The sequence below is a fragment of the Eurytemora carolleeae genome, unplaced genomic scaffold (assembly GCF_000591075.1).
Source record: "Eurytemora carolleeae unplaced genomic scaffold, Eaff_2.0 scaffold1298, whole genome shotgun sequence".
Taxonomy (NCBI): Eukaryota; Metazoa; Arthropoda; class Copepoda; order Calanoida; family Temoridae; genus Eurytemora; species Eurytemora carolleeae.
The window spans coordinates 20,124-92,212 of record NW_019397186.1 but is presented as its reverse complement, the minus strand read 5'-3'; the positions used below and the strand labels follow the sequence as shown (position 1 = coordinate 92,212).

At 30.6% G+C, this 72,089-nt stretch overlaps 6 protein-coding genes across 6 annotated transcripts in view; 5 read left to right on the top strand and 1 right to left on the bottom strand.

Moving 5' to 3' along the window:
* Positions 1–2,514, top strand: part of LOC111712598 (glutathione hydrolase light chain 1) — a 5,953-nt gene extending 3,439 nt beyond the window's left edge. Inside the window, exons 6-7 of the mRNA XM_023487253.1 lie at positions 1,205–1,303; positions 1,511–2,514. Coding sequence (XP_023343021.1) covers positions 1,205–1,303; positions 1,511–1,591 — 180 coding nt within the window. The 3' untranslated portion in view covers positions 1,592–2,514. The remainder of the gene's footprint in view (positions 1–1,204; positions 1,304–1,510) is intronic.
* A 1,050-nt stretch (positions 2,515–3,564) lies between these two features.
* LOC111712597 (uncharacterized) lies at positions 3,565–18,056 on the bottom strand. Its single transcript, XM_023487251.1, has 12 exons — positions 18,005–18,056; positions 16,149–16,195; positions 15,604–15,734; positions 15,211–15,264; positions 14,086–14,123; positions 10,996–11,045; positions 8,705–8,766; positions 5,847–5,917; positions 5,231–5,268; positions 4,878–4,976; positions 4,582–4,707; positions 3,565–3,828 (listed from the first exon to the last, which is right to left on the bottom strand). Exons 1-12 carry the CDS (start codon positions 18,054–18,056, stop codon positions 3,703–3,705), a joined length of 894 nt encoding a protein of 297 aa, XP_023343019.1. The 3' UTR covers positions 3,565–3,702.
* Positions 18,057–29,468: 11,412 nt separating this feature from the next.
* Positions 29,469–38,317, top strand: LOC111712593 (uncharacterized). The gene is made up of 10 exons (XM_023487248.1): positions 29,469–29,506; positions 30,089–30,151; positions 31,308–31,403; positions 32,989–33,079; positions 34,899–34,913; positions 35,606–35,661; positions 35,771–35,876; positions 35,925–36,021; positions 37,920–37,969; positions 38,174–38,317. Exons 1-10 carry the CDS (start codon positions 29,475–29,477, stop codon positions 38,267–38,269), a joined length of 702 nt encoding a protein of 233 aa, XP_023343016.1. The 5' UTR covers positions 29,469–29,474; the 3' UTR covers positions 38,270–38,317.
* Positions 38,318–39,745: 1,428 nt separating this feature from the next.
* LOC111712596 (uncharacterized) lies at positions 39,746–43,717 on the top strand. Its single transcript, XM_023487250.1, has 9 exons — positions 39,746–40,209; positions 40,391–40,491; positions 40,549–40,683; positions 41,641–41,707; positions 42,623–42,813; positions 43,035–43,158; positions 43,216–43,322; positions 43,382–43,504; positions 43,591–43,717. Exons 1-9 carry the CDS (start codon positions 40,075–40,077, stop codon positions 43,715–43,717), a joined length of 1,110 nt encoding a protein of 369 aa, XP_023343018.1. The 5' UTR covers positions 39,746–40,074.
* A 1,371-nt stretch (positions 43,718–45,088) lies between these two features.
* LOC111712595 (glutamate-gated chloride channel alpha) lies at positions 45,089–49,795 on the top strand. Its single transcript, XM_023487249.1, has 6 exons — positions 45,089–45,237; positions 48,356–48,447; positions 48,893–48,981; positions 49,041–49,179; positions 49,396–49,599; positions 49,692–49,795. Exons 2-6 carry the CDS (start codon positions 48,438–48,440, stop codon positions 49,793–49,795), a joined length of 546 nt encoding a protein of 181 aa, XP_023343017.1. The 5' UTR covers positions 45,089–45,237; positions 48,356–48,437.
* A 665-nt stretch (positions 49,796–50,460) lies between these two features.
* Positions 50,461–52,151, top strand: LOC111712592 (uncharacterized). Its single transcript, XM_023487247.1, has 4 exons — positions 50,461–50,579; positions 50,732–50,803; positions 50,918–51,038; positions 51,975–52,151. Exons 1-4 carry the CDS (start codon positions 50,475–50,477, stop codon positions 52,067–52,069), a joined length of 393 nt encoding a protein of 130 aa, XP_023343015.1. The 5' UTR covers positions 50,461–50,474; the 3' UTR covers positions 52,070–52,151.
* Positions 52,152–72,089: the final 19,938 nt, after the last annotated feature.

Sequence of the window (72,089 nt, the reverse complement as noted above, 5' to 3'; positions counted from 1 at the left end):
GACATTTTATAGACAGGACATTTCCTAGGCAGAACATTTCAAAGATAGAAAATTTCAAAATTAGGACATTTCATAGACAGGTAATACCATAGATAGGACATTTTATAGACAGGTAATACCATAGATAGGACATTTTATAGACAGGTAACCATAGATAGGACATTTTATAGACAGGTAACCATAGATAGGACATTTTATAGACAGATAATACCATAGAAAGGACATTTTATAGACAGAGAATAGTTTTCATACATAGATACGCGTCATTTTTTAATTTCTAACTTTTACTTGACATATGTATTATTCATATTTTCTCCTTTAAATTGATAAAATTTATATCTTATTTACATTTTGCAGGCACACAAATTGCAGAACAATATACTTTTATGCATTTTAACAAAAATATATTTTCTCAAGCTTATCGCATTTTATAAAATTATGACTGATTTTTTACTAAACCAAAACCTTTAACTGTTTATGAAATAACCAAATTTTGTCCATACAATGTCATGTTTATGAAATTACCAAATTTTGTCCATAAAATGTCATGTTTATGAAATGTCTGGTCTATGAAATTTCCTGTCTATGAAACGTCCTATCAATGATATGAACTATAAATGATTTGGTTATCTACAGTGGTCAAGGCGATTTTATCAAAACAATGAAGACGACTTTATATTTAAGTTTTGATTGTTTAGAGTACACAAGTAATCAGAGAGAAGCTTTTTAAATCGACAGATATTATTTGTTTCTTTGTTTGTATGTATCCATGTTGTTAAAAAGCTTGATATAAACCAAAATTGAAATCGAAAGTCGTCTTCTTTATATTGATATAATCGCATACTACCGTATGAAATATCCGTCTATAAATAGCACCAGCACCAAATAGTGTTGTGCTTAAAACTTTTATTTGAATTGTACTTTTTGACCCTGGATGCATTAAAATAGATTGTTTACTGTTGCAGCAAAGCTCGAAATTTAAAAGAGTATTGTTGAATTAAACTCCCGAGTTTCCATTTTGGGGTCTTAACATTAAACAATACTTGCCGCAACTCATTTTATTTCATGTACTGTATGGACGTAACTAGTACAGAGCTATAAAATTATATTTTCAATTTTAGCTGCAACACTCCGGTGTGGTGAAGACGACATGAGCTATCTAGTCTAATTTATCAAGGTTTTTGACAGATTAAAATTAACCCAGGTTGTGTTTGAGTCAGGCACTACGAGGTGGATTACTGATGGGTTAAAAACATTTGGACATAGCTTAGAACGACATGTTATTGGTGGCGCTTCTGTACAGGTACAGTGGTATCCGTTTATATCAATACGATGAAGACGACTTTTCTATTTTTGATTTCTATCTAAAAGCTTTTTTAAATTACATGTTTACAGGATTTTTACCAAATTACCAAATGTTACTTTTCGCTAACAATTAAATTTTAGTTCTATTGGTATTAACCTAAAAAATTGTATTAAAATATCAAATTTAAATTTTTTCATATTTCAGGCCATTGTTGTAGACAGAAATACTGGAGATATAACGGCAAATGCTGATTTTAGAAAAGGGGGCACAACCGATGGTTTTTAAATATAATTTAATTAAACTGCAGATATGAAAAATGCTTTATATGATAAAATTTCAAATTCATCGTTACATGCGTTACGGATGAAAGAGATGAAATCTTTGCAGAAATTATTAACAGACTTAGATAACATTGTCATTTTCTGAAATATTAAGTCAGAGTAAATTTCTATATGATTCACGATACTGATCATGAAATCAGCAGTATTTTTTATTACATCATTGTTGTTAAATATTATATCACAACATCTTACATCATTGTTTATCAACAAATTTAACATTTTATTTTTCTCCTTAATTCGTGGGATTTGGAACACAACACATGGGTAGTAACATCTAAGTTAAATGATTTGAACCCCCGTCCCCAATAAATACTGACAGTGATCATGAGAAAACTGTGATACCGTTGGATTAAAATGCTGCTAAAAATTTTATAATATCACATTTGGTAAATATTTTTGATAGTTTTGAATGTCTTCTTCCAATTACTAATATTAGATATTACAAGACTTTTTGCAGTGTCTTTCTTTAAAAAAATCGTTTGATAAAATTTCTTTTACTTCAAAATCAATTTTACTATAATATGACTCCCATAAAAATTATTATTATTCTGTTTGGTATCAAACATCTTAAAAAATTATTGAAGAAGACATTTAAAAATATCCACCCTGTAATGTTTCGTAGGATACACTATACTTGAAGCAGCATTAAGAGATTTGCTGAATTCAAATTCAATTTTTTGATTTTTTAATCTTAAAGTTTGTAACCTATTAAACATTTTTGAGTTGTATTGTTTTCACATTTTTCTAATTTCTTGCAGTATTAATTCTATGTGTAAAGTATGGTATTAAATTATTGTAAATATTATGTGTTAAGATTATCTTTCTGACTTCAATAATTCTATTTTTGAAATATATTTAATTATTAAATCTTTATACAGAAAAATCATAAAAATTCATACAAAATGACGAAACAAACCTTAACAAAGTCATCCCCGGTGTGAAATAAGTCTTTTGAAATGTTTAAAATTACTAAATCTTCAAAATAAAAAATTTTAGTTAAAAGATAAAACAAAAATGACTTTTTTCCATTTTTTATTGGATACATGACTAGATACAAAACGAAAAGTGGAAATGATGCAAGATGAACATAATTTAAAAACCTCTATATCATCCAATAAAATGCTAAAAAAAATATAAAAAGTAGTAATCTCTGTTTGTTTGTATGTTTTTATGTCCGATCATAACTCAAGAACCTCTTAACCTATATACCTCAAATATTAACTTATAAAACTCGGTTCTTTATAGTTGGGTTTAAAAGTTCTTAGTTGAATAGGCATAGCTGGGTTTCCAACCTAGTTCTTAATAATGTAGATGAACTATGAAGATTAAAGGGGAGGGATCGCACATGGATCGCAGATAGCAAACAACTTGCAGTAAGGGATGGATCGTATTTACTTTTTGAAAAACGTTCGTTTCGTTTTTAAAACGACGAAGAGAAAAGTGCAAAACAAGTTGCTTGTTCACTTAAAAAAAATAAACTATTAGATTCTGAATATCTTGTGATATTGTCTACGTTATGATGACAACTAAACTATACATTTTGAGACCAAAGTTTTGCAGGATAATTTATATATTGGCTAAATAAGCTACAATAAATAGCTCATTTTAAACAAATCGCTTATTTGTCAGCAAAAGTTGGGTGACTGCTAAATAAAGATTTTTTTGTTCAATATATAAGCAATTTATTAATTTCGAAATTTAGAATGTGCCAGTAAATGCATATATTATATAGTACAATTCACGTAGATTTAATGGTTCTGTCAATATTCCAGAAAGCTATGACTTTCGATCACAATTTCTCCTAATTAAACATAATTTTTCAACCTTCTTTCTTAAATACTTTTTTGCCGGCATATACGTTTTGAAAAAAGTATAAAACAAACAAATCCGTAACTTTAAAGATTGTTAAAATATAAACCAAAACGTGTGTGATTTCAAATAGAAGAAACCGAATGCCTCTAACTCTGGTTAGTCCGGGTTGAATTTCGCTGTAAACAAGACCGGCCGGTACTTATAAATACTTGTATTGGTCAGGATGCTGCCAGATTCTGAAGATTACAAGAAAATCCCTGTAAAGGATTGCCGCTTCTGTCCTCTGTTAGATAGAATCTCCTTGAGAAGTCCCGCGCGTATTTCGCGCTTCCTCCGCGGCTTTCTTTGCACAGTCGGGTTCTCTTCCGTCTGAATAAATGGAATGTAAATTAACATTTGGGGGGAAAACGAAAATTCTCGCCTAAAAATTGGTCATACACCGCGAAAATATTTGTCTTCATGATTACTAAGAAAATGTTCAGATACAGGGTGTCCCGCGAAACAGGACATTAGCAAGACGATTTGCAGGTGGTCTTAGATATTTCAAATAAATTTTAGAAATTACATTTTACAGTTAAAAATAAAAAAAATTACATAAGCCTGGCATTTCCAAAACGTGGTCTGCCCATTTGAGGAGATTTTTTTCAGATTTCGACAATTTTTATGTCTCCAGTGATAATATGAAAGCACAGAAAAGGCAGACCACAATTTGAAATGCGAGGACAGAAGTATTTTGTGATTATTTTTCTATGAATCTTACTTTAAAAAGTTGGTTGACAGAGTCATTGGCAAAAATAAATTTAAAGATCAAAGACCTTAGCAATGTGTGAACTATTTAATATTGCTTGACAGTTAATGATATTTGACAGTTAATGATGTTTGACAGTTATTGATGTTTGACAGTTATGGATGTTTACCAGTTAAATATGTGTAACAGTTAATAATCTGTGATTGAAAATAGTCTGTGAACTTCTTTAAACGTTTTAAAAAAATATGGCCATTAATCAGGCGTGTTGATAAAAACCCGATAATTTCCCATGAAGGAGAAGCTCAGCTCTACTCTCGAAGCAATAGATTTGTTAAATCTTAAATTGTCAGATTTTGGAATAAAAGTTTGTTTACTTGGGTTGTATCTTGTTGGTCTTCTTCATACTCTTCTTCATCTTGATAATCTCCTTCCTCCTCCTCTTCCCCCTCCCCTCCCTCCATAGTATCTTGGAGATCATCAGTCCCTTCCATACTCCCGCCCTTCAGTATCATCATTATCATCATTATCATTATTATTATCATTATTATTATCATTATTATCATTATTATTATCATTATTATCATCATCATTATCTTCATTATCGTCATTATTATCATCATTATCATCATTTTCATTCTTATCTGTAAAAATAAAAGTAAACAATCCTCACATTTTCTTGATTTTCATTAGAATTGAAAATATCTTGTTCTGAATTAGACCTCCTAGCCAGGGTGGGAGAGGAGGGAAGAGGGGTTCTTGCTCTTCCGTCCTGAAATGTTTTACCTTTAATCTTATGAATGATTTATATAACATTTATTGTATCAAATGTGATGATCAAATATCCAAAAGATTTCGAACGTGATCTTTTAGAAGTTAGAACTTTTCATCTTACAAATAACACTTTTACTTACCATAATTTAAAAGTTTCCTGGCATTGATAATTTAAATTTTTTTTTATATTTTTAACAAATAGTTGCATTTTGTTTTTTTGATCTGTGCAGATTGTAAAATTTCTTTCTTTACCTGGAACAAGCTTGTTAACATTTCTGTGTGCCCTATTCCTGGAAATATTAATCATTATTATTACTATTTTTATTAATATTATTATTATTATTATTATTATTATTATTATCATTATTATTACTATCATACTAGCTAGAGTGCCGGGCATTGCCCATGTTAATGTAATTATTATTAGGCATAGTTAATCCCACCGTTTACCGTGCTAGGTATTGAATTATGATTATAATAAAAACGCCCGGGGTTGCCCATAAAAGTTATTATTTCATCTTCATTTGTTATCAAGTCATGATTTTGACGATTTTTTATATAAATATTAATATTACCAATATTGTTATGATTATGATTATAGGTTCAGCACTATAGTTATTAAAATTCACCCTTATCCCTTAGTTGTGGAGTAAGGGGGGGGGGGGTAATCTATATTTATAAAGTTGTATTATCTGTTTGTATTTTCCGATCCTGAAATTGATTGGGGAACTCGGAGACGTGTTGGACGTCTAAGTTGAGAAGGTTGAATTTTACAGAGAAAAATCCAGTCAAATCTGGGTTCCAATGCTAGGGGGGCGGGAATAACAGTTCAGGAAATTATGTATCCTGTTCAATATTAAAAGTTTACCAATAGAATGAACTGTTCTATCCGCAGCTAGAGTTGCTAAAGGACCAATACACTGGATTACAGCAGAGGACCTGGCAGGGGGAAATATACAGTTTAACAAAGAACCTCGAAAACATCGAAAAAATATATAAAATGTCGTCTTGAAAATTTTTCAATGGGTTTTTAGTTTTACTATTATACTGTACTACATTATAAAAGTGTAATAATAAATAAATAGCTATGACGTATGCTGGAACAGTTTTAAAGAGCTCCATATTATTATTAAATTAAAAGACAAAATATCTGCAGCATTCTGTTAGCAGTAGGTTAAGGAAATCACTTTTATTTGTTTATTCGATGTCTCCCAAGATCTGGGTTTAATTGTATTGTCATATCTCTGTGTCTGAATTTAATGAATTTAAAGGGACAAACCGGCTATGTAAGGTAGTTGAACTGAGTATGCAGAGTATTCTTTAGGATTCAATTGAGGCATATACAACTTTTTAAAGATCTGTAAATACTGAGTTTGAGCGCAAAGTTGACGTTCATTTTCAGAATTTTTTTTTTTTATTCTTAAATAACGACTACAAAAAATGTAAATAAAAGTCTACAGTAAACTAAATAGTATTTTAGGAACAGGTTGAGAAAATAAAAATTAATCTTATCATCGAAAATAAGTAAATTATTTAATTTTTAGTTTTTATAATCTCTGATTATTCACAAAGATGTTCTGCAGATGTTCTGGAATTTGTATTGAAAAGACGACATTTGAAGATTTTGTAGAAAATAAGAAATTCAATATAATGATGAACACGAAATAATTGATTTGATTTGTTCTGGAATTTGTATTGAAAAGACGACATTTGAAGATTTTGTAGAAAATAAGAAATTCAATATAATGATGAACACGAAATTATTGATTTGATTTATTGACAAATTTCTTTTGAAAAGTATTTTTCTAACAATCTAATTAGTTTATTGTATAATTTTCACTTTATTTTTCGTCATCGTTATTTAATAATTTAAAAATAAAACAGATTCTGAAAACGTACCCACCCCAATTTATGATTTTGATCGTCGTCTATTCACTCAAACTCAGTAATTATGCATTGTGGTAACGTTTTTTATGTCTTAAATGAATCCTAAAGAATTTGTCCACAACACTGCATACTCAGTTTAACTGTAACCTTACATAGCCTGTCTGTCCCTTTAAGCCGCGTCTCAAATCCCCCGTAAACCGGTTTTAATTGAGCACCGGCTTAAAATTGAATACAAGTTTAATTGGAACCAACCATATTTGAGCCACAGCTTAAATTAAAGCTGCGGCTCAAATTCTTTAAATTCGGCCTCAGGTTGCTTAATTGAGTGTATTGAGGTTATATAAGATAAATGTTAAAATCGGGCACACATTTTAATAGGACCTCGATCATTTCAGTATCAGTAAATATTATGGCCAGTGTTGTGCAACTTTATAGACATCAAAACTAGTGTTAGGAAACTTTCCGATGTATATAGATATGTAGATTGAAAAAAAACAAAATAAAAAATAATCTAACTCTCGAATAAATATTGATTGATTAATAATTTGAAAGTAAGACGACATTTTAGGTGAAGTACATTTTTTTGCGTTTTTCCTCTTTTTAAAATACATTTTCGAAACAAAGGCACATTTAACTTATGTCAACTAACAAATTTTAAAGGTGAAATTTAATTTTTCTTGCTTTTTATGATTAACAATGAGTTCAAAACTTTAAGCACATAGATTCAGACTTCTATGAAAAGTTGCATCAACTTCAAGACAGGTGGACTTTGAGGCGTCGCATCGACCTGGCCTTTTATTTTACACCACTAATTCACTTCTTCTTTTTGTAGTTCAATAGCCATGTAAATAATAGAACTTAAAGGGACTGTAAAGGAAAAATGGGGTATAGGATGAAAGCTAATCACTTCAGCTCTTGATCGCCACCCATAAAAGATATATCTGATGTTCCTATTTCGGGAAATTGTTACTAAACTGTGTCAAATTTAAAAAAAAATTCATAAATATATAATATTCTTTAGAAATAGTAGGTTTAACAAATCAATTTCAGCAAATATGCAACCAATCTGAAAACGAAGATTATTACGTCACAAGAACTCCCACCAATAGTAGTGCAGTATCGTGGTCAGGTGTCTCTGTCTGTATCACGTGACCAGTTTTATATCAATTTCTCGAGACAGGAACATCAAAATCAACTTTCATGGGTCGCAATCAAGAGCTAAAGTGATTAGCTTTCAGCCTGTACCCCCTTTCATTTTTCCTTTACATTCCCTTTAAGCACTTGCTATTTATTAGCTTCAGCTTTTAGGAAGGAATTGGAAAAACTGGCAACTATTGGATCACTGTGTAAGGGGAGATGATCTACAGAGATAGAGGAGATGAATTGATACGGTGCACAGGGCAAAATTATGAATTCTAAAATACTTTTGAAATCCTTTATTTTTTTCATTTTTTTTTAAATCGCTGTATCCTTCTTACATCATATACTTTAACTTTCAAAATGAAAATGCTTTTACTGCTAAAATTATTACAACAACTGGAAGCATATCCTTAAATCTATTGCAAAGAATTATACAAAATATAGATATTTAATAATAAAATTATTTTTTCAACTTTACATATTGTATATGCTTCTTTTTAAACATTTATAATTTCAAACGAGAATTAAAACTTGCATTAAGCAATCACAATAGGGTTTTAATCCCAATTCAGTGACGATAGATTTTTCCAAAATGAATAACGAGATATATAACCAAATTTGAAAGATATCCATAAACTGCATATTATATTGATTGAATAAAACAATTACAAAATTAGTTTTTTTTTATTATATAAATACCTGTAATCAATAAAAATAGGTGGCCTTGCTTCCCTTTCCAAATCTAGTTCACTCACAAACAGCTTTAAAAAAAAAACAATTATTTAATAATGTTGTCCTACGAAACATGACAGTAGCAAGACGAATTGTAGGTCGTCTTTGATCTTTGAAATAATTTGCGGCATTTATTCGCCAACCTAATCGTAAAGTTATTAATCACAATTTTACCTAAATGTGATCTGCCTTTTTGTGCTTTCAATATCACCGGAGATATGTAGAATTTTGTTCAGATTTCGACAAATTTGGTTTTGCTTAAAAATATTAAAATCTACACGAAATGTTTAATATCTCCGATTATATTGACAGCACAAGGCAGACCACATTTTGGAAATGCCAGGACTAGTTTTGTGGTTATTGTTCAAAGGAATATACATGTGAAATTATGTTGACGACTGAATATCACAAATAAATTAAAATTTGACAGACAACTTTTAAGTCGTCTTGCTATTGTCATGTTTCGTGGGACACCCTGTACGACTATTACTAAATCTACACACTAAAATATCTTTAATGTTGCGGCGTAATTTCAAGTGTAGTCAGAGCCATGATTTTTGTACGGATAGGCGATTAAACAAGATGAAGACTATTTTATGTAAACTTTTTTAAAATTATGCAGGTTTATACGTAATCAAAGAGAAGTTTTTTTATTCGACAGCTTCTCGTTGTTACCTTGTTTACGTATCCATATTGTTTAAAAACTTGATATAATTCTCGTTGTTACCTTGTTTACGTATCCATATTGTTTAAAAACTTGATATAATTCAAAATGTAAATCGAAAGTCGTCTTTAGTGTTTTAATATATCCGACGACGACTGTACGACATCTTTAAAAACTTTGCTCGGAAAAAAATTAATGGTATAAACTTTTTTCTAATACGGAGATTTGAAGATTTAGGCAGCATCTCAGACTATAGTTTGAGGGCAGCATAGACAAGGAATAATATTGACAACATTTTCAAGACAACACTTAATATCATTAGTATACAGATAATAGCTTAAAGAATATTCTTCTGCTCTGAGGCAGAATTTAAAGAATTTGAGCCTCGGCATAAATCTAAGCCGCGGCTAAAATATGGTTTGTTCCACTTTAGATTGTATTCCATTTTTAAAGATTTAAGCCGGCGGCGCTCAATTGAAAGCAGTTTTGGGGGATTTGAGACGCGGCTTAAATTCATTAAATTCGGACACAGGACAAGTAACTTGTTTATGCGGGGTCACATGAAAATGCATAAACAGTCACTTTGAAATAAAAACATTTAAACTTTAAATTAATATTCCCTTTCAAGTTTACACAATGTTTGCCCTCCATGTTTGTTTAATTGTTATATCAATGGTTAAGGGGAATATTTCATACTGTTCTAGAGGTGGGGCGAAGATGGTTAAACCCCCTCTACCCTCCTAAAAACCCCGCTATAAATACCCCCCCCCCCTTTCTTTGAAAATTCATGTTCCTAAAAACAAAACAAAAAACAAAAAGTCAGTTCCAAAAATGCAATACCTAGATGTTTTCCAAACTTATAATGTCTTTCTTTAAATTGCAAAATGCGTTTTAAAGGGAGTGTCAACCTTATTTCAAATGACCCCATTTATTTAGTCCGATTAAAGGAAATTCTTACAATTCAATTTTTTACATTTTCTAAGTCCTTCTTTTTCAAGTTAGAGTATGGTTGAGGGGAATATTTTCATACATTACTAAAGGTGGGGAAAATTAATGTTTACGTCCAAAGCAGGCCAAGAACATAACAAAAAAATGAACAAAAACAGCTAAAGAATTTCAATGCCAGGATGTATAATTAATAAGTATAATTGCAACTTGCACATGAACGGGATCTTATGGATGTGAACCTAATTTCAAGTGACACCATGAAAGAAAATTCTTGATACTTTGTACATTTTCATGAACCTTCTTCATAAAGTTTGAGTACGGTTCCGTGGAATAAAAAGGCTGAGCCCCCCCCTTGCCCTTTTAAATTAATGGTTATGCAAAAGCAGGTAAAATTTTTTTTTTTAAATTAGCAAATTTCCACGCTTAGATGTATAATTAATATTTATAATTGCAAAAGAGACTTTGGAGAGGGGACGTAATTTCAAGTCTTTTCTTACATTATTACGACTTAATTTTTGAATATTTTCTTAACAGTTAAGAGTACATATCTAGTTTAAAAAATAGCTTTTGAACATGAATCAAATAAAATCTAGACTTTTATAATTTTCAACTACTCCATTTCTTACAATCTAACAAAATTACTTACTTTAGTTAGAAGAGGTCTATTGGCTCCTCGTAAAAGGGCTGTTGGAATACCTATGTATGTATAATGCATATTGTAAAAGGGCTGTTGGAATACCTATGTATGTATAATGTATATTGTAAAGGGCTGTTGGAATACCTAAGTAAGTATAATGTATATTGTAAAGTGCTGTTGGAATAACTATGTATGTATAATGTATATTGTAAAGTGCTGTTGGAATACCTATGTATGTATAATGTATATTGTAAAGTGCTGTTGGAATACCTATGTATGTATAATGTATATTGTAAAGGGCTGTTGGAATACCTATGTATGTAAATTGTATATTGTAAAGGGCTGTTGGAATACCCATGGATGTATAATGTATATTGTAAAGTGCTGTTGGAGTACCTATGGATGTATAATGTATATTGTAAAGGACTGTTGGAATACCTATGGATGTATAATATATATTGTAAAGTGATGTTGGAATACCTATTGATGTATAATGTATATTGTAAAGGGCTGTTGGAATACCAATAAATGTATATTGTAAATTGTAAAGGGTTGTTGAAATACCTCTGTTCGTATTATGTATATTGTAAAGTACTGTTGGAATACCTATGGATGTATAATGTATATTGTAAAGGGCTGTTGGAATACCTATGGATGTATAATGTATATTGCAAAGTACTGTTGGAATACCTATAAATGTATAATGTATATTGTAAAGGGCTGTTGGAATACCTATGTATGTATAATGTATATTGTGAAGTGCTGTTGGAATACCGATGTATGTAATATGTATATTGTAAAGTGCTGTTGGAATACCTATCTATCTATATTGTTTATTGTAAAGGGCTGTTGGAATACATATAAATGTATATTGTATAATGTAAAGGGTTGTTGGAATACGTCTATGGATGCATGATGTATATTGTAAAGGGCTGTTGGAATACCTATGTATGTATAATGTATATTGTAAAGGGCTGTTGGAATACCTATAAATGTATATTGTATATTGTAAAGGGTTGTTGGAATACGTCTATGGATGCATGATGTATATTGTAAAGGGCTGTTGGAACACCTATGTATGTATAATGTTTATTGTAAAGTGCTGTTGGAGTACCTAAAAATGTATAATGTATATTGTAAAGTGCTGTTGGAATACCTTAAAATGTATAATATATATAGTAAATTGCTGTTGGAATACCTATGTATGTATAATGTATAATGTAATGTGCTGTTGAAATACATATAAATGTATATTGTATGTTGTAAAGGGCTCTTGGAATACCTATGTACGTATAATGTATATTGAAAAGGGCTGTTGGAATACCTATAAATGTATATCGTATATTGTAAAGTGCTGTTGGAATACCTATGGATGTATAATGTATATTGTAAAGTGCTATTGGAAAGTGCTGTTGGAATACCTTTTTATGTATAATGTATATTGTAAAGAGCTGTTGGAATACCTATGGATGTATTGTATATTGTAAAGGGGCTGTTGGAATATCTATGTATGTATCTTGTATATTGTAAAGTGCTGTTGGAATACCTATGGATGTATAATGTTTATTGTAAAGTGCTGTTGGAATACCTATGTATGTATAATGTATATTGTAAAGGATTGTTGGAATACCTATGAATGTATTGCATATTGTAAAGGGCTGTTGGAATACCTATGTACGAATAATGCATATTGTTAAGGATTGCTTTACAAAAACGTACATTTTACGTTACGTTACACTATCGTTGACATCTCTAGTATGTATAATGTATATTGTAAAGTGCTGTTGGAATACCTATGGATGTATAATGTATATTGTAAAGGGCTGTTGGAATGCCTATGGATGTGTTGTATATTGTAAAGGGCTGTTTGAATACCTATGGATGTATAATGTATATTGTATAGGGCTGTTGGAATACCTATTGATGTATAATGTATATTGTAAAGTGCTGTTGAAATACCTATGGATGTATAATGTATATTGTAAAGGGCTGTTGGAATACCTATTGATGTATAATGTATATTGTAAAGAGCTGTTGGAATACCTATGTATGTATATTATATATTGTAAAGGGCTGTTGGAATACCTATGTTTGTAAAATGTTAAATGTTAAGGATTGCTGGAATACCTTTGTATGTATAATGTATATTGTAAAGTGCTGTTGGAATACTTATGGATGTATAATGTATATTGTAAATTGCTGTTGGAATGCCTATGGATGTGTTGTATATTGTAAAGGGCTGTTGGAATACCTATGGATGTATAATGTATATTGTATAGGGCTGTTGGAATACCTATTGATGTATAATGTATATTGTAAAGTGCTGTTGGAATACCAATGGATGTATAATGTATATTGTAAAGGGCTGTTGGAATACCTATGTATGTATAATGCATATTGTAAAGGGTTGGGCTCGTTGGGTACAAGCAATTCTCGCAATTTATTGAAAAATAAATCAAGTCCATTCGGTTATTAACAAGAACCTATAGATCATTGAATAGATATTTAGAAATGCTGATTTAATAGGATATTATAAAACTTTAATCAAATCTCAGAAAATCTTAGAAAACGTCAAAAGAATCTAAGAAAACGTCAATAGAATTTCAGAAAACGTCAATAAAATCTCAGAATATGTCAATATATAATCTCAGAAAAAGTCAACATAATCTAAGAAAATGTTTACATATTCTCAGAAAACGTCAAAGAATTTTTAAAAAAACATCTATCAAAGCTTGGAAAACGTCATTAGAATCTTAGGAAACGTCCATAGAATCTCAGAAAACGGCAATAGAATCTCAGAAAACGTCTTAGAATCTCAGAAAACGTCTTAGAATCTCAGAAAACGTCATTAGAATCTAATACAACTTTGAAAGAGTCTCAAACAAACTTTTATTAGAAATTAACTCAAGAATTATAGTTTTAAGGCCATGCCCGGCTAATCTAAAAATAAATGTTAATTATATTTCTATTAAAAATTATATTTCATATGTGTTAAATAATAATCGGTCTAATTATGTCCAAAGACTTTTCTCAATTAGAAATATTTTCAAAAACGTGATTTTTATAAGATGTTATTTTTTCAACAACACCCAGTTCTACCTGAGGATAGAAACAACCATGTTGGTCTCGGATCCAATCTAGAATAACATGAATGCTTAAACGTTTAAAATTCTATTTTTTGAATATTGTCATTATTTCAATTGCTTTAATGTTCAATTCATAACTAGTTCAAAGTTAGTTCAATGCTATTCATTTTTCAACATTATTACAACGTTATTTTAAAACAATATTTGCCTACCTTATTTTAATGTTATAACTTTGATATACATCATTTCAAAATGATTTAAACTTTTTTTTCAAAATGATTCAGCTCCCAATCATGGTTTATGTTGCGCTTAATACCAATTGCCGCTTGAGATTATATTTGCCATCGTTTAATGCATGTTTATTCACTTTAAAGGCCGTTTTCTTACTTTGTATACCCCTTACACTCAATTTACATATTTACATATTTATAATTATCTCGTTTAATGCATGTTTATTCACTTTATATAGGCAGTTTTCTTACTTTGTACACCCCTCACACTCAATCTTTCCGAAGGAAAATGTCAAATTTGCATAACATTAATGGTAAGATTCTGTAAATTTGAGGCTTCTCTGGATTAGTTTTTAACGCACAAATGTAACAAATCCGGTTGCATTTTGCATATTAGAAATCGAAAACAGTTTTCTCCTTCTAATAGTTCTTCAACAAGAGAAGCCATGATTAGAAACATTTAATAGTTAAAATTAATAATTTACTTTAACTTGACGTTCCCTGAACAATATACAGGGTGTCCTGCCAAACATGACAGTTGCAAGACGATTTGAAGGTCGTCTTTGAACTTTGAATTTATTTGTGACATTCAGTCGTCAACCTACTTTCACATGTATGATTCTTTAATCAATAACCACAAAATTTTCCTAGTCCTGGTAATTCCAAAATGTGGTCTGCATTTTTTGTGCTGTGAAAATTCTACATATCCCCAGTAATGTTAAAAGCGCAAAAAAAGGTAGACCACATTTTGGAAATGGACTAAGGGTAGTTTGTTGTCATTAACTCTAGAACTTTGCTCCTAAAATTAGGTTCCGACGTACTCAAGCAAATTATTTTAACGATTAAAGGCGACCGTCAATTTGTCTTGCTACTGTCGAGTTGTGTGGGACTCGTGGGACACCGTGTACCTGAATGGAGATAACTCTTCAATTTTGTCACTGCATGCCTTCGCTAGAGTAACCCTAATTTAACATCAGAATTAAGAATAAGAAGAACAAAATGTAAAAGATGCCAATTTTTCGACTCAATCGAAAATTTTTTTTAATTCGATAATTCAAGCCGGTTGCATGACTGATGTAAAGAACACATATTGCATTTTTCAAAATTTAAATCAACATAAAGAATTTAAAAGTTATAATATTGGATTGGTTGACAGACGAAAAATTGAAAGAAATTAGTTGCAATAAATAAAATCCCTTCTATTAAATCGGGTCTTACTTTAAACATAACAGTTGACTTAGACTCGTGGTGTATGGTAGCAAAGATTGAGATTGCTGAAAATGCGCCAAAAATCAATTTACCTGTCCATATTGTTGACATTGGCAAGTCTTAATTTTTTGAGATAATTCTCTATTGGTGAACAAGGACCAAACCAGCCGCAGTACACGTCAACAATAACAAGACCACTTGTATGAATAAGTTTACGCCATTCCTGCACAAAATCATAATAATTTATTGAAATGATTTTTAAGCCCATCAGCCCCCCCCTTATCTATATTAGACAAAAATAGCCCAATCGGGATAGGGTTAAGAGGAAGTAGGAACCTATGTAGGAATGTGCTATCTATTCGCGAACGGCATTTTTGATAAAAAGCGAAATATTCTCAAACCAATTATCTTTAATGTTGATTTTCTTTTCTTAAAGTTGATTATTTTATCTATCTATCTATTCTCTAACAAAGTAACATGCGGATATAATGCAAGCGGTGAGAAAGAAGAAAATTGTTGGATTTCAACAGTTTTCCCGGGAAAGTAACGTTTAGGAATTTGCTTGTGATCTAAAGCTAGTTCTCACTCTCAGGTTTCTACCAAATCATGATTTTTAATTTCCGCCCCTGAGTCTTACCTCCTCTGATTTTACATTTATAGAAGATGTACTCTCTTTCTTCAAAACTGAACAAAAAATATATAAAAAATAATCTTTAAAATGCTTTAATGTTTATACTTAAAGGGACTGTAAAGGAAAAATGAAAGGGGGTATAGGCTGAAAACTAATCACTTTAGCTCGTGATCGTGACCCATGAAAGTTTTATCTAATGTTCCTGTCTCGAGAAATTGATATAAAACTGTGTTAAAATTATACGAAAGTTCATATATGTAAAATTTAGAAAATCTTAAACTTAAATCACGTGACCAGAACTATCACCAATGGCAGAGCAGTATACTGGTCACGTGTCTCCGCCTGTATCACGTGACCACTTTACTGCACTGCCATTAGTGGAATTTCTGGTCAAGCAATACGGACGTATAAATAATATTATGAATTAAATCTATAAAAAATAGAAATAATAAATATAAAATTAGAATTGGAGTAAACCTAAGTTACAATTAGCTTTTCATCATCGTTTTCAGATTGGTTGCATATTTGCTGAATTTGATCTTTTTAAACCCACTACTTTTATACAAAATTGTATATATATTAATTTTTGTATGTATTTGACAAAGCTGTAAATCAATTTCTCGAGATAGGAACATCAGATATAACTTTTATGGGTCGCGATCGAGAGCTAAAGTGATTAGCTTTCAGCCTATACCCCCTTTCATTTTTCCTTCACAGTCCCTTTAAAGACATGTACAAAGAGGGTTTAAGCCGGCCTTATAATACAGGGTGTCCCAAAAAACATGGGAATTCAGTGACGAATTCGATATCGTCTTTTTAAATAATTCTTTGATTTAGAATAGTGATACCTAATGAGAAAGCTGTAATCTGTAAGAGTTTCGTCTGCTTTGTTTATAACTTGTTTGTTTATGTTTTGACTGCATACGGTTGTACTTAGTAAAACAAGATAAGTACAGTATACAAACAGAGTAAACTTGTCCGTCTTCACTGTTCATCGTGCGGAGACATTATAGACACATCTTTACAGTCTTTTATCCTTTTCATAAAATAAACTCTAGCAGACATGATAATACTATTGCTTTTGAAATTAGGTATTACAATGCTAATTCATAACAAAGACGATATCGAATTCGTCACTGAATTCCCATGTTTTTTGGGACACCCTGTACATAAAAAATGTATAGCGTACCATTTTTTTTTGAGTTTTAGTATTTTTCAATCTTTATTGAGTATTATTAATCGTGTTTCATTTTAAACCTTTCCAATGACATCCATTTTGCTATTTTAGTTTAAATTGGTTATATGACATCATATATTTGTCTATTTTTCTACTTATGCTAATCTTTTCTTTTTTTTAATTTTAAATAATTATTTCTTAAAATCGTTTCAAGGTTTAATGTTACAGCGCTATTTTACATGATCAACGATGACATTTTAATGTATTTAAAGGTTTTTTCTAATCAAGTTTAGATAACTCGGAAATTGTGCTGTTAATTCGATGATAACCAAAAGCGTTCTTTTGTGTTTGCGTTTCTCTTTATGATAAAATTTTGCGAAGATTTGTTTACTTACTAATAATAATGATCAACAATAATGTATTTCGAAATTTAAATTTATAAAGATTTTTTTTTACAATTCGGTCCTGGACTGAAAGGTCTGAACTTAGCCCCATGGTACATACAAATTTTAACATAGATAACTACTAAAGAATTAAATAAAATATAATACATGAGAAGCAAGAACATGTTAAAATAAGGGACATTGGTGCTGAAATAAGCGAAAGCAAAGAAAGTAGATGCTAATATCTAATTGTTTTAAAAAGATAGAAGACGACAACTTTTTCAGTCTTTTAACATTTTTACCTGGATCTTCTTCTGGGACAGAAAATAGTTCAATTTTTTCAACTTCTTCCATATTTTTAGATTTCTGCTGTACACCATTTTTTAATTAATGTGAAAATGCAAATTTTTTAGAATTGCAAATTCATGGATTTAGAAACTTCGACTTAAAACAATGATAATTGTTTTTGGTGTGGTATTCGTTCGGTCAACGTTTACTTACAAAGTTTTAGGATTTCTATTTGTTAAAACAAGTTTTAGAATTAATTTACAAATAAAGTTAAACAGGGAACAAAATGTTTAATCAAGAGTAACTTGTTTTATAACAAATCGAAAACGGACTCAATTGAAAACAAATGTGGGGCTTTAAAAATAAAAATGAAAACAACTGTCAGTGAAAAAGTATCTTTTGAAAACGAAACTTTATGGAGAGAACATACAGAAACATTCATAAAACAAGGACATTTTCTCTGCCTGGCAATGCTTGAAAAATCTGACATGATCTGGAAATCTTACATGTTCAATCTGAAAAAAGGTACACTGAAATACCTACTCAACTCCTGTTTGGACACCCTGCCAACACAAACTAACCTTCTACAATGGGGAAAATCTGCACCAGATCTCTGCAAACTATGTCTACAGGCAGGCGCTGAATTGCAAGGTAGAAGACAAGAAACTACAAACCATATGGCTGAATGGCTGAAAGGTTGCACCACACCAAAAAAGATATACTTGGAGGCACAACAATCTTTTTAAATATATAACTGGATTAATTGATATGATATTGGCCGATATCTGATGGATGCCGACATCCCGTCCAATACCCTTCCAGGGGGTACCCGCCATAGTTAAAAATAGATTGCGCATAAGACGACATTTTTCATCTTGACAGATATAAATGTACAGAGATGTTTAAAGATATTCCTATTATAGAGATTAACTAAGTCGGTTGTGAACATTGGCTGTTCTTATATCATTGAGTGCTTGTGGTGTACATGAGTTCTGTAGAGAGAAATTTAAGTTAGTTTAGTCCTTCTCATGTCCTTCTTCAGTTCTCGTCAATATGAAATATTGCATAGTGAAATATTGTTGTTCAAATAGTTCCATTCCTGGTGTTATTTTACACTCTATTATGAAATCCATTAAAACACCAAACCACATACGTACATAAGCTATCTATGTTTATTTATTTATCTATGGTACCCGCTCATCGAACCTAGAGGAAATGAACCTAACGGTTTTCTGACCTAACGTTTTTCTGACCTAACGTTTTTCCGACCTAAAAATCTGTAGGTTCGATTAGCGAAATGTCCCAAACTGACCTAAAGATTAGAAATATATTTAGGTCGGTTATTAATATATTTTAGGTCAGTTGGGAATATATTTTAGGTTGGTTAAAGCAACAATTTTAGGTTAGATAAGCATTCATTTTGGGTCGGTTGAGCAATATTTTTAGGTCGGATGAGCAATATTTTTTGGTCGGATGAGCAATATTTTAAGGTCGGTTGAGCAATATTTTAAGGTCGGTTAAGCAATATTTTTAGGTCGGATGAGCAATATTTTAAGGTCGGATGAGCAATATTCTCCGGTCGGATGAGCAATATTTTTAGGTTGGATGAGCAATATTTTTTGGTCGGTTGAGTAATATTTTTATTTCAGAGGTTATAAAAGATGAGTAATATTTTTTTTAAATGTTTAAATATATAGTTGAAAAACAGAAATTAACTTTTCACTAATCCAACTTAAACTTCCTGGTAAACATGACCTAATATATATGCTCAACCAACCTAAATATATCTCTAAATCTTAGGTCGGAAAACCTATATATTTCTCATAGGATGTCAAACGGACCTAAAGCTTTTTTCAACCAAACCGACCTAAAACACGTGCAAACTACTCGATATTTAGGTCAGAAAAACCTTTAGGTTACAATCATCTAGGTCAGAATATACGGCACCAAATAAAAATATAATTGAGTTTTGAAAAGACGACAAATGCCAATCAATCAGTAAAAGTATTTTGTTTAAATTGACGCGAAGATACTTTGAATGTTACAGTGACGTTTTTAGCTAATTTTTGACAAAAAACTATGATTTAAAATTTTTTAAATAAATTTACATCATATATATTTTCTTCTTTTCAAACATCCAAAATTTTACAACATTTTTCCTTAATTTCTACCAAATATGTTACCTGCAAAACTTTTTTAGTAAACAAAATTTTTTTAAACTTTCGGAAAATTGTTCGAAAAATTTTACAAAAAAATTTGTCAAAGTTTTACGTGAAATTTTACGCAATTAGATATTCGTAAATTTTACGTATTTTTCGACAAATTTGCAAAAAGTACAAAAAATTTTCGGATTTGAGTTCGAGTATTTTACGAAAAATAAGGGTATTTACGCACCGTTGGTGAAATACGTAATTTGGTAAATAGGGACACTGTGTTTGTTGTATCTCCCAGTCATATTTCACAAAAGTATGCTATCCTTTAATATATAATGTAGTTTTTTCTCTTGAACTGCTGCTTTGTCAATACTTGAATATAAATTTATCAGCAATCAAGGCATGAAAAAACGAAAAAAATGTATATCTGTAAAATTCTAGATTTCGACCTTATCAATTTATAATTGTATATACACGATAACATCGCAAAAAAGTTCTGTGTTAAATCCATATTTACAATTTTGTAAACTTGTAATAACCTTGATACATCAATAAATATCTAGATCTTAAAGATATACAAAAATAGTTTTAAATGTCTTCTTCCACATACTTTCTTAGATATTATAGACTTTTTGCAGTTCATTTCGTTAAAAAACTCAAATTTGTTTTCTTTAGCTATCAATTTTACTGAAATATGACGATCATGTGATTTTTAAAAAAAATTGTCTTTGCTTTCAAAGAAGTTATCAAATCATGGAAGAAGACATTTGAAACTGTCAGTGTCACATTTCCTGGGATACCCTGTATTTTAAAGGCACAAATTTGCTGAAATAAATTTGCCCATTAAATTTTTCACATTGAAATACGATGTTTAATAATTGTAAAATTTGAAACTTCAGTGAATTTTATTGGATTTTAGATGATTAATTGTACGCGGCATTAAGAGAGTTGAAAGTCTGTTTTATGTGTTCTCCGGAAACCGCTTCTGTATTTCAACGAGTGTGGGATGGCTGTTCTTAAGGTCCTGGAATTACTCCCAAGGTTTCGGAGTGCTCCCTGGATTTTGGAGTTGCTCCCAGGTTTTGGAGTAAAATGTTAAAATTTATCCCACCTTTTATGAAAAGACCTTTAAAAAGGTACTTTAAAACCGAGAATTGAAAACAGAGCTCTGCTATCCCGTTTTTACTGTCCCTGTTCAGATATTTACAGTAAAAAATTGCAAATTTTAGTCCAATTAGCCTGTTGCGATCAAATAGTTTTGATTAGCCAAACTGATAAAAGATTATTGGTAAATGTAAAAAAAATGTTTTGTATAGCGTTTAGGTTTCCTTTGAGCTGGTCTAACACATCCAAACATCTTTATAAGTTTTTTTCAGAAAAGTCCAATTTTTTGCTTAAAAAACCTTTAATTGATTGGTGCCCTTAAAAAATGTTTTTTTTTATCAACAGTCACAAAATGAAAATTGATCTATGTCAAATTTAGTGCCTTCTCCTATCAATATGGCCCGCACTATGACAAAAGTCATAAAATTATTGAGAAATTTGAGGAAAACTATATATTTTCTTGGTTTTTAGTCTCAAGTTTGAAAGATACTTAAAGGTTTATTTGATTACAAGCTCCCCCACCAGGAAAGGAATTGAGTCTTTGCAACAAACTCTGATTTTCTAGTCCTTGTATTGTTCCCATAGATAAATAAATGATTGTTCCAACCAAATGTCGTAGACCATAGATATTTCAAACTATGAAATATGTTAGCTCAACTTATCTAAGTTTGAAATTTCAAATGTGTAAAACATCAGGTCGCTAAGATATTGGAATTTGAAAATTTAAGTATGAGGCAAAAACTTAATTCCTTTAATTACAACTCTTTTTTTCAAAGTTTATATATTGTACATATGATTTGAAATAACATCTCTCTCTTATGAAAACATATAAAGTAAAAAGTTTAAAATCTAATACTTGATCAAATTCAAGTATAATATCTACTTACTCCAATTAAATATGGATTGTTAAACTAAAGTTTATTCTCAGTTGTATCAACTTGTTTAATTATTCATAAACAAATTACATTACATGAGCACCAATATAAAGAGATCTTCTTATTGTATACACCCGAACCATATTTAAAACTTTAACATTTAAATATCAAAATATTTCAAAATACGTTGTGAAAATATTGCAGAGAAAATAGTAAAAAAAGGTTTGAATCCTATATCTAATAATCACACAAAGGACAATTTTGATTCACATTTTACTGGAATATCTTAATCAAGAATGTAATGGAAGGAAAGTTTTTTCAGAAGTGTACACATCTTTTGTACTGCAGTGTACTGTCTCTGGGCGGTAATGTAAACACAAGACAGATGTCAAAGCCTGACATGGGATCCATCTTTCACATAAAATAATCAATGAAATATTCTGGTCATAGGAAACTATTATGTAAATTATCAAAATTATCAATTTTTAATGCTTTTAACCTGCTCGGGTACTAAACGAACACTGATATGATGCCTCTATTCTTGTTTACAAATTCCGCCCAAAGAGAGCTGGTTTCAATGTGTACGCAGAGTATACACGCCCGCAAATAACTTTCCTTGCATTACACCCTTGATATTAACCATGTAAATTAATTTCTAAGCTAAAGGTTATTTTAGATTTGTTGTACATTTATTAAACAGTTTGTTAGTTTTTAACATGTTTTTTTAACTGTTACGCGACAATGTTCTGCCCCTGAAATGTGCACGGCACTTTGTTGAAGCGTACACTCTGGAAACTTCCATGGAAGCTGGTTTTGTTAGTAGCACTAGCAGGAAATTTAAACGTTGATCGAGCGTACATTTAACGGTTTTACCAGAGTTTTAATCTAGAGTCGATACTGAGCACATCTTTGTTAACGATGCAGAATAGGTTTTTATTTTTTTGTTTGTATTCTTGAGGATTCAATGTGGTAAGCTGTTTCCTTTTTGATAAAACTGCCTTATTTTCTTTGATTAAATTGTCAGTATGATTATTGTAACCGATTATAGTTTTATGCAAAGTTTAGAAGCACTGTCTTTTTTACATCATGAATACATTTAAAATTCCATATTTAAAGGAATTGTCGTCATATATTGATAAAGTTGAATATATATATATGTATACATAGTGTTCATATCAATCTAGAATCTTGTTTTTTCTAGATTTAACTGAGAATTAAATCTACTTATTCTATCCATTTCTATCAACATGAGTAACCTAACTGAGAGAAGACGTTCCCAAGATGAATGTCACGCGGTACGACAGTTAGGTCTTTGCTAGAGATGTCAACGTTTTGATTTTTCTAGATTTTAGCTTTCGTTACGATAGTATTCATCAAAAGTATAAACGTTTGAAACGTTATGTTGCACCTTATGAAATTTTATGGCGTAGAGTAACTTTCCCAACGTTGCGTTAAAGCTTTTGTAAAATAACCACAATTTTTTAGCGTTCCACTTTCATGCAAGGTAAATATTTTCAGAGACCTTACGTTACACTTTCACTTGGTTTGAAAACTAAAAGATGAGAAACGTTTTGCTTTAATAAAACGTGATTAAGGCATAGTTCTGCACGTTGCAATTCATTTCAGTGCAAAGAATATTTGTTGTTAACGTTACGTTTTATCTTAACTTTTCGAATATAAACTCTTTTAATTACGTTTTAGAAAATTTACTAAAATGCAACTTTTCTTACGTTACGATTTATCGAATCATTATTTTGAAAACTTTTTTGTTACACTTTTTTACATCTGGCAATCAAAACTGCTTCGTTTCTAAAAAAGATTTGAAAAAATACTCTATATGTTGCGCAGGGGCGTAAATAAGGATTCTGTAGGGGGGGAGGGGAAATTTTGTTTTACGTTTTAGAAAAATATCATGATGTATATCAAATTAGTGGTTTTAGTTGGGTTTGATTTGCATTTTCCACTCATTTCTGGCATTCAAAAACTCCATCAAATAAAGGCTTCATTTCATACCTTTCAGCTTTCACCTTATTTTATATCCTTCATTATAGCCATTCATTTGACATTAACTACAAAGATCTGTAAAAAAAACTTAATTTATTTTAAGTAAGATAAAAAATAATAGTTTTACTCAAAGAGGAAAAGGATGTTACTTTTTAAAAATATTAGAAAAGCTACTCTGCAAAACTTTGAAAAAATATTGTCTTTGTTTATATTCTTATTTCTTATTTCTAAAATTTTCTTGTCTTCAATGTAATATGTTAAGATCTTAAATAAATCTAATATGGAAAGGACGCTATTTAGAAGTAAAAATGTATTCTTCATTGTCCATACCCTTTTTTCTATTAAAAAAAAACATCTAATTGTACTGACATTGACTATTACTTTAGAATTTAGAATCATTTAGAATATGTTGACTTAAAATCTGAAATATCTGAAGAATCTGCACATTTAAATTATTTTCTCATAAAGGAATTGAGTTTTTGCCACAAACTCTGATTTTCTGATCACTAAATCTTTGGAAACAAATGTTGCCTCCTTAGATTTCAAACTATGAATTCTGTTAAATCTAATAATCTTAGTTTGAAATATCAAAGGTTTACAACTTTGAGTTCTAAAGATATTGTGGTTTAAATACTAGATTTTGTTCCATAGACTCAATTCCTTTAAAAGATATTCAATTTTAAAATCCACTTTTTTAAAAGCTAAACCAAAGTAACAACTCGCTATTCAGGGCCTGAATAATTCAGGGCCGGGTAATTTGAAAACGCTTGTATTTTCAAATTATCATTCAGATAAAGGTGTACAGTATACACGTTACCATTGGGAATCGAGCATGGCCCTGTTTAAATGGAGGATCACTTGAAATTATCATCGTGTATTTGACGAGCTTAGAAAATAGACACTTCATAAAATGAATTAAAATTTGACAAGGCAAACCACTTTTGCAAAGATGAAGAGATTTGAAAATTATAATTTGTAACGAATTTTTAGTTCTTTTTCAATGTTACTTACAAACAGAGTAAAAAAAGCGGCATTACCTTTAGTTTACAAACCTCAATGAAAATGTTTTCAGGGTTCAGGTTTGGGTTTTAAAAATATCAAATAAAGTAAGACTAATGCTAAATCATTTTTAACACAAACAACGCGAAATGAAATCTATAAAAAATTTTCTTTTTTTCAACAAATCGATTAAAAATCAGTTATTTTGTTCCTATCTAAAGTTTCCTGAAAATATATTGATGAATAAAACATAACACGCATTTTCCAATTGATAAAATACTTTTGCATTTTAGTAAGTATTTACATTTCTAAATTTTTTAACCTAAAACATGAACCATGCCAACTGAAGTTATGATTTCAATTAGTCAAATAAATGTTATACGTTACATTATTATAATTTACACTCTGTATAAAAAAACTTTTGTTTCCTGATTTTTAAAATAATAACCCATTTCTAAAACGTTGAACTTTTAATTATACTAAAAGGGAAAACGTTTCAAATTAACGTTTTCATAAACAGTAATGCATTTCTAAGTTACACAACATTACACTTTTTATAAGTTGAACTTTGAAAAAAAAATCCTTTCGTTGCGATATTCAATCAAATCACAATTAATTTTCCAAACATTAGACTTTCTAGTAACCCATGGGGAAAAAGACTTTCAAGTAGCCCATGGGAAAAAAACATTTCTTGACGTTATTGCCAAACAAGTTGTAGATATTAGAAAAATAGCGTTACATTACCACAAAACTCTAACGTTGGGGTATGTTCCTCCAACATTAATGTTTAAAGTTAACGTTAGGTATGAGCTCCTATAACGTTCACGTTATATAGAATAAATCCAATCGTTTCATATTATTGTAACGTAACGTACAAAAACGTACATTTTACTTTACGTTACACTATCGTTGACATCTCTAGTCTTCGCCCTTTGTAGCGAAACATTAACATACTTGCATACTTTATAGGTGTGGGGACTGACGTTTTCTTAGATTTAAATATTCATTTATTGGTGGCAAAAATACTGATTAATTGAAGTTGATTGCATAATGACATCACATAAATTTAACAATAAAAGGGATCATTCATTTTGCGTACAGTCATGTTTTACCTCCTACATCCTGTATTTGTACTGTACTGCTTGCCCAGGCTAGTTGAAATTCAGCCCGGTCGGTATATAATATGAAATGGAATGTGCCTTGCTATTTTCATTTCCTACATATTTATTGACAAAACCTTTTTTGATGAATTCTTCTTTTCAACTGTCAATTTCCTTAAATTTGAATAGAAGTTAATTCTAATCCAAATAGAATTTTAGAGAAAAATGTTGCAATTTTTGAAGAAATATTTCTTTTGAATTGAGTTTATTGTTTATTTTGAAAAACTCAAAGAAAGAAACACAGAGAACAAAAAAATAAAGAAACTGTTTTATCAAAAATTCTAAAAAATCATTCTTAACTGTAAAAATATTGTGCTTTGTACATCTATAGTTTTCTTTTTCATTTTTCTGGCAAACAACACAATTGCCTCAGCAACAATTAGAAAATGAAAAACGAAGTAGTCATTTTCAATTAAAGTTTCGCGGAATTGTGTGCGTTTATTTTGCGGAAGAAATACAAAAAGCGGAATTTCCGGCCAAAAAAAATTTTCACGCAAAATGCACAATTTTTATCTAGTGTATCTAGTGTATCTTGTGTATCCAGTGAATCCAGTGAATCCAGTGAATCCAGTGTATCCAGTGTATCCAGTGTATCCAGTGTATCCAGTGTGTCCAGTGTATCCAGTGTATCCAATATATCCAGTGTATCCAGTGTATCCAGTGTATCCAGTGTATCCAGTGTATCCAGTGTATCTAGTGTATCCAGTGTATCTAGTGTATCTAGTGAATCTAGGGTGTCTAGTGTATCCAGTGTATCCTGTATATCTAGTGTATCAGTGTATCTAGTGTATCTAGTGTATCTAGTGTATCTAGTGTATCTAGTGTATCTAGTGTATCTAGTGTATCTAGGGAATCTAGGGTGTCTAGTGTATCCAGTGTATCCTGTATATCTAGTGTATCCACGTATCTACGGTATCTAGTGTATCTAGTACATCTAGTGTATCTAGTGTATCAAGTGTATCTAGTGTATCTAGTGTATCTAGTGTATCTAGTGTATCAGGGAATCTAGGGTGTCTAGTGTATCCAGTGTATCCTGTATATCTAGTGTATCCACGTATCTAGTGTATCTAGTGTTTCTAGTGTATCTAGTGTATCTAGTGTATCAAGTGTATCTAGTGTGTCTAGTGTGTCTAGTGTGTCTAGTGTATCTAGGGTATTGAAAAGGACAATTTATGAAATCAATTGTGTGCATTTTTAAAATGACAAATATGAGTATACTTTGCACAGTGGACTAGAGTGAATTTGACTTCCAACCGGACCGATCCGTTATACCGTGTCGCCCTGCGACATCATCCTATGGCGGCCCGGCCTTTATCCTTTGGCGGCTTGGTTTAAACTTAATTGGCACGGCAAGACTTCATACAATAGTTTGTTTAGAAAATATTTGGTCCACTAATAGTCTATTCTGCAACGGAAGAAAGTGTAATAATCAAAATTATAATCAAAATTAGCTGGTATGGGGAGAAAACCTTCAGAAGTTTTCCTCTAAAACAAACCTTAATGTTTCATTAAATACGCCAAATACATCCATTACAGTTATTTTTCTCTTTTTATAAAATATTTCTGTGTAATATTTTTTATTTTTAAGTTGTAATGTAAAAAGTATAAATAATTTTAACCGTATCCTCCTTTAACTTAGAAAATGGTCTTTTATAAAGGAATAACGTTTTTTCACAAATCTCGAATGTTTTAATTCCTATAACTTTGCAACCTGATGGTGCAAAAAAAAACTTAGATTATTTGAAATAACATGGTTCATTGTTTGAAATATCAAAGGTCTACAACATTTGATTACAAAGATAAAGGGACTAGAAAGTTTTAGTTTGTGGTAAAAACTCAGTTCCATTATATTTGAAAAACACCCTGAACAAATATTTTTTCGGAAAAAATTTAAAAAAATTTAAAATAATGGAATAAGAGTATGGCGAACTGTCTTCATTTCTTTTCTTTTGTAGTAATTCATATCCTATGTAGCTCTTTAATTGATCAATTTTAATATGTATACAACACATCTTTTTCACAAAGTTGTAATAATATGTTTTGTTATTATATGGGTTGTGATTATATCTTCTGTTACTGAGCCGTTTTTCACAAATTCTTTACATCAAAAATTTTGTTTTTATTTGTACTTTAAGGGTAAAGTACATATAATGTAATCACTTTTTGACTGTGGACTTAATATTTTCAGTTTGCAGAAAAATATTTATATCTTCTAAAAGCTACCATATTGAACACACAAATCTGGTTTTTATTCAATCAAAACTTCATATTTGCAATGTGTATTTTTTTAACATTATCTTCTCTTTGCAAAGCTTGTAAATATTTAACGACCCATTTAATATGTGTCCTAAAGTTGATTTCTTATTTGAATCAAATGGTTTTCACCCAGTCGACAGGAGAAAAGCTATAGATAGGGCCATGGGTACGTTCCGACTTTTTTTTTAATCGTTCCGTTCCGTTCTAAAACGAGGACCTTCAGCAAGATCATTCCGTTTGCGTTGTTTCTTTTCAATAGTTCCATTCTTGTTCCGTTCGGTTTGTTCTTAGTTGAAGAACCGTCCATCCCGTTCTTGGTGTTCTTAGTCAAAGAACGGTTCCATCCCCTATTCCTTGAAAAGGGGATGTTCAATTTGTAAATTTAAAAAAAAATTAATTCATTTTCAAAATCAATATTTTTTTAGATTTTCTATAAAATGATATTTCAGGGCCCAACAGGTTATATAGCATAAATATGCGAAGTACACCTGCAGTTTGGAAACAGTACAGCAAAATGGCCGTTTTACACTTTTTTCTAGTAAATTCCTCTCTATATATTCTATTCTCTATGGTCACATCACATGTTTGACAAAAGTAAAAATAATTAATTTTTAAATATTTTTCCTCAGTAATTTTTTAATTTTTTAAAATCCTCCTTTGCGCTAAAATCATTAAAGATAAAGGTATACATTTATTTACTTGGGACTATGGGTTTCCAGCGAAAAGGAAAATTAATTTCGCGAAAATTTAGCATTTTGTTTGCTCACGGAAAATGCGAAATTTTTTGCTTGTTTAGCAAGATGCCAAGATGCTAAAGATGTTTACATACTTTAAGATGATATCCCTCATATTGAACCTTTAATATAAAATCCAAAAATTGTTCGGATTAAGAAATCTTGTTATTTTTCAAATCATTTTTTCAGAATAAAACAAATGTTTCTACTGCTAATTTGGTTTTTTGGTTTGTAAGTATAAACACAAATTTGTTAACCCTATTCCTGGTGGGGGGGAAGGCGGAGGATCAAGTTGACCCCCCTACAGTTTTTATATTGCTTAAAACTTTAAGGGTTAGAGAGCTGAAATTGATTGATTTTTCCTAAAAATACTTTCCCTATAGAGGAAAAATTGAACTTTTTAGATAAATGCCTGAAGGTTGAAGCCTACTGCCTGAAATAGGCTGTTCAACTTCCTAAATTAAATTTGCTTTTAATACCACTTAAATTTCTCCAATCATGATGATTCATAGATTTTTAGAAATCTGAAATCCGGGAAAATATTAATCTCTTTTTACATCAGTTTTGCAATAAAGTATTCAATACAACTAACAGCTCTTTTATTCATTCAAATGTAGAAATTTATTTGTTTTGAGAAATCTGCGGAGAAGAGTATTTAAATCATATTAGTTAAATCAGCTTTGCAACATTTTTGCGCAGTGTTTCAATGACTGTGCATTCCAAAAATGTATAAACCATCAGCAGATTTTGGTACACCAGCAGGGATAAAGTAAAACTATAAAATGATACATTTTAAGATTTGTAATTTGTCAGATTTTGTCCAGCAAGAGGAGATCCTATTGATGTCTACTTTTTGAATAAGCACTATGATCTTAGGTGATTATTCATCAAAACACATTTTTTTCAGCGTTTGTTTACAATTTATTTCCAGCGAACGAAAACTTTTGAAAAACAATACAAACATCATTGTTCATATTTCGCAAAATTTTTAACAAAATTTTGCATTTTTCACAAAAATGAGTAAATCTAAAATTTTTTTTTTTTAATTCGAAATTTAGACAAGGGGTGCCTTAGACTGCATGTAAATCAAATTTAATACAAGTGTCCAAATAATTCCAACCCTTCCCCTGAGTACTCTTCCTTTACCTTATGCTTCTTTACCACCTTCTTATATCTTTCCTGATTCATCATCATTGATATGCTTAAAATACGTAGGTGTACAAAACATGGTACACCTATGTATTTAATTAAAATTCTAATTCAAATGGGCAAACCAAATAAAACTACCTGCTCTGGTTAGGCGGGTTCAAACTACATAGTAAATTGCGATTTTTTATATGTATTAGCTTTTGTTTTGTAATTGAATAAAAATATGAAAAAATATGAATGAATTGCATTAAAGCATGAGGTAAGAATGGTCAGTTTTAGCATTTTAAAACGTTAGTTTAATTTAGTTAACATTAAAAAAACCTAAAACTTAATGATAGTTTTAAAACAATCGTTGTGATAACTCTCGTTTTTAAATTGGATAAAATTAAATTGTGATATTTCTTAAGAAGAAAAAAAAACAACGTTTTTAAATCTTTTTGGAAGACAAAAGTTTTGAAAACAATTATTTTCAAACTGGAAAAAATTGTTTTGAAAAGAAAAAAACTATCGTTTTGGTATGAAAATTATCATTTTTGATGAAAACGATAGTTAGTTAGTTTAAACAATTGCTTTCGAAAAATCCAAAACCAAACTGAAAACAATGGTTTTTTTCTTTTGCAAACTATGTCCATCCCTAAACATATTCATGACAAGAAAATATCATTTTGTAACTTTTAATACTTAACTTGTTGCAAGTAAAATCTCATTCGAACAAAAATAAAAATGTGAAAGCTTATTTTTATGGGAAAAAAAAAATATTCAATAGTTCAGTTTTAAATACAAAAGCTCCAATGTTTACATGATATACTTACACCCTAATGTACATTACTGAACAACTATCAACAACGGTGACAAATTTTAAGATTTTTTTGTTTTTGTTTAGGGCCAATGATTATTTTGAAGATAAGGAGCATGAATGTGTCATTACTCCCCCAGGAGCTGAATATAGATATTCACAACAGATGACACTATGCTGGAGGTTGTATTCATGCAATTATAAAATCAACTTAGAGCTTTTTAATCAATTATCAGTGATTTGTGTTTTTAACTGTATTCATGTTCTGATAACTAGCCTCCCCTAAGGCTATAGGTATTAACCACAGAATAAAAATGTACAGAATTCAAAAAGGCTTTCACTCTCAGGTAGAACAATGGCATGCTACATTTCCATGAAAGGTTTAAACTGCCATCTAACAGCCACTGGTTGCCTGTTATACCCATTTATTTTTTCAATTATTTAAGAAACTTGGTTTTCAGGGCTCTTAGCCATATTTCGATTGTGAACATTTTCTCATTGTATTCATTATATACCAAAAACAAAAAAGTTCTGAGATTCTATCAGAAAAAAATTGTGGATTTTCAAAATTTAATGACTTGAGACTTTTCTTTGAGGCAAATTTTTGTAATTGTGAACATTCATAAACTTTCCCTTGGATCATGTGATGTCCCAAACAAAATTTGGGCCCGATCGGTTCAATCGATTGGGTACAAACAGACAGACAAGCAACGTATTCAAATAGATACACTAACTTTTAACATACAAATTTAGTCTATTTTCTAAGGTTTTGTATATTGCATTCAAAAAATCCTTAAATATCCCTGAATCTGTTTTTTGATTTTCCAGTTGTACTGCAGTACACAATATAACCTGCTGTGGAAAATATCGCTTATTCTAGCCTTTAATAGATCTCTGTACAATCTTATTTCAAGTATCAACCTTTTGATCCATTTTATTAAACATTTGTTATGTGAGTAAATTGTTTGCAAAATTTTTCGTTTTTTAGCATTTCGTTTGCTCGCAAAAAATGCGAACATATTCGATTTCTCAAGAATTTTACTTCAATCTGTTTCGTGAAAAGATGCGAAATTTTCGCGAAATAAGAATGGTAAATAATTCGGAATCTAATAAAATGCAAATTATTTGTTTTAAATTTATCAAAAAGACAAAATACAGTTTCAACACCATGCAAAATTTTTGCCAATATTTTTCGAAAACTCCTTTTTAACGAAATTTTGGATAAACTTGTGAATCAGACATGACACCTAATTATTGGATGTAGGGGTTTCAGCGAACGAAACGTTTTGCCAAAAATTGCGAAATTTTGAGGAAAAGTTGGCGAAATATGAACAAAAATTTGAGAATACTTTTGCATTTTTTTGCCAAACGCTTCCTTCGCTGGAAACCCTACCTCCAATTAAAAGGTGTCATCTATGATTCACAAGTTTATCTGAAATCATTATTTAGAAGCACAGTTGTATTTTTTAATTTTCGGGCATTTGATTCTGATATGTATTTCTCACAAACATTTATTAAACCAATGTTTAATGAAAAAAAAAATCATATTAATATGGTAATAAATTTAACTGGCAAAAAAAATCAGAATGGAAAAATTTCCTGAATAACCGCAAGACATAGTTTTCCTCACAATTCTTTATTGATTTAAATGCTATGTAAGGATTTGATATCAGAAATTTAAATCAGTTTAATGTCAGTTAGCTTTTAAATTTCTTTTTATTTTGTAAATTCTGTAAATATTGGCAAATTATTAGTGTATATATTTCAGGCAATACCCAATTAGGTATGAATTTCCAACTGGTCCATATTCTGGTGTGATTTCACTAGGAACTTTAAACTCTGACAGATCAGATTTTGATGTAAGTATCTGTAAACATGATTCCTCATTTATCATCAAACTTTTGTGTTTTTTATAAAGGTAATTTCAGGAATCAGGATCTTACCCTGCAAACAGAGATATGTGTTAACCATTTTTCTGCTGGGATACTCGAAAACCAGTTTTCACGGGGGAGGGGGGGTTGTTCTTATTAAAAAAACCCTGAATTGGGTTATGGAATGATTATAAAGATGATTGTTATGTTCTTTTCTCTCTCTTATTCCATCTTAACAATAATCCACTAATTCCTTCCAAAATGTCGTCTTCATCCCTTATTAACATTTTATCCATAAAATTACTTATTATCTGTAAACTTCTTATACACACGTATTTTCTTCTATCTGTATCTTTATACTAAACTTCAATATTTTGCTTATTCTCTTACAATACAGGGTGGTTCTCAAAAAACATTGATTCCTTTACCCGACCTTCGTGGTTACACTAACTAGCAATATACCAACCTTCATAACACTTATTGATTCCTTATACCAATTGTTAAATTCCTAAATTTCTCTACAGTTGATTTCCAACCCAATCCCAACATCCTCTTAAGTTGATATCCATTCCAAGTCCCAATCTATTTCAACCTACTCCCAATTGGTCTCATCTTATATACCTTATTCCCGAACCAAACCTAATCCCAATATCTTAAACATTAGTTGATATTCGTTTGGGATCCCAATAGTTTGGATTTCAAGTAAAACTTAGGACACTATAGACTTCTATATATAATGCTTCATTTATGACAAAGGACAAGAAAAATATATATTTTAGAAGTATATGAACCAAATAAACCTCTGTAAAAAACCAGCCTGTCTGCATGTTTTTACGCAGTATTATGCTGCCAAGTTAAAGGGGTGTTTAGATCCTTTGAAACAAACATTATTAATATTATCTTTTTATGCTTAAAAGTAACGAGTAAGGATTCATGCTCCAATAAACAAAGAACTGTTTGACCAGCGTACCCTCGCAGAAGAATCATGTATTCTTTAGATTGTGAGCATATCAGATTGAAAAATATACTTCTATAATTTGCATTAATTTGCATAACATTAGATTGCTGATTAGATACAAAAAACTTTATATATGCTATTCTACCATATCAAGCTAGCCCAGCACATCAGTTTAACAGAATATTATCCATTAATTTTTCCAATACAAACCATAGTTTTTGGAAAGCTCTCAAATAGGCAAATTCAGATTTGATACAAAAATGGATACTTGGTAAAAAGAATTGTAGAAATAAGAAAAAATATTAATCAGATAGTTGTTTAGTTTGCATTTTTGTTTACTTAACTAAGGTTCAAGCCAATCTATCTAAACCAATCAATCAAAAATTAAAAAATCAAAAAAACACTGTTTGTATATTTTTTCACTGTTGCATATTTTTGCAAAAAGAGGGCATATTTTGAAATTTTTTTTATTCTTCTTGATATCAGCTTTACAAAATCTATGAATTATCAAGATTTAACAATTTTTTGTGGTTTTTTTAATCAAATTTAATCTAGGAGGTAGAACAGAAATGTGTAAATTTTTTTTTTATAATTTTAAACGATATAAAAAAGTCAAGTTGATCACAGTTTGTTATTTGATTAAAAAGTTGGTGTTAACACATACAGTTATGTTATTACAATTGCAGAGCTTAATTCCACTTGACAACTAGTTGCTCCATCCAGTTCTATTTTGAGTGTATGGGTGTAGATGTGTTGATTTCTGAATAATACCACCATGTTGTTTTTCCAGAAAATGTTTGAATTTGTTTAACAATAAAAAATTAGCAATATTTAACTGTTCCTTTCAAGGTGTGTAGACTACAGGTATGGGTGATTTCTAGTTCCTCGGCAGTCCAAATGCGTAACGGAAACTAGTTCTTCAGCAGTCCAAATACATAACGGAAACTAGTTCTTCAGCAGCCCAAATTTGTAACGGAAACAAGTTTTTTGTAAAGGAAACTAGTTCTTCAGCAGTCCAAATATGTAACAGAAACTAGTTCTTCAGAAGTCCAAATATGTAATGGAAACTAGTTCTTCAGCAGTCCAAATATGTAAGGAAACTAGCTTTTCAGCAGTCCAAATACATAACAAAAACTAGTTCTTCAGCAGTCCAAATACATAACGGAAACTAGTTCTTCAGCAGTCCAAATACATAATGGAAACTAGTTCTTCAGCAATCCAAACACATAACGGAAACTAGTTCTTCAGCAGTCCAAATATGTAATGGAAACTAGTTCTTCAGCAGTCCAAATATGTCACAGATAAATATACGTGACTCATATCCCATGTACCTGTTGTCTACATCATATGTGTAAATCAACTTGTATGTGATGTTCAGTTTAGTTCACAAGATAAACCTGAATTCCCCAGGCTTTTTTCTATTGTGCACAGAATTTGTTTAAATTGATCATAAACTTAATGATTAATTATAGTCAAATGTGTGATTTAAACTTCCCTGCTATTTTACTGTTATGTTATAGGAGTTATTTAAATCTGAATCATTAAATGTTTTGCAGGAAGGTCTTCTCTATGGCAATTGGGATAATGGCCCCTGGTTTGGGTTCAAGTCCAAGTAAGAAAAACGTGATTGTACTATCAGTAAAACCTCTTTTTACCAGCTACTTTGACATCTCATGAACATTAGCAGATTCTTAATCATTTAACCATTTATCTTGTTATAGAGATAACCCTGAACATATCTGGGTTGGGATGGGAACAAATGTTCAGGAACTACAAATATGGCAGCATACCTGTCTCTCACTCGACATGAAGACAGGGGATATCAGGGTAATAAACAAAATATTCTTCAAATTTGTATTGATTTTTTATCTTAAGTTGTCTGAGAATGGAGTAATTACATTTGCCACATCCTCAAGCTTGCTTAAAGGCTTCAACACCAGGATCAATGACACCTTTAAGATTGCAGCTCCAGGGACCAGATTTAATGAATAGTGTGCAGGAGCTGAAACTGAGATTGCATTATCATTGAGAAATTTGTAAGGTTTCATTTGAGACATATCAGACATTTTAACGGTGCATATTAGTTTGGTATTCTCTTACCACCAGAAATTTGCAATAAATTGGCAAACTTAAATTAGCAAACTTTGATAAGATCACATATCAAGTTATATAACCTTTTTAAGATCAATACTTGTCCATGCAATAATTAACACCCAAAGTAATAAATATGCTTTCATTAGATTAATTAGATTTATTTACATATATTCATAAATGCATACATAATCATAATATGGAGATAATCTGATATGATGACTTAATGATCAGCCATGATCCCTTTACATATTAGGTCTCTTAGCTTGATCTTTGAGCACTTTCTCAGTAAGTCTACTAAGTCTTACCTGCATGACTGATATATTGTTCAGTCCGTCAATCAGCTCTCTATCTCTTTCATTCCAGGTTTGCTGGCTGATCTGCTCGTGCATGATCTGACGCAGATCTACCACCTGGTTGAACAACCTGCTACTGGTCTCATCTCTACTTGAGTCATGATGCAGCCTGTATTCACGCTCCCAAGCCCTCCCTGTGTCCCATACATCAATACAAGGGACTACAGGGGGTTGTTGGGAACCTGGGCCCCCAGGAGCGGGGGACAGGAGGGTTCTAACCTCCTTATTGAGTTCCTTCAGACTACTTACGACGTCCTGGAGTATCTTCGGGATATCTTCCATCTCTTCATCATCATTCTCATCCTCTACTACATCCTCAGCTACGTCTCCATCCTCTGAGGCTGGAGCGGTGACAATGGGAGCATTCCCACTGACTAGAGGAGCAAGGTCTGCTGGATCAACTTCATCCTCATCCAGTTCAACTTCCGCAACATAAGCTGGGTTGCGTAATATATAACAGGAACTTGATTCATCTTCTTCTGGGTAGCTCGTTCAAGTTGGTCCTCTCTGTAAGTCTTGCAAGTCCCGGAACGATAGTGGCAGACTGACATGTATAGTTACGTGTCTACTCTTCTAAGGTTCATGCTGTACTGATTACTCTGGCATCCGTTTGTATTCAAGGGACTGTTCACTCTTATCAAGAACAATCTAGGATACAACATTAGTTCAGCATGAGCCCAAATGCAATCTTTAAGATCATCATAGAATGTCCATTTAGGAGGGATGATTTTGAGAATTGGTTTTATTTAAACTATTTAATGATATGTAACAAAAATTCTTCAGTAAACTAATTAGTTGTTTAGGAACAGGTTGAGCTATTGGTTTCTGTAATGTCTCAGTGTTCAAAACCATTTTCTTTAAACTTTCTGGAATTATTAATGAAAACTCTAAAAGACTACATTTGAAGAATGCGAACAAATTCATAAAGAATGAGAACATCAATATAATGATGACAAAGAAATAATTGATTCTAATAAGAAAAATAATTGAAGCAAATACTAAACTAAGCAGTTTTGTTGAAACCTGGAGAAGCTGAAAAATCTATCTGATTATACTTATGCTAATAGAAATTCTTTAATGTTAAAAAATGTTCCTAACCATATAATCAGTTTACTGTAGAAATTTAGTAACATTTTTCCTTGCCGTTTTTGAAAAGTTTTATAACACTAATTTTCAAAATCATCCCTCCAAAATAGAAAATCAATGAGGATTTAAATATTGAATTTGAGCTCTTCCTGAACTATTATGCACCATTAAAACTTCTGATCATTTTCAATTGAATCCTTAAAATTTTTCAATAATACTACAATCTCAGTTCAACAAACAAACATTGCCAGTCACTCCCTTTAAATTTAAGGAGAGGTGGTTGAACAAAGTCTATGCGTTAAAATCATGTCTTCTTATTGAGTAAATCTGGTCCAAGGATGTAGTTGGAGAAAATTGCATTCCAAATATCAATCAATTTATGGGAAGGTAACATTAAATTTTATATCTTATATTTTAAATAAATTTAATGCATGGTGAAAAATAAATTCTATCTGAAATTTTTATAATCCAAATTTCCATTATGAAAACATAGTAAAAAGCTGCATGACAATATGGTTTCTCCAAGCAAATAGTCCATTATGGCACCAGATTAAACATAAAAGTTCAACTTAATCGGTTCTTGATGAATAGGTTACAGATTTTCAAGTCTTCAGCACTGTTTTAGCTGAGGAAGAAATGAATGCTATTACAGGGAAGTACTTGTTACATCAAATGTTCACTGTGTAGGGATCTGATCTATGAACTAAACGGATTCAGATCTAAAAGTATTCTGATGTGTAGAGAATTAGATCTAAAAATGTAGAAATTGATCAAAAACTATTATTAAGATTGAAGTCTACACTTTACAAAAACAAATTGGGAATTTGATTTTAAATTTGTAAAATATGATCTAAATTATATTTTTTTTTTAATCTCAACAATTTCAACAAATTCTGAACTTTATTTTCATAATTAAAATGTTTAAGGTTCAGTGTATGAGAAGGGTTCAGTCAGGGTAGAGATGAGTAAGATTCAGGGTAGAGATGAGTTGGATTTAGGATATAGATGAGTAGGATACAGGGTAGAGATGAGTAGGATTCAGGGNGATTCAGGTGTGAAATGAGTAGGATTCAGGCTAGAGATTAGGGGAGCACCAAACACAGATACATTTGCATGCCGCAATGAATTTTATGAAGAGAAAGATTAGTATATATTTTAGGGTTAGGCTGGGTTACAACACTTTCCAGGCCAAGCGCTGCGGCTAGGACAGGCTAGGGGAGCCCCTTGGCTTAAACTTGATCTCTCTGTCTTATAATTCATTGCAGCATGCGCACATAACTGCGTTTGGCCACTGCCAGAGATATTGAGTTGGGTTCAGGTTAGGAATGTGTAAGGTTAAGGTTAGGAATTACTATTAAACGGAATGTTCGCCAAAAATTAAACGGGGGTATAGGCTTACTTTGAAAATTATTGATGGTGATCAAAACTAATCTTACTTGTCTGTTGCATCTCTAAGGAGATAATTTGTTAAAAACAACTCATACTGAAGAATGTAGCATTCATAAAATTAAGAAAGTTGCAACATACAACTTTGATCGTAAAAATTTTCAAACATTCCTGGAAAATATGAAAATGTTGTCTTCATTATCAAAAATTCCTGAGACAGAAATAAATGTAACTCACAGATCATAAAAAATTAAAAATGTATATGAAATATCAACTATATATGAATGGGTTGAAAAAATATTGATGATTATGGGTTTTGATATTTAAATGAATCTTCTCCATAGTCCACCTGAACCTTACAGTTTAAAAACATTTTAGACCCTTATTCTTCACATTTTAGATCAAAACCTACACATTAAGATCAATTTCAAAACATTTTGGATCAAATTCAAAACAGTTTAGATCAAATTCAAAACATTTTAGCGAATTCAAAACATTAATTTTAGATCTAATTCAAAACATTTTGGATCTAATTCAAAACATTTTAGATCTAATTTAAAACATTTTCAATCTAATTCAAAACATTTTAAATCTAATTCAAAACATTTTAGATCTAATTCAAAACATTTTAAATCTAATTTAACACTTTTTGGAAACATTTTCATTTTAATTTTTGCCAGAAAATATGTTTTTTTCAAAAATTAAGTTTTGATCAATTTTTACATATTTTTTGAAAAAAAGTGGGAATTTCATGTAACTTTTTTAGATCAAGTGCTTGTAGGGTAGATTCTTTTAAATCAGATTCCTTTAGATCAAAAGGGTTATCGATCAAATTTTAGACAGTAGAGTGTAAACTTAGCTGTAAGTGACCCTTTATTCATTAAATGAAAGGCTAGACACACATTAGTTCTCTTTAACCTGTATCTGTTAGAAGGTAGATAACACTGATTTTCTCTCATAAATATACTAGTTACTTTTACAAAGAAATTGACTTTGAAAATAGTCCATTTTTGAGGGATAAAGAAGGATATCTCATTAATTCATTAAGAAGAATATCTCATTATTTGTTTCTATCAATCTTGAATTTAGGTTTACTTGGAATTAGGATGACGGTCGAATTGTTATTAAATCATAACCATATAAATATTCTAGGTTGTAAATTATTTCTGGAGGGAGATATAATTAGTTGGAAGAATATTAATTGGAAGTTGATTGGGAGAAAGAAAATTTCTGAAAAGCAGGTTAAAATAATAATAGTCGAGAGTTATTTAAATTGTCAGAATAAATTAAAATTATAATTGCAGTCATATAAGCAGTTAAAGTTATCATGTCAGATTGTGGTTGATATGTAAATGTAAAATGCAAAATGCAAAAAATTGTTTTGGGAAACCACAAGGCACTATCATTCTTGGTTTGTTGTAGACTTTAGACTTAGAAGAAGAAGTTTGCAAACCTACAAACACCACTATATATTTCATCCCTTTAATGAGAAGTAATCAACCCTGGGGGTTTCACACTTGCAGGTAAATAACAATTTTGATTCTCCCCATAAAAACTCATGTATGATATCAATGCAATAGGAAGTTTTCTGGGCGCCAACTAACCTATGATACTAAGGAAGAGTTCAATGCTCTCACAAAGTACTTCTCAGCTTCTAAATTCATGAAATCTGACTGCAGCACACAAGAGGCAGATAACCCATCTTATCTCATTAGGTCAGAACCTACCCAGCTGGAAAATTATTTTTTCTTTCCACTGTTTTCTTATTTTCTACTGTGATCGGAACTCTTTTTTCATCTGCAAATGTCTTTTTGTGGAGCTCCGGCATCGAATGATTAAAAGCCATCTTTTTTTAGTCTGCAATTGTTTGCTGTCGGAGTTTGACTCCATCGTCGGATCAAAACTAATTTATCAGTCCGTCTGAAGAACTTTGAGGATGAAAAGACAAACTGTTTCTTCCGATATGAAATCAAAAAGGATGATAAAAAACGAGGGCCCGCTGAAAAGCGCGCTAATTTGTCAAATCTTAGCCAGTTTAATTAATTTCTTCAAGATGTAAGCACGCTGCTCAATTTGTTCAGAAACTTTCTACATGATAAGATCTGCATGACCTGTATAACAATTGCAACATTTTTTAAGTCATTTTTCTCTACAGGTGTCGGTCTACCGATCGTTAGACCGATCGGTTCATCCGACCTGTTTACACTATCAATCTCCGCTTCATGTACAATCGGAATAGATCAGAATAGAAAATCGGAGCTATTTCATTCCTACGTCGGAATTCCTCAAGTCAGAAATCGGAATTCCGATCAAGAGAAATTTTCCAGCTGGGTAGTCATTGAATTTATGAAAAAACATTTCTTTAAAAATGAGAATATTCTTAAACAGACTGTAGTTATGATTTCAATTGACTCTTCATTTGAAGAGGGCCATGCTTAATTTACTTTGGTAATCTTGAAACCTTTAGCTGAAAAGTGTTAAGTAAGATTATTACCAATATTGTTTTCCTGCTGAAGAAATCCACAAGTCTCTTTTAAAAGGAATCACACATGATAATTATCATTCAAATGTAGTTTATGCAATCACATATCCAGAACCTTTAAATATTGCTTTCTGATATTTCATTCAATTTGATGAATTTAGAATGAACTTGGTATTTTTTAATCATTTAGAATTAATTTTGGCACTTCAGACGAAGAAGAAGAAGGAATCTGGAAACATGTTCATAATAGTAAACAAGTAGACATTTATTTATTATTTTTTATCATTCTTGACAAAATACAGTTTCAACTTTTTCTAGTCTCTTTTAGTTTCTTGCATTCCATGAAACATTTTTGAATATATGAAAACTGACATTACTTGGATCAAAAAAGTGGTAATGCGAGTTATGTAAATATAGAATTGGATATAGATTTATTAAATGCACAACTTTTAACGGTATGGGATACAGGAGACCACAAATCTATAATTTAACTATCTTGAAACTTTATGAGTTGTTTTTTTCATACTTATTAATCTAAGAGAAAACAAATTTGATGAATAAACCCTTTACTTCACTTCATTGGAAAAGCTTTAATCCATGCTGCCTTCATTGTAAATATAGATTTGAAATCATTATTTATGTAATAAATCCTCTGAAAATATAGATTTTTTTAAGAGACCTTTCCATCTCTATTATTCACCCCTTATGCTTACACCACAGTATTAAAAGGGGTGTGATGAGTCCACTTAAGAGAATTACATAAATAATTTATTAACACTTGTAATGTGGAAGTTTATCTTAACATAGTTAAAAAAGGTATACATTTTTTTCAAAAAAAGGGGTTTTCCTGATTTAAATTGCATTCTCAATTTAGAACTAGTTCCTGATAATAAGAATGGGCTCCTGAAATTCAACCTTCTTTTCAAGCAATAACTTTTTTACTAATCCTTACTATATTTTTAATGTGTTCGTTCTTTTTACGGAACAATGGGATTGTTCTTAAAAGTTCTTTTTGTTCTTTCATTATAACTTTATCTAAATTAGTTTTAGCTATTGTAAGAAAGTTCTTATTCAATTTCATAGATGTGTAAAATGTAATTCATTTGTGATGCTGAAATGAGTAATAATAGTTTTTGTCTTGCCTTGATAGAAATCCTATTGTTTTCATATAGATTGATTATCTGAACTGGCTGCCCAACAGACCTTATGTTGGATCTCAAGCTTACAACTGTCTTACATTCTGGGGAGACTATATTCCATCGAATACTACATATTCTGAACCACAACATTCTGCCATGGTAGCAGACTATGTATGTTCAGAACCCTACAATTGCGCAGCATGCTTAGTCACCAACAACAGAAGGTAGTTAGGGGATGTATTAAGGTCAGAGGTTCTGGGATCCATCTTTAATGTGGTAAGTCTTATCTGACTGTATACCTTTTTTGCTATTATCTTAACCTTTGATCTAAATTAAAGTAACTTAATTTAACAGTTAGTCCACTGGGTATCAAATTCAATCTGAAAATTAATGCACCGTTTTGGTTCCAGTAATTCATGAAATATTTGATTGCTTCTTAAATTAGGAAAATATATGTTCGAGGACTGTGTCAATCCTCGATGTTTAACAGTGAGTACTTGTTTAATATTAATGATGATGGAAAAGTTCTGTACCTTGGCACTACCACTTCCTTTATCATCTTCGATAAGGTAAACAAAAAAACTGTTAAAATAAGGTAAACATGATTATTTCCATATGCCCTGTAGGCAAAGCTTGAATGGCTTTGGTATGACAAGAAGGAAAATTCAAGTGTTGCTAAATCTACATCTACTGAAGATTCTTTACTCCTTGGTGTGAATACTTTTGATTTTAGGTAACAATTTAAGGAGTAAGATAATCTTAGGATATTGAAATAATCTGAAATAATTCTAGTGGTGTAAATGCAGACTCTTGCAAGAAGATTGGTGAGTCCATGTTAAAGATGATAACATTCACTACATGTTCAGATACACAATTTACATGTAATGACGGTCAGTGTATTGACATGGAAGAGAGGTATATAAGAGCAATAAAATTGAAAAATTGACTAAAGAAACCCCTTTTCTATATTACACATGTTAATAAACTTAAACTGATTTCAGATGTGATCAGTCTGTAAATTGCATTGATGAATCGGATGAGGATAACTGCAAAATGATTTTCAAAAAGGATAATTACAAGAAGACCATAGCTCCCTTTAGGATTCAGTTTGAAATAATTAGAAATTAAACTATTTCTTTTAAAGTGGTTAAAAATTTTGTATCTAACAATAATTCAAATAATTCTCTTATTCAAACTAATATTAGTCTCCTAAACAAAGAAATTGTGCCAGTTACGGTTAATGTGTCAGCAACAATCAACGACATTTTGAAAATAGAAGAAATCAATCATATTTTTACCCTCAAGGAATATAAATGTGGCTTGGAATAGGAATTTTGCATGCATAAGCTTAAATACTGATCAAAATGGTGAATTTGTTTAAGATAGTTTACTTGTTCTTAGAAGCACACTTTTGATTCAATGTGAATGAAGCTATATTTGGTCAAGGAAAAACACAAATGATCAGACTTTTTGTACAATTTGATAAATCTAAAAGACCTAGTATTTGAGTAGTGGTAGCCTATTAAGTATTTGGTTTTTTTCGGTAACAACAGCCCAATAATAAATCTTAAATTATCATATTTCAATGATATCATGTGTCAGCTATTATTAATAAAATATTTGAAAATTTTCTTTTAGAATGAACAAGAAGTTGATGTTTTTCGTATTTAAACCTGATTTAAGAAATTGACCTGTTTAAACACAGATGACTTTCTTTCTCACGCAAACCGACTGCTAGATTCTAACTTTTCAATAATTCACTGGGATTTCTGGGAGAAAATGAATCAAACTATCAAATACTGAAAAAAAGTTACATTTTGTAAAAGGCAATTTAAAAATGATTTCAAAAAATATTTAAGATAACTACAATTAAGGTACTATTAGATGCTACAATCCAATTTAGTATTTGAAAATTTTAAAATTCCATGACTATAAATATATAAATAAGCATTAAATAGTGTGAATGCAAAGGTATCATACCTATGTGCTGGAATTCTAAATGATAAAACAGTGTTTTCTCATGCCACAGTTTTATTTAAAAGTAAGACCAGTACCAATGAATGGCTAATAGGCTATTTAGTTTACCCTCAAATTACTCAATTCAGCGAACAGTTTCTTTAATAATTGTTCATTATTATTAAAATCCTCAAAAATTGAAAATGAGGTACCTTCATTAACAAAGCTAAAATTAACTTCTTCATATTCTAGTTCTAGAAAACACATTTTTTCAAAAATGATTTGTAAAATAACTACCATTTTGTTACAGAGTTTTTCAAACAATTCAGAAAAGTGGAAACAGAACATATCAATATTACAGATTTATAATCATTTTCATTTTATTTAAAAATTCAATGAATAAGATATTAAATTTTATTTTACTTTTTTATAATTATCAAACTTGACATGGAAAGGCTGAATATTGGGAAAGATTTATGCAGATTTATTATTAGTCATCTATTTTGTTAGATTTAAAGAACCACAAAATATTAATTAAAGTTTTCTTTGATCTTGGAATGGTATGATTATCGCTTGACTTATTACAATCTGAAGAATGCAACATCAACAAATTTTCTGTCGGCAGATGAAAGAGACCAAATTTGGATTCCATTGATTGTATTTGAGAACACAGAAAATAATGAAGCTACTTTGTAAGTATTACAATTCACAACTTTAAATCAAAGTTTTTTCTTCAAAACTCTAGAAAAATGTAAGTAAGGAGTTAATTTTTAATATAATAGTGTGCACATAGTTCTTCCTAATCTACATAAGTTATACCCTCTAATAATGTTTTTAATTGCAATCTACAAGATATTATGCAAATTGGTTTTTTAGGTTTAAAGTGAACAGAAGAATAGGTTTTAAAAAAAAAAATTCCTTTTCCTTATTAAAAAAGCTTTGCATTAATTTATAAATAGATCCAAAAAACTGATAAATATGTTGAACCAGTGTTTCAAGTTATGATGCAAATTTAAATATTTTTAATTGATGAGAAACTTAATTTTTTCAAATAAAAGTTTTTGTCATGGAAATAATGAAGATAAGAAAGGTCAACCAGGCTGCGTGCATATAAGGGTATCATTACCTGGATATGTAAGAAAACCACACAGAGAACACAGAAGGGAGAGCAGCTGAGTCACAGAGAGGAGGGACCAACTCAGTTCTGCTGCTAGAAGAAGGAAGCACAAGGTGTGACAGAGTATAGAGTAGAGATGTCAACGATAGTGTAACGTAACGTAAAATGTACATTTTTGTACGTTACGTTACAATAATGTGTAACGTTTGGATATATTCTGTATAACGTGAACATTTAACGTTAACGTTATAGGAGCTCATACCTAACGTTAACGTTAAACGTTAACGTTAGAGGAATATTCCCCCAACGTTAGCGTTTTGTGGAAATGTAACGTTATTTTTCTAATATCTACAACTTTTTTGACCATAACGTAAAGAAATGTTTTGTTTCCAAGGGGAGCTTGAAAGTCTAACGTTTAAAAAATGAATTTTGATTTGATTGAATATCGTAACGAAAGGATTACTATTTCAAAGTTCAACTTATAAAAAGTGTAACGTTGTATAACTGAAAAATGTATTACTGTTTATGAAAACGTTTTGAAACGTTTTCCCTTACAGTAAAATGAAAAATTCAACGTTGCAGAAATGGGTTATTATTTTAATAATCAGGAAATGAAAGTTTTTTTTTAAAGAGTATAAATAATGTGCAACGTAACTTTTCAAACGTTAATACTTTTGATGAACACTATCGTAACGAAAGCTAAAATCTAGAAAAATCAAAACGTTGACATCTCTAGTATAGAGATGGGTTAACTGAATTCTAAAGTCCAGTGGTGAGATTCTGACAAGACCAGAATTCAGAGAGTTGAATGTCTGGTGTTGAGTGTCCACAGATTGTTTAGTCTAAAGTCCAAAATCCAGTGCTCAAATTGACCTTCAAGTAGATTATTATAAATTATTCCATTTAGTGTATTACTTCAAATAGAAAAGTTCAACTATTTTGTTCTTATACTGGTGGGCAGTTTTATATCTCCTAGAATATGTATGCCCTTTTTGAGTAACTTTTGGTAAATGTTTCAATATTTCAATTTAAAATATGGTACAAACAAGTTTCTTCATCCCCAATCATTGAAATCATATTTCTATGTGTCCTGATGATCTCTATGAGCCTCTTTCCCATTGAATAGGTTTGATTTCTAATCATAGTTTGTTCTTCAATGCTCTTTCCCTTCTTCGTCTATCATCTAACCTTAAATGTTGGATAACTTATTGGTTCTAGAAACAAACCATTTTAAGGAGTTCAGAGTTCATTTCCCATTTAATACCTTACTTCAAATAGAAAAGTTAAAGTATTTTGTTTTTTGATTGGGGAAATTTTGACAAATGTATTAATATTTCAACCAAAATAAAGTACAAAAATTTCTTAATCCTCAATCAATGAAATCATATGCATTGCGGTCTTCCGGCTGTCTGATTATCTCTAGGAGCCTCTTGCCTGTGGAATAAGTTAGATTTTTTAATTTGTTCTAGCCTCACACTTAGTAGATGAAGCTGTCTCTATTGAAGCATACAGCATTCCCTGAGCTATAATGGTTGTGGGAGCGTTAAACTTTCTTCAACATAATTGCCTAAATCTTCTTTTAGGTTTTTTTAATCAAGACTAGGGTTTCCAAATTTTCGTACAATCTCTTTAGTGAAAATTTTGTTTAGCCAACTATAATAAGAACAAAAACAAAAATTTTGTTAAAAATTTTTTGCTTAAAATTTTCATGAAATTTGTTTAAAACTTATGCAAAATTTGTTTGAAATTTTTGACCATTCATTTAAAATTTAATTTTTTTGCACAAATGCAATCTTTCAATTTCAAAATTTCAAACATTTCTGTTCATTTTTTCGAACATTTTTTGCTAATTTTGTTCGAAATTTTCCTGAAATTTGTTCAAAACTTTAGCAAAATTTATTAGGCTTTCCTTAAATTTTTTTTTTGTTGCAAAAATACAGTCTTCTTGGTGCAAAATTTGAACAAAATTTTCCCAAAAACAAGTTCAAAAATGCATCAAAATTTGCAACAATTTTAAATTAAAATGGACAAATTTTGATAGTTCATTTTTGCAAATTTCATTCAACAAAAGTTTTGTTTCCAATCGAAATTTTTTTCACAAAAATTGTGCAAAGATTAGCTTATGTTCCAAGTAAAAATTGCACAAAATTTTGATGTTTTTGCGCAGTAATGCGCAAAAGCTATTCTGCAAAAATTCTGAAGAAAATTTTGGTTTTTGCGTATTTTGTGATTTCCTTATTTATTTAAATTTCCAGAAACAATTCCAGGATATGATAAATAAATTCAAAATTAATGGTTCCTAAATTTATGCAAGGGAGAATTTTCTTGTTGGAATACAGGCTTATTTTGGGCCTCAGAATTCAGATTTCAGTATCACAGGCAAAACCGGTACTTGAGGAACAATAATCCTTGGATGAGCACTGAACATCTTCCTCTACCTTGATTGGTCCAATGATCCTGTCCTGAACTTAAATTTTGTGGTTAAAAATATATACACATTTTGAAAAACATGAAAAAAAAACTTTTTTTTTAATTAAAGATGTTGAAAAAATTGTTTTTTAGTCAGAATTAATAATGCTTAAGAAGTAAAAACGCAATGTAGTTTGAAAACTTATTACAAATATAAATATATATAGAAAAATATAATAATAGCTATCCACCTTTTGCACTTTAGCACCTTATGTCAATTACAGACCAGGTATTAAAACTGAAGTAACCATATGGAAAGAAGCTGGATTTTCCAGAAGTCCTCCAAATGTTAGAGAAGAAATAAACATGTTTACAGGTGTAGTGATAGTAATATTATGAAGTGGTAAGCCTATAACTTTTTTGCTGGTTTCCATTGCGCAAAAAAGTGCCATTTAAATGTAATCCTGAGCAATTCTTCAATAATAGCATGCAATTCAACAGAAGCAATCAAATATTTAATAACGATTCTGCTGAATTTAACAATCTCTTAAAAAATTTCTTGCATATTTGTTTAGCTTCCTTTAAAGGGAAGAAATGAAAAATTAATCTTGGTTTCTTATTAATTTTCTTTAAATTACCCTATCAGGGGCATGTATTATGTATGATTTTGCCACTGCTTGTTAGCCTGGTATAATTACATCATCATTAAATTAGTCCATTCAAATCGCTCCTTGACTTCTGATCACATGCACACAATAAATAGAACATTTGTTTACAAATAAAGCATATCAAGAAAATTGGATAATTTGAACGTTTTTAAGGGAAAGAGAACAGAATTGAATTTCAGGAGATTTACACCAAGACATTTAAATGTGAATATCAGTTGCAACTTTATCCTTTTGATACACAGGTTCAAAATTCAAAACTTAGTTATAACTAATTATTTCAACTCTTAAAAATATAATTTAGAAATGCCAAGTGATAATGAGAGTAAGATATCTTGAGATGAATGTGTTGAATTTAGCTCCTGATCAGATCTTAATGAAAGGGAACACAGTCCTAACTCAATATATAATTACTGACTGGAAATTAGAATACATTGATAAAGGTATTCATAGTTTGACTTTGTGAAAGCCAAATTTTTTTAAAGCACAAGCTTTTCTTGTTATCATGAGGTTTAATCTGTGGAGTTGCTTTCTAGAAAGTTATGAATTTTTATATGTTAACCTCCTTCCAATATGTTACTATAATAACATTTTTTTCCAATTTTGTGTGTGTTTTAAGCATTTCAAAATTTTTTATTTTAAATTTCTTCTTTTCTCAGAGTCTCCAAGCAATGGTACTGTCATAGTAGTTATTCTCAAGAGAAGAATAATCAATGAGATTCTGACAACCTACCTACCCTCCTTCCTTCTTATCATCATTGTTTATATAACAAATTTCTTTAAACCCTTCTTCTTTGAAGCAGTGGTTACTGTAAACTTGACAGCATTATTGGTTCTTACAACGCTGTTTATTAGTGTTTCAGGTAAATAAAAAAATTAAGAGAATACAGACTTCCTAGAATGTAATTAAAACATTTGTGTCAACTTTTTTATCTTAATTTATTAAATTAAATAGGTGGTCTACCCCCAACTGCCTATGTCAAAATGGTTGATGTTTGGTTAATATTTGCCCAGATGATTCCTTTCTTTGAGGTTAGCTTACACAACATTCATATCTAATTGAACTAACAGTGTCTCTGGAGGAACCTTTTTTGAGAAAGTCCCAAAAAATGTATTTTTTTGTCTGTTTCTCTAATTCTCTAAATATAAATATCTGATGTGGGTTATTAACAGTCCTTATTTTAAAATAGGTCATGAAAATCTGTCAAATTTAGGGTTTCAAATAAAATTATTCAAATAAAAGTTTTCATTCAGATTTTAATGTTCTAAAAAACATTAGTTATCAAATTTTATTTATCTTTTATATATCTACACTCTTAAGGAAGAACAGGGTAATAGAAAAACATTTTTTAAACTTACCTAAACTTCTCTGCAAACTAACATAAGAGTAAATTATCTAAAAAAATATAGAGCCAATCATGATCACAAATAATATATTCTTACATTTGAGAATGTTACATATAGATGTGTTGGGCATTAACTGTGTAAAATTGCATCAACTCCATTTTTTTAGAATCTATACAATCAATTCAAAACAGCTCTGTTACATTGAATCATGAAACTGGCTGTGGTTCTCAACACTCTATTTTTCCATATACTCTGAATAAAAGCACTATTTGGGTTTTTAAACTTTTATGTTTGACTTCATCTTTCTTAGAAATGATCACCATCAAATATTTTCTGACATAAGCCTATATACCCCTTTTTTACATCCTAATAGGTTCTCCTACACACATACATGGACAGCATGAGGAAAGAGGAAGAGAGAACAATCAATCATCATGGTTCAGTTGAAATAATTGCTAAACAAAGAACTGATGGCACTGAAATAGAACCTCCATTGGTGAGTGCATAGTTCTATATATTCTCCCAAAACTAGGGTCTCAAGGTGTAAAAACCTTTAATAATTCTATAGATAATACATATTTATATATGTATATATATATATATATATATATATATATATATAAATTCTTTTAATTATTCTAAAATAAGTTTTACCGCAACTCACCACTTCCTGGGTTAATACACATACCGGCCACAAGGAGCACAGAGAAGAAGACAACAGTAAATAAATTCATTAATATCATTTTATAGCCTGTTTAATTAATATGTTCCTAAAAGTACCAAACTTTAATTGTTTTAAAAACTTTAAAAGGCAATAATTAACAATATTTTAAGAACCTTATGTACCCAACAAATCTTGTGGATAGAGATGAGAGGAATGAGGTGAATGCCATATGGAAATTTTATCAAGCTCTAAAAAACGATGATTTTCAAATCATTATTGGAGAATTTGCAGGTTATTAACTACTTAAACAAATTAGTAAATGAATATGACTGTAGTATACAAATGGGTTATTATCCTGCATTTTTGAACCTACTCAAAAGTTGGAGCATGACTAAGGTTGATAATTGTTTTTAGAATGATTGGAAAACTATTGATTGCAATTTTGTTTTTCGTTCTCTAAAAACGATAGTATTGTTCTCAGAAAAAAAGGATGGTTCACAATAAACGAACCACTTGTTTTGAATTTTAAAAAACAAAAACCAAACAAGGATACAATTATTGTTGGAACAAATTTTGCAAAAAACTAATAAGTTTTTTAACAATGAATTAAATTTTTTTTTTTTAAAGATAAGTTAATAAATGTTGTCATGGTTTTTTATATCGAGAGAAATTCCCTGACTGTTTTCTGTCCTGATTGAAGGGTTTTCTGACCAAAAAATGATTGTTAATGATTGTCAAAAATTTTAATCAACCTACCTTCCATGATACACCAAAAACTAAAATTAAAAAACGACTTCTTCAAAAACGATTTTTTCTAGAATAATGGTTTTGAGAAACGACCATTTTGTTTTTTGTTTTTTTTGTGAGGTGTTAAAAAAACTGACTTTTTTTTCAAAAAAAGTGTAAATGATCCATCCCTAAGTATGACATTGTAATATTTGTCTAAAATGTTATAATAATATTCAAATAATATATAAATCTGCATTTATAAACCCTCTCAAAAGTTGAATTATCACGTTGTGAGATTTGTCTGAAAAAGTGATGACTAATTTTATTCTGTGCAATCTTCCCCCTTCCCCCTGCTCTATAAATAAAAATATGAACTTTCTTCTAAAATACCATTCTGCAACCTTTTATCAGTAAATAGTTAATGTGAAAATAAATATCCTTTGTTTTAATTATATTACAAACTATTTATTTCTTTACACTTTTTTTATTTTTTTTCAGCCAAAGTTGTTCTGCCTGTGGTTATTTTGCTATTCTCAATTTTCTACTGGACCTATGGACTTTACTATTATTTTGTTGATGAATATGCAAAATAAGCCGATATTTGGGTTCAATACTATATTTATCTATTACTCATATGTATTAGAAGTCATATCTATACAATTGTCTAATCTTATTTAAAATTATAAATTTCTAACAACTTCTTGTCTTGTTTTCACAATCTAATTTTTAATCTTGGCATTATTTTGTCTAAATATTGTGTTAAAAAGGAATTTTGACCCATTTAAAAACAAACAGAGATGGAAGAAGTGGCTTGTTGCAGACAGCCTTCTATCACAACATTGCAGAATAGCTCTGTACACATCTGCAGTAACAATAGCTGCAGGACACATGGGAGAACTAGAATATCCAGAACACAAAGGAACTAGGACTTCCGGGACTCCTAGGAGCACTAGGATATCAAGGACACATAGAAACTAGGACTTCCTGGACACACAGGAATACTAGGATATCCAGGACACAGATGAGAACTAGGATATCCAGGACCCATAGGAGAACTTGGATACCAAGACACATGGTAACTAGGACTTTCAGGACTCACAGGAGAACTAGGACTTCCAGGACACATAGGAACAGGACTTCTATGATATCCAGGATACAGAGGAACTAGGACATCAGGAAGCTCAATCTCCTCACAATGTAGACTTCCAAGATATGGAGCAGCTAGAATATACCAATATAGACCTCCTCTAGGGAATCATATCCTGTAGCTTCTAGAACTGGACAGATTGCTCTCGTACCAGCCCATCTGAACAACCCACTGGAATATTCTGGATACAGAGGAGAACTAGGATATTCAAAATAGCAGATGCTGCCTAAACTTGAGACTGGAGAAGCTGGTCTTTACAGACAGCTCTTCATATATCTAAAGCAGCTGAAGATCACTAGAAAAGAAAGCATTCTGTGGCTTCTTAATTAAACCAAATTGAGGCGGCTAGTTTTGGGTATTGATCCCAATGCCTTATCTTTACATTACCAAGCCTTTGGTTTTCTGTATAAGGAACTTAGTCTTTGATACACACTCTAATTTTCTAAGTCCTTCATCTTTGCAACCCAATGCCATAAACCTTAGATATTTCAAACAATGAATTATGTCTTATCAAATAATCTAAGTTCGAATTATAAAATGTTTGAGTTTGTGGCAAAGACTTAATTCCTTTTTTCCATTTTTCGTCGTCGTTTTTAAATAATTAGAAAAAGATAAGTTTTCAAACTAAAGCCTCCATCCATGGGGGATTTTAAAGATCGAATTTGCGCTCTTTCTGAAATCGAAAAAAGTCTAATTTATAGGTCTCAAATAAATCCTAAAAAATGTGTACAATACTGCACTCTCAGCTCAACTTAAAGACGTTTTACCTAAGATTTAAAGCCCGCCACCCCCCCTTCCTCAATTCTAGCTGAGATATATCCGTGAAATAACTGTATATACAGGATTACGTATCTATATATATAAAAAGTTGTAATCTCTAATTTTTTGTGCAGAAATTTATCCGATAATTTAAGATTTATTTGCAATGCTGCATTTTAACATTATGATAAAAAATGTAAAAGTAAATATTAATTACTTCCCCTTCGTTTGTTCACAATTTTAATAATGGAAATTCTATCATTTTGCCAATAGTTTAATCATGCCTTAATACCTTATTTTACCTATACCAGACTAAATCTATATTTAGACCTACTTCCAGTCATTGAATTTCAACATTCTATAAAAACACCTTTAAAATTTTTTTTTGCATTTTTTACTTTTTTTCCTTGATCTAACCAATAATAAGTATTCTTAATCAAATTTTCAAAGAAAAATACAAAAAAAAATTCTTCAGCCGCTAGTGGGTTAAGAAAAAACACTTCTTATCCCTATTTCTAATATGTAGAGGTCTCACAAAGTACAACCACCTGATATTTAAATTCTTCAATCAATGAAATGTAAAAAATAGATGTTTTCTTTATTGATTATAACAATTTTTAGCAAATCAAATGTTAAGAACATGAACATGGGGGGGGAAGGAGGAAAGCCCCTTGTTTACACTCCTGTTTCAGTGGAAATTTTTAAGAATAAAGAAAATAAAGAAAATAAGTTTTTGTCAAAAACTAAAATTTTCTAATTTCTATATCTTCTCAATTTGATGGTGTACGTCTTTGATTTTTCAAACTTAGATTTAGATTATTAACAGAATTATTGGTTTGAAATATCTAAGGTCTGCTACATTGAGATTTGGTTGTAAAGATATGAATTAGAAAATCAGAATATAATTAGAGAATCAGAAAACAATTAAAATTCCAATAAAAATAAAAATATAAGCTTTTATCTAAAATACCATGATTTTATTATTTCCCCTTCATATGTTCACACTTTTAATAATAGAAAATTCTTTCATTTTGCCAAGAATTTAATAGTGGAAAATTATTATTTGCTGTTAAAGGACTGGTCAGAGTTGTATACTCGAGTCTTAAGCAATATCTGATTTTAAGTTTCATCCTGGTTTACCTTATTATAGGTATGACTTACATCACACTGAACTAAGTTAATGAGTTAGGTCAAATAGTCCTATAATAGGTCAGGTAACGTATAAAGTCTAGCCACCCCATCAAAGTTGAAACCGAACCAGCACATAAGGTCGGGCATGTGCATATAAATATGAATAAATATACCGTAAATCTAGAGTTTAGGTGCTCGCCTAATTCTGTTGAATAACACGGCTTGGTCAAACTGCTAAACTAGACGGGCCGGTACGGTAAAGTCTTGACAAGCATCCTGGTAATGGTTTGAATCATGAAACTAATATATTTCTATTTCGCCGCTTTGCTCTTAATCTATGGACATATAATATTTGGTTGGTGTGTTTTGTTGGTATATCTGTCTATCTAATCTATGGANAGTTCATTATACAATATTCATATCATTTAATATTCAATATCAAATATACATATTCCAATATATTGAAACTGTGTTGTGAAGTTCATTTTACAATATTCATATCATTTAATATTCAATATCAAATATACATATTCCAATTTCCAATATATTGCATCTGTGTTGTATAGTTCATTATACAATATACATATAATTCAATATTTAATATCAAATATACATATTCCAATATATTGAAACTGTGTTGAATAGTTCATTATACAATATTCATATAATTCAATATTTAATATCAAATATACATATTCCAATGGGGTAAATAACCCCAATAACCCCCCTTATATACGCCACTGTCTACAACACACATAACCCCTGCAGGGAAGGTGCATAGGCCATCATAAATGACAAATGTTGCACGGAAAATATTTCGACATGTTTTGTCAAAAATGGTGACTCTCAGAGCAACAGTTAAAGCCCAGTATTAAATAATTTGATAAAGGGATACCCACAACGAATGAGAACTCAGACTGTACAAAAATTATTTAATAATTTTTTCAGCTGTAAAATGTTTCTTCTTTGCCAACTTGATTAGTGTTATACGTTTAAATACTATACATCGTTCAGAGCAAACATCAAAATGTAATCTTCAAATTGTCATATTTCTGGGTTGTCATTAAAGTTCATTCTTTGTGGGTAACCCTGTAACTGACCGTACCTAGTTTTCCTCTTTTACCATTTAACAATGAAGTTTTAATTTCAAATTCATAATTCTACTCCACCATAATGTCTAAATAATAAATATGCCGTAGCAAGGAAACATGAAAGAACTTGAGAGACCTATTTGTAAAATATAGAATTTTCTGGTTTTTCTCTCTAATTGAGTGAAGAATAGATGTGTGAGAAGGTTCCTATTCTTCTCCTATTGTAATGGATTCATAGAAAGAATGATAAAGGATTCATATTATTGGATTCTCATCTGGGCGCTGTTACCTCAAATCTGTTCTCTCATAGTTTTATAGGAAAATATAGTTCCAGGAATATAATGGATTGGTAGGTTTAGGAGAACATGGATCCAGGAATATAATGGATTGCAGGGCTTAGGACAACATGGATACAGGATATACTGGATTGCTAGGTTTAGGACAACATGGATCCAGGATATAACGGAATGGTAGGTTTAGGACAACATGGATCCAGAATATAATGGATTGGTAGGTTTAGAAACATAGATCCAGGAATCTAATGGATTAGTAGGTTTAGGACAACATGGATCCAGGATATAATGGATTGGTAGGTTTTGGAGAACATGGATCCAGGATATAATGGATTGGTAGGTTTAGGACAACATGGATCCAGGATATAATGGATTAGTTGGTTTATGTGAACATGGATCCAGGAATATAACGGATTGGTAGCTTTAGGACAATATAGAACCAGGAATATAACGGATTGGTAGGTTTAGGACAACATGGATCCAGGAATATAATGGATTGGTAGGTTTAAAGAAAACATGGATCCAGGATATAATGGATTGGTAGGTTTAGGAGAACATGGATCCAGGACATAATGGATTGGTAGGTTTAGGACAACATGGATCCAGGATGTAACGGATTGGTAGGTTTGGGACAACATGGATCCAGGAATATAATGGATTGGTAGGTTTTGGACAACATAGATACAGGAATATAATGGATTGGTAGGTTTAGGACAACATAGATCCAGGATATAATGGATTGGTAGGTTTATGAGAACACGGATCCAGGAATATAATGGATTGGTAGGTTTTGGACAACATAGATCCAGGAATATAATGGATTGGTAGGTTTAGGACAACATAAATCCAGGATATTATGGATTGGTAGGTTTATGAGAACATGGATCCAGGATATAATGGATTGGTAGGTTTAGGACAACATAGATCCAGGATATAATGGATTGGTAGGTTTAGGACAACATAGATCAAGGAATATAATGGATTGGTAGGTTTAGGAGAACATGGATCCAGGATATAATGGATTGGTAGGTTTAGGACAACATAGATCCAGGATATAATGGATTGGTAGGTTTAGGACAACATAGATCCAGGAATATAATGGATTGGTAGGTTTAGGAGAACATGGATCCAGGATATAATGGATTGGTAGGTTTAGGAAAACATAGATCCAGGATATAATGGATCGGTAGGTTTAGGAGAATATTGATCCAGGAATTTAACGGATTGGTAGGTTTAGGAGAACATGGATCGATGATATAATGGATTGGTAGGTTTAGGACAACATGGATCCAGGATATAACGGATTGGTAGATTTAGAAGAACATGGATCCAGGACATAATGGAGTAGTAAATTTATGAGAACATTAATATATTACAGATTGAAAAGTCTGCTAATATCTTGATGCTGAGTAGATGTTTTGAAAGTATTTGGCTGGACAGTGCAGATTAGTTTTCAAGAAAGAAAATAAGTTTTCAGCAATATCAGCGATAATTCCTTCATCAAACATATTACAAAGAAAATCCAACATTATCTAAAAGAGGCGTTTTTAAGTCCATACCCCCCCCCCCTCGCTTCGATATATAATTAATAGAATTCCCTATTCTATAATGTGACAACTACCGTCATAGATACGGACAAACAGAAGCCTTATTCAATATATAATATTCATATAATTTTATATTTAATATTAAATTTATTCAAAAACTACGAGTGAAGTAAGAGAATTGATTTTTTTAAGATCCGAGTCGAATCTTGCAACTTTCTAAATTTGTGTGGATGCCTAGTTCTTCCGTATGAGTCGTTTTTAACAATTTTTTCCTTATAGACACAATAGATAGAAGTAAGAGTAGATCACCATCGATAATCTTTCGCCGTACGCCTGTAACCCCTTTCATTTTTCACGAACACTCCCTTTTATATTCAATATAAAATATACATATTCCAAAATATTGCAACTGAATTACATAGTTCTTTATATAATATTAATATTATTTAATATTCAATTTCAAAAATATTTAAATAAAGTGCAACTTAATTGCATAGTTCATTATATATTCATATCACTTAATAGTCAATATAAAATATACATATTCCAATATATTACATCTGTTTTGTATAGTTCATCATACAATAATCATATCATTTAATATTTAATATCAAATATACATATTCCAATATATTGAAACTGTGTTGAATAGTTCATTATACAATATTCATATAATTCAATATTTAATATCAAATATACATATTCCAATATATTGCATCTGTGTTGTGTTAATAGAGGGGATTTTAATTTTGATAATACAAATTTAGTACAATTCTTTTATTTCAATAATTGGAATTTTATTGTTATCTTTTGTAAAATTATTTTTGGGTTACAATCATGAGTAATTTTAAAATCCATAAATGTTTAATAAATTTTTTGACTCTATATATTAAATCTGAAGTTGATATAAAACAACAAATATAAATCATTCCTTCTTTAATATAAAACAAGGATTATATACAATAATTCTTACAGAATATTATTACAATATTATCAGAGTTTTGAAAATTTGATGTTCAATACAAGTTGAAATTAAGTATCTTAAGGATAAATAGATAGATAAATCAATTTTTTTATGTCAATACTACTGTACCATTTTCGGAGAAACTTAAAGCTAGTTGATACAAAATAAATATGTCTCAACAAAGTTTGGAAACTTTCAAAAATAAAAAAATCTGGAACTTCAATATCTAACTCGATTGCTTGAATTGAAAGAATGACTATAAAAGCCTCGTCTCTTGTCCATTTGACCATTCAATTAAAGGTAACTAAATAACTAGTTTCATTGCTTATCTTACAGGTTTAATTGTAATTAAAAGAAATTAATATTTTGATTAATTGCAAACTATGAGACATTATCTTTAATACACATTTTTCTAATTTTCATAAATGCCTTAGGTCAAGTTACTGACTATATTCTGATCTCATATGCANTTTATGGTGAACAGTGGGGGGTGCTAAAGTCCAAGGATGAAAGTACTGAATGCGAGAATGCAAGGATTGAATGTGGGATTAATTGATTGAAATGTATTGATAGGAATAGGAAGGAGAGGATAGGGGTATATGTTAAATTATTTAAGAACAAAATATAATATTGCTGGTTATTAATTAGACATTCATTACTAAACATTAAATACTGATAGAGTTCTTGATAATCGGCTTGATAAAATTAATGAATAAAATTGTACTTGGTAATTAAGAATAGCAATTATTTCCAGCCTTTGTTTTTACATGGTAAAGGTTGCCCAATGGTATTTTAGTATTAATCAGCGAATACATTATGGAGCTTATTGATCTTGTCCCCGTAGCATTCTTGGAACCCTAGGAGTACATGGATGGGTGTGAGGGTGATTCCTAAGGGAGCACCCAGGATTAGGGTCTGATTGTTGAACTTGTCAATGACCAGGTGAATCCAGGTCAGGAGTTCTTCATTGTTCATCTGCAATTGGTGCCAGGAAGGGGCCGAAAAATCAGTTTGACAAGTAACGTCCAGAACATCAGCCTTGAAGGCAGAGAAGCTTTTCTTGGACAGTTTGATCCAACCTGGACAGGAATTCTTCATATCGCAGACTCCAGGGGTGAAGAACTTTGATTGTATGTGAGAGAGAACTTGGAGGACGTCTCAGCACTGTCCCAGTTTGGTGTGTGCATCAAGCATGATGCACTTTGATCAGATACTTTTCTTGCAGATCAATGGAACTCCAATTTAGGATAGGTCTGAGACTTAATAGACACTGTTCAGGGGTTGGATGAAAAGGTGCTTCTGCTTGTGGCAACAATAATTGTTTCAGTGGCGGTGGCAAAGCAGATGATAGGGTGGAGGTCTTGACTGAGTTCCAGGTGGCAGTGGGTTCAGGATTCTTACTCCAGGTTCTGCAGGAATTTTGTATTAATGTTTGTGCTATTTCGCAATTATGTATATATTTAAAAAAAATTATGAGTCTAAATCAGGTTCTAGAAATATTAACTTTTTAAGGTTGCAGGAAGAATGGGATCTGGGTGTGAAATCTGCCTGTAACACAACAGTGCATACTAGCACTGTTCAGACCCCATTCTTTGCAACCTTCTCATGTGAAGCAACTGTTCCAGTGCATTTGATATATTCGGTACCCAAAGCAAGCAGGGAAATGAAATATCAGACAGGACAGAAACATGCAGGAACGTTTTCAAACAGCTTTAGCTGGCATGACAGAAAAACAGCAAGCAACAATCCTTTTTCTTCATTTATTTCTTCAGATGTATCTATTGAATGGAAAGTTAGTTTAAATCCAAATTGAATTTTAGAAAATGCAGAAAATTTTAAGGAAAACACCTTTTTCCAATACATGTAAATCTAATCTAATTTAAGATATCTACAGAACATAAATGCAACATTCTAAGTTTTAATTGTCTTGTTATTTTTTAAAAATCTCTGTTTTTAAAAATTAAGTAACTAATTTATGTAATGTAATGTTATGTTTGCTACAGAATCTAAGAAAACAAAGACAATTTGCAAAGAAAAGACTTAAAGATTGAAAAGAGTAAAACTTATAATTAAAGGGACTGTAAAGGAAAAATGAAAGGGGGTATAGGCTGAAAGCTAATCACTTTAGCTCTTGATAGCGACCCATGAAAGTTTTATCTGATGTTCCTGTCTCGAGAAATTGATATGAAACTGTGTTAAAATTATACGAAAGTTTTTTTTTAAGATCTAAATATTTATTTTATGCTAATCCATTCTACTTTGTAACTTGATATTAAAAATATAGTTAGTCGTTATCTAAATCTCGTCTTATTGCTATCCGCCAAAACGCCATTTTTATATAAGTTTTGATCATTAACAAGCTTTTTTCGAATGTAAGCTTACAAGTAATTAAAGAGAATGTTTTAAAATTTTGATAGATTCTCTTTGTTTCCATTTTTTTGTATCCATGCTGTTTAAAAGCTTGATTGTCTTCATTCTATTGATATAATCGCCTACCACTGTATATAAAGATGAGGTATTAGAAATTTATCTGACTGTTGTGTACGCACTGTACGGCTGTATTTGAGGTCATTTGTTATTTTGGTTGCTTGAAATTAAATCCAATTATTTAACATAATTGTGAGTGTTTTGTGCTAAAAGTTAACTATAATCAATTATAATCAATTATATGAATTTGTATTTCAAGATTTATTTATTCAATGTTTGATTAATCTTAGACAAAGAAATAAAAGGGATTTTTGGCTTCAAAAATAATAAGGAAACAGAAAGTTCTTTAAAAATATGAATTACTGGCCTGACAACTTTTTACTTAGAAGTCTTTTAAAGTCTATTATGAAAGGTTTCTGTCATGAATTAGACTCAATTTATGATACTAAATAGTTTAATAGACATAAAATACCGCAATTGAGCAGTGTATATAAATTCAATGAATAATTCTGATATATTCAGGTTCGTCGGGCCCACTGCAAGCATGTATAATACCCAACTTCCAAGCAAAGTGGCATTTACAATACCCAACTGCCAAGCAAAGTGACATGTATAATACCTAACTGCCAAGCAAAGTGGCGTATACCCAGCTGCCAAGCAAAGTGACATGTATAATACCCAACTGACAAACAAAGTGAAATTATAATACCCAACTGCCAAGCAAAGTGGCATGTATAATACCTAATAAATATTATGATATCCGCAAACATTTTTTTGTTTTTGTTTTATACTGTAAAAAGAGAAGATGCTCACAGAAAAAGCCACAATTGAAAAAGGTTACCTTCATAAAAGATATGAGACATCAATGGTATGGTTGAACTGTAAACCTAGATCTTAAAGTGCTGAATTCCGTAAACTATATTCATTTGTTGCATAAAATCCACAAGTCACTTTAATGGACAAATAAAAAGTTAGAAATGTCAAGGTCTCCTTATTTTTGCTTTAAAATAACCCTTAAATTAATTACAAAAGACGACATTATTAAACGTCTAAAGCTTCTTTAAAAGGTATTGAACTATTAGAAAAGACGACATTTGTTACTATCTTTGGCGTACGCTCAAAATGCGTAGAATTTGCGTAGATTTTCTGATGCGCTATTTTTTTGAATTGTCGATTTATGTATTTATATTCTGAGAAAAAAGTTCGACAATAAAAGAAACAATTAATCTAGTTTTAGTAAATTACAAGTTGAAAAGGATAATTCAAGAAATCAATTGTGTTAATTTTAAAATAAAAAATATGAGTTTACTTTGGATAATATTTAGTCCTTCATTATTGATAAAAATCATGCAATTCTTGTATTTAGTTCACCATGGCAATATTTACAAATTGTGCACAGTCCTTTTAGCGGAAAATAAGAATTAGCTGGTATGGGGGGGGGGGGGAAACCTTCAGAAGTTTTCTACTAAAACAAACCTTAATGTTTCATTAAATACGCCAAATACATCCATTGCAGTTATTTTTCTCTTTTTATAAAATATTTCTGTGTAATATTTTTTAGTTTAATTGTAATGAATCAAGTTTTTTAAAAGTTTTACCTCTTTTTTAACCTAGAAAATGTTCTTTTAAAAATATATTTTGGAAAACACCCAGAAAAAAAATTTCAGCCAGGCTAACCTAAGCATTTTTTGGAAAAAAATTCAACAAATTTAAAATAATGGAATAAGAGTATGGCTAACTGTTTTCTTTTCTTTTCTCCAACCTTAAATACACCTGAGTGAGTAGTTAGTTTGTTTGTTTTCAATTTGTTGACATTTCTAATAAAGACTTTCTCCCTCTGGTTTCAGTGCAAGAATAAATTCTTTCATTTTAAAGAAAAAAAAACATGAATTCTTCTTTAATTTTGTAGGTTTTTTCCTAGTTTTATTTTCACTTCTGAATAAAAGTTTTTTCGATACATTTTAGAAATTGAATGAAAAAATACTAGATATAAAAAAGCGGAAATCCATAAAAATGTAAATATTTATTTAAATATTATTGTTTGTTCATTATTGAAAACAAAGATATACAATGCATATGTATTTATGTTTACAGGGTGAGTCAAAAAAAAGTGTGACTTGCGGCGCCTGGTGCAAAATTGTCCTTTTTTGTGCAACTCTCCTGTAAGGTGTTTTTTCAATATTTTTGAAAATTTGTAATTTTTTTGATACTCCAATGGCCCAAAAGATGATCCGCGAACATATTTTTCTCTCCAAAATAAAAGTTCAGAAAAGATTGAAACAAAGAATCACAAAAAAATCGCATAATTGTAGTAGGAAAATTCGCAATTTTTAGTTCTGGTCTAATTCTTAAGGAAAAGTTATTTTAATTCTCTAGTTCCTTTCTTCTTACAGTGACACCCTTAATAACGAATAAATCGAAGAATTTATCAAATGTCGTCTTGATAATTTTTAATGAGTTTTATACTATATTTCGTAAATTTCATTATTTGCGAAAATAAATAGATAGCCATGAATATGCGGGAACTGTTTTAAGGAGTTACATATAATCATTTAGTTAAAAAACTAAATATCTGCAACATTACATTATCAGAAGGTGAAAAATACGACATTTGATGAATTCTTTCGATGTATTCGTTATTAAGGGTTTCACTGTAGCATATTCTAAAGTATTAAATATACGCTGTTCAGTTGAAATCTTAAGAACCATTGAAAAACAATTTTTCCGTAAAAATTATACCAAAACTGAAAGTTGGGAGTTTTCTAATTACAATTTTGCAAATTTTCTGGGGTTCTGTGATTAAATCTTTTTAAAATCTTAGATTTCGATAGAAACAACTTATTTACACATTTTTGTTTTTCTAAACTTTTGATTTTGAGAGAAAAAAAGGTTAGCGGATTTTTTATTGGGCCATTGAATATGTTCAATCATGACTCATAAACCCCTTCAACATCATGCAACAAATAGTCGAAGCTTGTTTTAAAACTTGTCGTTGTGTGGTTTTTTTTCCTTTTTTATTTATATTCAAAGAGAATAGAATATTCTATTCTCTTTGATTTTTATATTATATTCCATAAATGTTGGTTGTTTAAAAACAACTTTCAGATAAGTTTTAAAAGGAATTGCTTGTAGTTTTTAACATACCAGTTTAATATAATAAGTAAAAGCTTTAACATGCTAAAAACTGTTTGTAATAATGAATCTCTCTTAAACTTTTCATCTTTATTCTGTATTTTCACATAAAAGTAAAAAAAGTCTATTTTATAATTTTATTTGTTTAACCCAATCACAAATTTTAAATGGCTGATAAATTTTTTGTGACTAAAGCTAGATCTAAAACTACATTTTCTAAAAGTACTTATAAAATGAATTGAGAAACATGTTATTGAGAACATAAAAAGCATCACATCAGAACTTTCTAATTTGTGTACCTCCAGCAATACTCCCTTACCTTAGAAATTCCCTAACCTCCTGACATCAATACTCCCTAACCTTAGAAATTCACTAACCTCCATAATATCAATACTCCCTAACCTTAGAAATTCACTAAACTCCATAATATCAATACTCCCTAACCTTAGAAATTCACTAACCTCCATAATATCAGTACTCCCTAACCTTAGAAATTCACTAACCTCCTGACATCAATACTCCCTAACCTTAGAAATTCACTAACCTCCCTAACATCAATACTCCCTAACCTTAGAAATTCACTAACCTCCTAACATCAATACTCCCTAACCTTAGATATTCACTAATCTCCTAACATCAATACTCCCTAACCTTAGAAATTCACTAACCTCCTAACAACAATACTTCCTAACCATAGAAATTCATTAACCTCCCTAACATCAATACTTCCTAACCTTAGAAATTCACCAACCTTCTGACCTCAATACTCCCTAACATGAACTATGAATAGAAACTAGTATTATCATAACATTTTAAATTTTTCATAAAAGACCAACATAGTTTTGAACTATTGGCACCTAAACTGCATATTTACAATGATTTACCTTCTCTAAGTTTTTACAAATAAGTAATTTTCAACACAAAAAAAAACTTTACAAAATGTTTAAATTTGGAAAGATATTTGTCGAAAATGTTTTAAATTGTGTAGATTTTGGTAGAAACCCAGAACAATGTTATTTTTATTATTTATCCCCCCAATACACTGAGAATATCAATCAGAAAATATCCTTGATCAGAATTCTTTGTTCACGCTTTTTTCAGACCTGTCTTACTGATTCACTAGCTTATCTATTTACTGCTTAGAGGCGTTATACTAGATATACAGGGTTATACCAGATATACAGGGTTATACCAGATATTCAGGGTTATACCATATATACAGGGTTATACCAGATATAAAGGGTTATACCAGATATACAGGGTTATACCATATATACAGGGTTATACCATATATACAGGGTTATACTTGACAACATGGTTATACCAGATATACAGGGTTATAGCAGATATACAGGGTTATACCTGATATACAGGGTTATTCCAGATATTCAGGGTTATACCATATATACTGGGTTATACCAGATATACAGGGTTATACCAGATATACAGGGTTATACCAAATATACAAGGTTATACCAAAATACCCGATATATAGGGTTATGCCAGATATACAGGGTAATAACAAATATAGTTTGTATCAATCCAGATAAGACACTACATGTATTTTTTTTGTCTCTATCCGTCTTTAAAGATACAACTCGAGCTGACCCTCTGCTTCTCTACACGTGTCTGAACGTAAAGAAACAAAGCTTCATGTTCAACTTACTATATTTTCTGGGTATTATTGTACATGTTAATTTAATGAACGTAATTAAACCAAATTGTAGTACATGATAATAACATGGACAGATAAGTTTTCTCAGAAGCTAACCAACGTATTTATGGTACAGATAATGTTCACATGCAGTGTAAAGGTATGTTCAGGTTTACAAATATAGGGTTTACTACTTATATTTATTAAATTTGTGCAAAGATATGTAAATAGATAAATAAATAAGTGAAACAGATAGAAAGATAGGTAAATGTATACACAGATAGGTAAATAGATTGCAGGTGCACCCCCCTTTCTTCTGAAAAAGGGGTGCAATGACGAATTTGCACCCCCCCCCTCATATTCACACTCACATATAAAAGAAATTGTTTTCATAAGTTTCTAAAATCTAGTTATAAATTATATAGCCCGAGTAAGAATTGATTTCCAAACCAAATTATAATCTATTTGTGCGTTACTCATTAAAAGTGTGACGGAGTTTTTGTGTACTCTCTCAACTCATCCCCTGAGTCATATCTCTCCTGTGACCTATCGCAGGCGAACTAACAGTTAATCAGTTCACTCTGTTGATTAAATATAACACAACATCAAAATTTACTCATAGTCATTTAAAAGTTGTTTAGTCAAATTTAAACAGTATGATTTATTAATTATATGCATGGAAATGAAATGGTAATCTCCTACACACTTTCAGACTTTTNTAGGCACATCCGTGGTGAGGCGTTTCCATAGCACACCCTTCACCCTTGAAAAGCTTTTTTTTTTAAATGAATAAGAAATAAGATAATATCATTTTCATACTGCAAAGTCAAAGTAATAAATGATTACTTGACTCTGTTAGTTAAGCAGTACTCCCTTAAAAGCTCAAATACACTTGTTAAAAAGGTTACCCTTTATAATGTGCATTGACAATGTAATAAAAACAACCATATACCACTGTAAAACCAAACTAAACATTGTTTAAAAAATCATTAAAAAACCCCCCAAAAAAATTTAAATATATAGATAGGTAGAAAGTATAGATAGTTAGATAGGTAAAATATATAGAATGATAGAAGTATAGATAGTTAGATAGGTAAATATATAGATAGATAGAAAGTATAGATAGTTAAACAGCTAGAATAGGACAGGGTATTGAGACAGTATAATGCTGGGTATGTAGGAAGGGTTTAACAAAGGAGCAGAAGCAGAATTTTTATTGTGTTTAAAGATGAAGATTTTCTTGTTATATTCTCATCCTGTCTTCAACAGCACCCTCTCTCATCCATTTATAATAAGTTAGGTTTTACAGTGGTAACTAGATAGAAGTGGTTTAATCGTCTTTAATTTTTGTTTATCTTAATCAAGAAATGTCGCTGTGGGTTTGCAAATAGGTTTACAAATTAATTATTCTGGTGTTTTAGACCAAAATAAGTTACAAATTCAAAGTGATCTAAAGTAAAATCTGGTCACTCATGGATAAAAAAGAAAATATTCAAGATGTCATCCTGATTTTTTGGAAACTTTGGGAAAACTTAAAGTTTATTTTTAAAGTTTCGATAAACTTGATATTTGTCTGCAGTAACATGTAATGAAGGAAAGATTAAATTGTTAGATAGATTGAAAGGAAACAGAGACAAAATTTGAATTAGCCTTCATTTTATAAACTGGCATGTCAGATGAAATATATCACAATTTTCACATCAAAGTTTGTCGTAAATGTAGAATTTCGTCTTCTCTTGAACATTAACAATCTAATAAAATAATTCATCATCACAGTCTAAAAGGTTCTGAAACAATTACTATCAGAAGAATATTACTCTTAAGAGTATATATAAGACAAAGTTGTATATCAATTTCTCGAGATAGGAACATCAGATATGACTTTCATGGGTCGCGATCGAGAGCTAAAGTGATTAGCTTTCAGCCTATATACCCCCTTTCAGTTTTCCTTTACAGTCCCTTTAAACATAAACAAAGTCAAAAATCAGCATGAATTAAAAAGATGCTTGAAAACTCCTATTTTGTGCAAAACCCATATCTTTAACAACCCTAAAAAACTTTTTTTTTCAACATTAAAATTAAACCTATAATGTTTATTTCTAAAAGTTGCGCTAGTTTATCGATGAAAATGCTAAAAATCCACCACCAGTTATATTAACTCTAAGGTAAACAATAAATTTGTAACTTTCCTTTTCCTTTTTTATAAAGAATTAGGGGGAAATATTCCCAGAACCACTGCTTTTTATTTTAAAGTTATAAAAGATTTTTTCTTAAAACGCTTCATTTTGTATGTTTTTGTTATAACTTATAAATAAATAATGACTTACTTACTCAACATTGAAATATCAAAGCTGTACACCATCAGGTTACAAAGATATATAATTAATACAAAATTTTTGTGTTAAACACAGACTCCCCCCCCCCTCTTCTTTACTTTAAAAGATGAACAGATTGTTTATTGGAAAATAGGAAATATAATTTAAATGAAAAAGGTTTGATTAGCCCTGAACATGCAACAAAAGATACAAATAAATATAAAGATAAATAATCAGCTCTTGTTTCTCATGAAATGAATTGAGTTTTTGCCACAAACTTTAATTTTCTAATCCCTATATATTTTGCATCCTGATGGCGTAAACCTTAGATATTTCAAGCTAAGATTATTTTATGTAACAGAATATATAGTTTGAAATATCTAAGGTCTCCGGAATCGGGCTGCAAAGATATAGGGATTAGAAAATCAGAGTATGTGGCAAAGACTCAATTCCTTTCATGAGAAACACGAGCTCCACAGGCAGTCTCTGTCCAATTCCCCAGCGTAAATTGAAAACTGATGAGTGAGAGAGTTTTTTCTAAAATCTCTATTTGTAGTGGACTCCGATGATATATTCACTAATTACATTGACTACATTTATTCTTGACTTATTTTAATCATTGTGCATGTATTATATACATATGTATACATATGTTAATTTCACTCTATAAAAAGAGAAAAAAAGCCCTACTTTTTAAAATTTAATTCTTCATAANTGTCATATAGTGCAAGTACGCTATACTGCATTATAACAAAGTCATTTTTTGGTAAAATTTACCTGTGTTACTTTGATAAAGTTGATTAAGTATGATTATCTGCACGAAGTGCCAAAAAAGTTGTTTACATTTTCCCTCTTAATGGTAATCATGGACATGGAGAATGGAGATCAAGTTTCTAAACGGGGATGCTTATGTTCCCAAGATTCTAATAGGGAAGGGGGTAATTACCCCCAAGGATTCTAGGGGAGGGTAAGTAACCACAATAACCCCCCTCATATATGCCACTGTGATGTACATAATCGACCACCCTATTAATTCATTAATAGGGTGGTAAAAAGTGAGATAAGCTTCACCTCTCTGTTTCCTTTCTCTATGGCTAAATCTCTTAAACCATGACGTATTAGATTTAATCTAAATAACTTTGCAAAAATACAATTTATTTTTGGATTTTAAATGTTCTGTTTGTATACATTACAAATATATTGGAACAGTATTGTGGTGAAGTAAATGTAGTGGAATAGATGAGATGACAGAAAACATAGTAATATCAGTCATCAATGGTCAACTTTAAACCTTCGCTCCTTTCCTAGAACTGGAGTTTACAGATAGAAAGTAGGAGAACTGGAATTTACTACTAATATGCTGTAGTAAATTCTATTTATATACTGTAGTAAATACTACTGATGTACTGAAGTAAGATACTACTAATGGTAAGCTATGTTTGCCTTTTTCATAATCTTAGACAGCTTTTTAGGATAACCTAATCTTTTGTACTATCTTACCTATTTGTGATTTCAGCTTTCTCTCTGTATTTAAAGTAAACGTAGTATTCAAGTAACTTCATATATAGATTGGTATGTAAGATTTACAATGGTACCTTTTAAAGCTTCTTATAAACAAAGGATATAAAGATATAGAGTTGGTATAGTTGAAAAAGGTCATAACATTCAATTTAAATGTGAGTCTACTTGAAATTTATTTTATACAACCCCTTTAAGCAACATACTATAGCGACCTTTACTTTATTGTGATCCTATATATTTCATTTATAGCATTTTTACCTGCTTTTTACATAAATAAATATTGAATTCAAAATCAAGTATTCCATGTCTTTTGTTAATTGCTTCTGGTAGATTTCAACTTCATAAAAACCATATTTGCGTTTTTTAACCCTATCCCTGCTGGGGTACTTGAAAACCAGGATACGCTGGGGGGGGGTCAATTTGACCCCCCTCTCCAAATCCCATATGACAAATGATACATCATTGGAAAGCTCTTGTGCTCTACTTTTAGAATCTGATCAGATAAAACTTTCATGGGTCGCGATCAAGAGCTAAAGTGATTAGCTTTCAGCCTATACCCCCTTTCATTTTTCCTTTACTGTCCCTTTAAATTATGCTTTCATGATGCTGCACACCCCTTTTCTATACACAATCAAGCACATTTTTAAAAATAATAAATGTCGTAATTTTTTCTTGGCAAATTTTTTCATAACCATCTTTAGCCTGAGGATGTGCACATTTTTGATCATTGTGTATTTTTAAATAGGGATACTAAATACTAAATTTTGAGTCAAATTGTCTTTTTTTCGATATTTCGAAAGGTTTTTTTTATACACAGTGCAGTTTCAGTAATTGTTTAATATTAGATAAGTTGAATATTTTCTTAAACATTATTTTTTTAAATAGAAAATATTTTTTTATTTACAAATATCATATTATTTTCCGTTTTAATATCATTTTCCGAAGGGGTTTAAATAATTCTTGCAAAGATAATCCTAAATATGCCTGGACAGTGTATACACTATACACATGGATATATGTATATGTATATAATATATAGAAGTAAAGGAAATATTATAATACCAAGCCACTTACTTAATGGAGATATTTAGGTATTAGGCAGATGTAGTATTCAATATATAACAGGAAACATCTTTTCATGTTTTACATAATATAACATTGACCATCTCGTAGTATTGAGACCCGGGGGGGGGGGGCAGTTCTGATATCTGCTCAACTTTTTTGTGCAGAAATGTCCAGCATTATATTATTATGATAAAAAAAAATGTAAAAGAAAATATTTATTATTTCCCCTTCATTTGTTCACACATTTAATAATGGAAAATTCTTTCATTTTGCCAAGAATTCAATAATGGAAATTATTATTTGCTGTTAAAGGACTGGTAAGGGTTTTATACTCGAGTCATAAGCAATATCTAATTTTAAGTTTCATGACTTACATCACACTGAACTAAGTTAATGAGGTGTGTAAAATTGTCCTATAATAGATCAGGCACTGTACGTATAAAGTCTGGCCGCCCCATCAAAGTTGAAACCGAACCAGCACATAAGGTCGGGCATCATGTGCATATAAATATGAATAACTATAGCGCAGAACTAGAGTTTAAGTTTCCCGCCTAATTCTGTTGAATAACACGGTTTGGTCAAACTGAGTAAACTAGATGGGCCCGTATGGTAATGGCTTGACAGGCATCCTGGTAATGGTTTGAATCATGAAACTAATATATTTCTATTTCGCCGCTTTGCTCTTAATCTATGGACATATAATATTTGGCTGGTGTGCTTTGTTGGTATATCTGTCTATCTAATCTATGGATATATAATATTTGGATGGTGTGTTTTGTTGGTATATCTGTCTATCTAATACATGGACATATAATATTTGGTTGGTGTGTTTTGTTGGTATATCTGTCTATCTAATCTATGGATATATAATATTTGGATGGTTTGTTTTGTTCGTATATTTCGTTAAAAATGGTGACTCTCAGAGCAACAGTTAACACCTGCAGTATAAAAATAATTTGATACAGGGATACTCACAAAGAATGAGAACTCAGAGACGACTGTACAAAAATTATTTAATAATTTGTTAACATTTGTGCAGCTGTAAAATGTTTCTTTCTTTACCAAATTGATTAGTGTTATACGTTGAAATACTATACATCGTTCAGAGCAAACATCAAAATGTCATTAAAGTTCATTCTTTGTGGGTAACCCTGTAACTAACCGTTCCTAGTTTTCCTCTTTTACCATTTAACAATTAAGTTTTAATTTAAAATTAATAATTCTACTCCATCATAATGTCTAAATATGCCGTAGCAAGGAAACATGAAAGAACTTGAGAGACTTATTTGTAAAATATAGAATTTTCTGGTTTTCCTCTCTAATTGAGTGAAGAATAGATGTGTGAGAGGGTTCCTATTCTTCTCCTATTGTAATGGATTCATAGAAAGAATGATAAAGGATTCATATTATTGGATTCTCATCTGGGCGCTGTTACCTCAAATCTGTTCTTTCATAGTTTTATAGGAAAAAAATAGATCAAGGAATATAACGGATTGGTAGGTTTAGGACAACATGGATCCAGGATATAAAGGATTGGTAGGTTTAGGAGAACATAGATCCAGGATAT

Coding starts and splice junctions, on each gene's coding strand:
- LOC111712597 (XM_023487251.1), bottom strand. CDS start 18,056: ATGGAAGAAGTTGAAAAAATTGAACTATTTTCTGTCCCAGAAGAAGAT. Junction 11,046..14,085: donor ATGGTTGTTTCTATCCTCAG/GTAGAACTGGGT, acceptor ATACATACATAG/GTATTCCAACAGCCCTTTTA. Junction 3,829..4,581: donor ACCAACAAGATACAACCCAA/GTAAACAAACTT, acceptor CCATTTATTCAG/ACGGAAGAGAACCCGACTGT.
- LOC111712593 (XM_023487248.1), top strand. CDS start 29,475: ATGTTTCTACTGCTAATTTGGTTTTTTGGTTT. Junction 29,507..30,088: donor CTAATTTGGTTTTTTGGTTT/GTAAGTATAAAC, acceptor GTAATTTGTCAG/ATTTTGTCCAGCAAGAGGAG. Junction 35,662..35,770: donor TGGTTTGGGTTCAAGTCCAA/GTAAGAAAAACG, acceptor ATCTTGTTATAG/AGATAACCCTGAACATATCT.
- LOC111712596 (XM_023487250.1), top strand. CDS start 40,075: ATGACGGTCGAATTGTTATTAAATCATAACCATATAAATATTCTAGGT. Junction 40,684..41,640: donor AACCCATCTTATCTCATTAG/GTCAGAACCTAC, acceptor TTAATCATTTAG/AATTAATTTTGGCACTTCAG. Junction 41,708..42,622: donor ATGTTCATAATAGTAAACAA/GTAGACATTTAT, acceptor GTTTTCATATAG/ATTGATTATCTGAACTGGCT.
- LOC111712595 (XM_023487249.1), top strand. Junction 49,180..49,395: donor ATTAGAATACATTGATAAAG/GTATTCATAGTT, acceptor TTCTTTTCTCAG/AGTCTCCAAGCAATGGTACT. Junction 49,600..49,691: donor GCTGTTTATTAGTGTTTCAG/GTAAATAAAAAA, acceptor TAAATTAAATAG/GTGGTCTACCCCCAACTGCC.
- LOC111712592 (XM_023487247.1), top strand. CDS start 50,475: ATGGACAGCATGAGGAAAGAGGAAGAGAGAACAATCAATCATCATGGT. Junction 50,804..50,917: donor GCACAGAGAAGAAGACAACA/GTAAATAAATTC, acceptor CAATATTTTAAG/AACCTTATGTACCCAACAAA. Junction 51,039..51,974: donor CATTATTGGAGAATTTGCAG/GTTATTAACTAC, acceptor ATTTTTTTTCAG/CCAAAGTTGTTCTGCCTGTG.